The 69382-nt window shown below is 31.5% G+C and overlaps 1 protein-coding gene across 1 annotated transcript; it reads left to right on the forward strand.

Moving 5' to 3' along the window:
- Positions 1 to 37432: 37432 nt before the first annotated feature.
- LOC125826086 (probable histidine kinase 1) lies at positions 37433 to 45155 on the forward strand. The gene is made up of 12 exons (XM_049505386.1): positions 37433 to 38278; positions 39155 to 39211; positions 39382 to 39609; positions 39793 to 39886; positions 39983 to 40189; positions 40616 to 40746; positions 41071 to 41120; positions 41480 to 41841; positions 42160 to 42263; positions 43155 to 43955; positions 44523 to 44696; positions 44978 to 45155. Exons 1-12 carry the CDS (start codon positions 37553 to 37555, stop codon positions 45098 to 45100), a joined length of 3057 nt encoding a protein of 1018 aa, XP_049361343.1. The 5' UTR covers positions 37433 to 37552; the 3' UTR covers positions 45101 to 45155.
- Positions 45156 to 69382: the final 24227 nt, after the last annotated feature.

The raw sequence follows: 69382 nt of genomic DNA on the forward strand, positions 1-69382 counted from the left end.
CCAATGGAGTGAATTTGATTTTCTGTCCCTGCTCATGAGCATAATTTTGCATAGGAGGAGGGTTATAAGGGACCTGATAGGGTGGTAGCTGTGGGTGAAGGTTTCCTTGAGTTAGGACTCGAAAATGTGGGTGATTAGGAGGATACACATATGACTGAGCATTGAAGACATTGTATGGAGATAGAGATACTGCATATTGAGGGACATAAGGGTAGTAATGCTTAGGATAACTAGATTTTCCCTAGAGTGGTAGGTAAGGACAATCAGAATTTCTTTGACCACCCCTTAACCCTGATGCTAGCGAAGAAACTTCCTCTTTTCTTTTACGATTTCCAAAACTTCATAAACCGCCTTGAATGGCCTGTGTGGTAGCATTGATTGTTGCCTGGCTCACAATCCTTCCTGTTTTAAGACCACTTTCGACTATTTCTCCAATTTTAATTGTTGTGTGAAACGGTCTTCCGATTGCGGTTGTCAGGTGGTGGAAGTAGTCAAGATCTTGAACCTCTATGAAGATATCAACCAATTCTTGCTCATCAAATGGTGGCTTGACCCGGGCTACTTGTTCCCTCCAATTGATAGCATAATCTCTGAAGCTTTCATTTGGCTTCTTTCTCATATTAGAGAGTGTATTACGATCTGGCATAATGTCAACATTGTACTGAAATTGTCTAACAAAATCTTGAGTCATACCATCCCAGATGTGCCAGTGGGAGATCTCTTGGTCTATAAATCATTCTGAGGTAACACCAGTCAGACTCTTACCAAAATAATCCATGAGTAGTTCCTTTTTACCCCCTGCACCTCTAAGTTGATTGCAGTATCTCTTAAGGTGAGCTATGGGATCACCGTGCCCGTCATACTTATCAAACTTAGGGGTTTTGAATCCAGGTGGCAAGTGGACATTAGGGAACATACACAAGTCTTTGAACGTGACACTTTTGTGCCCTCCTAGCCCTTGCATACTTTTCATGTGTTGCTCGATGCTTTTCATTTTCTTCAACATTTCCTATTGCTCTAATTCTTGAGTGGGCCTCTCAACATCAATAGGGGAGCCGAATTGTATAGAGTTAGGGTCCCCGAATGCTATCCCAAAAGTATAGTATCGCTCTAGATGGACGGTGAACTGTCCCTCTTGAGCTGCTCTCTGCGTCACGGTTGGTTGTGGCAGAGTATAGACTGGTGCAGCTGTCGCGACAGTGGGATTATTCCTGAATGGCATGCCTTGAGGGCGTGTTGTTGATGGTCCGGCCCCACAATTATCAAATGGACCATACCCCGAAGGGAAGAAAGGATCTGATATCGGGACTTGAGAAAATAAAGATCGGATACTAGTGAACTCAAGAAAACCAAGAACAGACGTTGGTGGTTCTTAGCCATTAGCCTAGGCTTGCCATAACTATGCCATAACATGTCTCAATATCCGATTTTCCTCAACAGTTGTTGACTTTCTTGTTGTTGACTCAACTGGAGTATCCGCTGGGTTCACCACAGTTTCAGTATTGCTTATCATTGACGGTCTTACCTTAGACCTGGGAAAGTACGGGCGTTCTTCTAGTTTGCCACAAACCAACCACCAAAAGCTTACTAAACTAAAGAGAAATGAACAAACTTGTAAAGGGTTAGACATCAATCCCACATTTGTTAATCACATAGTAACATGAGTTCAGAAGGCCATTGTCTCATCCCAGCTTTGATTCGCTCATTGTCTTCCCTTTTTCTTCCTTCTTTTTTTAAGAAAAAAAATTTTGATCAAATCCTTTGGAGCTTGCCTACGTATCATGTCACCGCATGAATCAGATCATTGCGTAGTTCAGAAATTTAGACAACTCAACAACATTAATTTAGAAAAGCAAAATCAAACCATTTCATTCATTTCCAAAAAACTTTAAACAAAATGACAAAATCAATGGGTTACAACCATGATCAACATAATCTCTTTGAACACCAAACTTTAAACTGAAAACATTGAGTCTTAAACAAAACAAGATGAAACAAACAAACAAACAAAGCAGCTAAACTCTTCTTCAATCTTCATCATCTTCCTTGGGCTTTCTTTGTCCTCCCAAGGTCTCATACAGACTCAACAGCACCTTCGGCAGATGGGGAACAATGGCCCGTGCTTGCTCAGCCACTTCTGCAATATTCATACGACGATGATTTTTAATAACATATGAGGTTTGTTCCTCCAGCTGATGAACTTAACGCCTAGCCCTTCCCATATTTTCATAGCAGTTATTCAACCAAACCTGATGATCACCACGATTGTTCCTCAAGAGGCCTCTCGCTCCTCTGCTGCTTCAAGTTGATGGTGAAGTGTTGCTCTCTCTATGATCATTTGTCTTTGCCCCTCTTCGATATCGACACAATGACTGATTTTCTTATTATGTTCTTTTAACTGTGCATTAAGTTGATCATGTAAACGCATCCAACATAACCTTTCTTTCTCAAATTTATCCTCATGCCGCTTAAGTTCTCCCTTTAGGTAGTGCACGACCTCTTCAGATGCCACTAAGTCCCTCTTCAATCGAGAAATTTCAAAACTCTGTTCCCTTTTTATCTGTCGGGCCAAATGAATTCTACTATCCAACTCTTCCTCTAACCAAGCTAATTTCCCCACTGCATGTTTCAATTCCCCTTCCACATCTTGTAACTCCAACTGGTGATTTCTTCCTCTTTGGACTTGAACTTCTTGCCAGGCAGTGGTGGTTTTGACCTTCTCCAACTCTTTTTCCAATTGTCTTATGATGTGTTGGTCTTTTCTTTTTCTGTTGGATCTTTCGGGAATGTCACCAAATGTTACTGGATCACAAAACCACAATAGGTACCCAGACACCACTTTTCCTTTATCTTGCTCCATAACCATTTCACTTAGCTCAGAAATTATACTCTCAAACCAGATCTTCAGAATATCAGTGCTATCAAAGGCAAAATTTGGCGGGGTGTCAAATACAAATCTACTCATATCATTATTTAGTGGGATTTCTTGAACTCTAGCCAATCGACGCATAACCTGAAATGGGGCATAGGGTTGAACACCTCTAAGCCTAATCAACACAAGAAATGAGATACCAATATACATGCAAATGACATCCTTAGCATGGAACCAGTAATAATTCCACATTATTCCATCAGACGTGATCACCGAAAGCTTCTCTTCACACACTAAAATTCCTTTTGGAAAATAGATTTTTCCTTCCCTTTCCTTATGGGAGGAAACATAATTACACCAATCTAGAGTGAACCTGGGTGCACCATCATGATGATAAAGATGTTCCAAAAACCATATTTGCAACAACATGTTGCAGCCTTCAAAGAACATTTCCCCACTTATGCATTTAGTCAATGCACGAAACATATCTGTCAGGATCATAGGAATAATAGTAGGACTTTCCATTGTGGTCAACGCCTTTACCACCCAAGCCAGATGAATATCGATATGATTGTCCCGTTTGGGGAAAACAATGAGCCCCAAAAAGGCGACCATGAAGGTAAAACATCCATTCGCCTTCTAAGCCTCTTCACCCCCTTGGTTGCTAAGTTGGTTCTGATAATTTTTAAATCCATCATTTGGGTCGTACCTCTCGTATAGAAAGTCCAATGAAACCCACTCATTTTTCAAACTCTCCTTCTTTATTTGATTGATCTTGAGAAGTTTCAGGAACTTTTTGGCATCAACGTTTTTTGGAATTATAAGTTTTTTATTGTAGAAATCAGCACCCCAAACACTGGACCCCTTCCCCATAAAGCTGGCGATTACTTCCAGAGTTGGTGTCATCTCGAAGTCAAAAAATCGAAACACATTATTTTTTGGATCCCAAAAAGGAATCAATATCACGATCACATCCCTTCTAGGGTTAATCTCCATTAGATGCACTAGCTGTCCCAAATGTTCTTTTACTCTCCTTTACACATGACTTCCATGTCTGTCTGTCCACCATCGCTATAAATCCTTGGGTATTGTGTCAACGATCATGAACTCTGGAATTCCTTCACTTCTAGGCCATTTGGAACCTTGTCCTTTGGTCGGAGGTGTCATTTGTACCTTTAAATAGAATCCAATTAATGTTTTATGACAAACTCTAACTAAGGGAGAAAACTAAAAAAAGATTTTTTTTAAAAGACAAAATACCCCTTTTTACAAACACCGAACTCGAGAAGAGATACCTATGTATCTCATTTTAGTGAGAATCAGGTGTGCGTAGTTCATAAAAAAAAGCTCACACTTAAAAGACCACCCCTTTTATTTCAACCTATTTTATTTTTTGTTTTAAAAAAAAAAAAAATGAAAAACAAAGCTATTATAAAGTTGGTCAACAATGTAAAGGCCTTCTGAACAAATTATTTTCACGTAGCACATAAAATGAACATGTTGGTCTAGAGTGGGTACATGTCTTAGATTTTCTAGGTCAAATGCATATGATGCAAATAAACGTAGTCTACCAGGGATAGTTTTTACTATGTTTAACACTTTATATAGAAGGTGTCTAGACTGGCTTTACTCGAGTGGACAACTCGAGCCAGGGAGGGACGTGTGTAACAGTAGAAGAATTATCCCGGCTTAACTGGTGGTCCAATCTCGCCTAACATATGTGACAAACCTAGAACTAGGAGCGTAATCGCACACTACCTCATCCTATACAGAGGTGTCATGGAGCGAATCCGCACAAGCAGTGTATAACAAAAATTTCAGAGACTAAAAGAGTATGCAAGAGAAGACAATTTATATACAATCACACAATATCAAAACAATGAATCATTGAAATAACGCAAATAGCCAACATACAAACAAAAAATATCCAAATAATCAAAATAGCCAGATATAGTCAATGTACAAAACTTGAATTCTAAAGAAACTCCCCAGCGGAGTCACCAGATCAGTCACACCATGGGGTTTTTTTAAAAATAAATAATAATATAAAACTAAAAGAAAAAATGATTTTCTTTTTTAGTCGCCACTTGAAATTGGATTTTTTAGATGTTTCAAGTCACCTGATAATTCCTAATTTAAAAGACAGAAAAAAACTCTTTATTTTTAATCTACGAAAATAGAGATTGGATAAGAAATTCTATTAACCGGAGGGAAGGTGTGAGGCACCCACGAGTCCTGTGGTTCTCGCACGATCTCTTTATTAACTCATGTTTGGCTAAAATAATTTTAGGATAAAATATTAAATTTGTGTTAGTTACTAATTTATTTATTTTTTAATAAAAAATGATTGGCTTAGGAGCGTAATCAAACACAAGATCACTTTTTTTAAAAAATATACACCAAGGATCGTAACCGAACACATAGTGGTATTTAATATTTTTTTAAAAAAACTGATAATTAATGACCAAATTTTATTTAATATTGAGCAAAAAAAATAATGAAAAAATGAACTTGTTGCTACATATAGACATGAAAAAAGATTTATTTATTTTTTTGAAAATTGCTTATTAAAGTTTTTTTAAAAAAAAAAAACAAATAAATATATTAAGTATCACTACTTTAAATATAACAACAAAAGGAAAAAAAAGTATATATTTTTTAAAAAAAATAATAAGAATAATAACTAAACCCCTTTTAAAACAACTAGTGATATACTTTTTTTTTTATATATTGATATAATTTTAGAAAATGGCCACTTTAGTCAAATTTCAGTTTTACACAAAATAGTCATATGTTCTCTTTTGAAAGAATATTGCAAAAATAGTCAATTTTATCTAATAGTTAAATTACAACCAAAAAGTAACAAATTTTGTATTTTTGTTTCAATAATCATTTCATATATTTACTTAAGAGAAAAAAAACAGAATTTATATTTCTATTTTTTTGCAAAGATGACCAGATTTACATTTTTTGTAAAAATGACCAGATTTACATGTTTTGTAAAAAAGACCATATTCACATTTTTTTGCAAAAAAGACTAGATTTACATTTTTTGCAAAAAAAATGACTAGTTTTGTGTTTTTTTTTTTTTTTTTTTTGCAAAAAAAAACAATCATTTTTTTTTTAGCAAAAGCATGGGTTATGTATCAACTTCATAGTGATAAAGATAGAATTCACTCCTAGTTTAATAAGAACACAAATATATAATAACAACAAAACATAATTTAATTAATTCCAATAAAGTTATGTATCAACTTCATAATGATAAAGATAAAATTAACATCTAGTTTAATAATAGAACACAAATATACGATAACAACAAAGCATAATCATATTAAGTATCATAACATATTTAACTAATTCAAATAAACTAAACATAATAATTTAACCAAAATAATATAAACATGTTTCATTATTTTTTTGAAGTTACATTGCAAAATGTAGGAAAAGATATATACCTAAAGAGATGATGGCAAAACAATGATGAAAGCAAAGCTTAATTGAACTCCCAAAGACCACAAAAGATGAAATATATTTTTAGAAGATGACTTTTTTTTCTCTATTCTTATGATTTTCCCTTTTATAATTTTCTGTTCTTGTTCTTTTTTTTTTGTCCCCTTGAAAATGAAAGAAGAATGGGTTTAAATAGGTGGTGAATATTAGCACTCATTCTTCTTAAAAACTTTAGAGTCAATGCATGCATTGGAATCTTTATATTCCCAAGGTGCTACCCAAGATGACCAATAGAATTTCCTTTTTTTTTTCTTTTTCCAAGATAAAATTAATTAAAAGACTGAATTAAGCTTTTAAGATGACCCATTTCTTTTATTCATTAATTGAATAATAGCTAAATAGGTCATCTGAAAATTTAGAATAGGCCCAAAATGTCATTTTAGATGATCCATTTCTTTTATTCATTAATTGAATAATGGGAAAATTGTACATAATGGCAAATTATTAATTCAAATTGTACCCTGTAGCAAACTGTTTGTCAGTCGCCTCTCTCCCTCAAACTCTCGCTCGCCACTCTCCCTCTCTCGCTCGCTCTCTCTGTTGCTCACCTCTCTCACTTTATACAAATAGAAATGTGTAAATTATGTTTCTATTTGTATAAAGCGAGAGAAAATTGTATATACACATGCAAATACATATATCTTCATCATATACACTTATAATTATACAATACAAATATTCCCCTGTCCAGTTCTCTTTTGCCTTTCTCTCTTTCTCGCTTTATACAAACACAGATTATACAAAATACAATGTATAATTTATGTTTATATAAACCGAGAGAGAACGATATTTGATATACAAACGTTTTATTTCGATTCAATTGTATACAAATTCAAATTTTATATAGATATACAAACACATAAAATTAAATTGAGAGACTCTCAACGATCTATACAAACGAGAAGCTGACAACAATTTATACAAATAGCCTACCAGCGAAATTATACAAATCTGAAGAGGAGCCAGTGAATTATACAGTTGTATCTTTTGTATATATGTACAACAAAATAGCCTAGTCATAGCATGTTTGCTATGGAGCGCAGTTATGCAAACTTTGCTATAGCATACAAATATGAATTTTGTGTTTGTTATATGTGAAAGTTGCTCTTGAACAATAGCTAAATGGGACGTCTGAAAATTTAAAATAGGCCCAAAATGTAGACTCATTTGATCAAGACCCAAAAATCAAAAGAAAATAAGTCCACCAACACAAAATCTACACATCTAAACTACTTTGAAGATCAAACACAACTAATAAGGCAGAAAATAAAAAAATAAAAAAACTCAAGCAACAACTTCAACATGATAAAACTTGAAGAACACTAACAAAACAATACAAATCCGGCACCAAAACGACTTAGATAATTTTTTTTAAATGTGATAATGACGAATTTGGATAGAGGATGAGAGGGGGAAATGATTGACATAAATTTTCGGATGAATGGAGGTCACCGAAAAACTCCACCGAAATTTTTTTGACGAATTTTGGAAATAAAGTTTACATCAAAGGATAGCCCATTAAGAGCTCTACCCTTTCATGTAAAGGATATAGGACGGGGATGACCGAAACTTTGTAAATCTAAAGAAAAAAGTGAAGAGTTATGTTTGATTTTTCTTAGATCTACGGAGTTTGGCTATAGATATGAATGAATGGTTTGTAAATTTGTGTAGAGGAGGGTGAAAGGAAGCAATGGTAAAATTTTGGAGATTTTTTCGGCCAAGGGGTGGTGGCCGCTGGCAGGTGGAAGCAAAGGAGAGAAGAAAATAAAAATACAAATAAAAAATTTAATTTTTGGAGTTTTGTATTTTTTGGTAGGGTCACATAAGAGCCCTTGGATCAAAATATCATGAATGGTTGAGATTCAATCTTGGTCATTTCTATTGGACCGGGTCAAAATTGATTGAGCTATCAGAATTTGGTCTAAATCAGCCCAATTCAATCAAAATTAGGTCATTTGGGCCAATAATAATAATAATAATAATAATAACAAAGACAAACAACTCAAAAATACAAACAAAATATAAGAAAATACGTTACTATATATTATAGGAGTAAAATAAACACGTCAAAAATTAGGTGATCACAAAGTTAAGTTTGTTATTGCATTTTTCTTTAACGAACTACGTTGTTTTCCACTGTTTTACAAGCTTTCTATATATTGCATATGTTTATTGCTTTATATTGAGTTAAGTTATTCAGGAGTTGAGTAAAGTCAAGGTAAGTGTTTCTTTCAGATTCTTTTCAAGCTTAAGCTATGTGTAGCATTCCAACTATGTATTGATGTCACTTGGCCTGCATCCTATTATGATGCAGACGCAGGTAATCAGGATCAGCATCCAGTGTCCAGTTGAGCATTCAGAGTCAGTTGGTGAGCCTCCTAGCTTTTCGAAGGATCCTTTTATTGCTTTCAGTATTTTAGTTCATTAAGATGTCATGGGTCTTGTCCCGACGTCCATCTCAGTTGTTTAGAGGCTTCATAGACAGAGTTAGTTGATGTTAGTTCATGAGTCTTCACTTTTCCTTTTCAGTTAAGTTGAAACTTGAGTTGCCACTTTGGCAGTGAATGTTATTATAATACATTCTAAGTTATATTTTGAGTAGTTCAGTCTACTTGTTTTAAAGGTATTTATCTTGGGTGAAGTTTTCCGATGAGTAAGTAAGTCAGGCCAAGGGTTCTCTTGGGGCTAGCAATGGGTTCGGGGAGTGACATTATTAATGGGTTCACTCTAAAAATATGTTACAAATTCAAAACCTCACCTTCAATAAAAACCCACCAGAAAATACCTTCAATATGTTTTGTGGTTGTGCTTATTCATAGGAACGTAAATAGGGTGGAGCGGGACAAGTCTTGACCTGCTAATGTTTTGAATCGCCCTATCATATCCTGCTCCGTTAGCATATTTCGTAAAAACTATTCTTCCCCATTTTAGGTATGTTATATTTATTTTTCACTTTGAAGATGAATTTCTTTCAAAAATACATTTCTGATAAGTTTGGATGGATAATTGACCTGCATAATTATTAGTTCAATTCATTGAATATTGGGTTGATATGTGGTCCAAATTTTTGGACTAATGAGAAATCTTGTCAAAATAATTTTAAAGCCTTTTTATTTTATTCACGTAAATGTAAATGTTTAAAAAAAAGGGAGATTGCTATTTTTGGTATGCTATTATATTTATTCACGTTTCCACATATGTGCTACACTATGGTCCTACATTGAAGTCTTTGATAAATATCACTAAAAAATAATACTAATCCTTTATATGTGAAGAAAAATTAGGACTTTTGGTTCAAATCCATAACATTACTAACGGGTTCACTCTTAAAATAATACTAATGTTTTGACTCTGTTAGCATTTTTCATAAAAATTATCATGATGTTAACAAGTAGTCATTATAATTATATAGCGTTTAAGTTACATACATGCATCATAAGTGTAAGATTTTTTACACAATCAAGTCACTTACCTATTGACATATCTCATTTTTAAGATTATAAATGTTAAATGATAGAAGTTTAGACAATTTATTAGCAACCGACATTACTGCAACCATCAACACAAATCAACAAGGCACCATGCACGAGAGTCGAGGAAGATAATGAAGAAGCTTATACTATTCACTTTCGAGGCTTATGTCTATTTACTAGTATAAATTGAATGATACAAATGAGAATGAGTGATATCTATGACTCTTGGAGCTTTGTGAACATTTTTATTTGAAGCATAGAAGGTGAGGGGCATATAGAACTAACGATTAACCAATTTTATTATGCAAGTCCGCTGAATTGTGTTATTGTTCACTCCTATAATTTATTTTCAGGTACTACTTTTGTTGAGACATTCCAGAATTCAATAAGTTACATCTCTGTTTGGGCCTTTCCTAGAAAGCTCTATGTATAACGTTCCGCAAAATATATGTAACATACTATGAGATGTGTTAACGTTGGTATTTATTTTAATCATGTTACATATTTTTACGTCTTTCTTTATAACTACTTTTATCTTCACAATATGCATGTGCCTTGCACGGGCACCCTTATCTAGTATTACTTATAGGCTAGGAAAGCAATTGTTCATCGACATGTTTGCTTTCCTAATGAGGGGCGATATTGGAAATTTCTTAATTTTATGCTGAAATAATATTGTACATGACTACTTTAGAATTGTACTTTCTCTTTATAGGATACAAAAGCCAGTTCACAAGTTTTTTTTTTCTTTATTTCAGCCGAAAAGTGGGGTTATTTTCCATGCACGTGGGACCCTTGTATCTCTCTATTTCACTTCTTTTGCAATTTTCTTTTCACTATTACCCAAATACCTCTTCATATATGGACCCCACTTGGAAATATCTTACCAATGTTATGAGAAAATTTGGATTCTCAGAAATATGATATGGAGAATTCTTGCTCTATTATCATTAATGGAATCCGTCATGGTTTCTGTAAATCTGAAAGAGGTATAAAATAAGGTGATATTATCTCTCCTTAATGGTTTATTATTGGTTCTGAATGCTATGAAATAGAATTATTTTAAAAGGGCTAAAAACAATATCTTCTCGGCACAACTAAACAAAACAAATCATGTGTGTGTTGTATTAATTAATGTCACTATTCTCATCACTTTTTAAGTTGTTTTTCCTTTTCTAGCAAGCAATATGTTTTAGGCTTAGAAAGTTTATGTGGTTAAACTTTAATAGTTTGTCAAAAAATATTAATCATCTCTTAGCTTCTTCTTTCTTCTATATATATATATATATATAATAACAGAAAAAAGAAAAATAAACACAAGACAATAGATTCAAATTTATTCTCTAATGTTATCTGTTGTGCTTCTATAGTTTAATAACAAACACATCATGTAATTAAACTTTAATAGCAGTTACATCTCAATTTCAGGAACAACTATTGCCTCTCGTTGTCGCTAACAATAGTAATAACCTAACCTAATACAACACTCACATAAGAAGGCCAAAACAATAACCCCCGGGACCACCAGATACTTCAAAGCCCAATTTAAATCCTCTGGTACTGTCCGCCAACTCTCTGGATCCACGTCTTGTGTTGTTCCGTAATGTACAAAAGCTAAAGTAAGCAATACCTGCACAACTAGATGTGAAGTTGGTCGATTAAATTTTAAATTTGTCTGAAATTCTTACCATGTAAGTGTTAATCTTTGTTTCCTTTACTCTTCATTTACATTTTGCCCTATTTTTCGTTTAAAATATGCCAAATATTAAAATTCATCGTTTAAAAGTTATTTTTGAGTAAGGGCTGATTTCGCGGAACTCCTTGAATTTCAAATTTGTCTGAAATTCTTACCAAGTAAGTGTTAATCTTTGTTTCCTTAACTTTTCATTTACATTTTGCCCTATTTTTCGTTTAAAATATGCCAAATATTAAAGAAAAATGGAAATTTTACGTTTTTTACCGTTGTAGCTTTGTGATGTGGCAAAAAATCACTTCTTCACGCGCCTAGTAGAGTGTGTTGTCAATTTCTACGCCTGGTGGACAAAAAAGGTGTACGCGGCGGAGGAATAAACAAGTTCGAGGGTAATTAAAACGAAATTTGGTTTAGGTGTACACCGTATAAAAAGCTTCAAGTTCGGGGGGGTAATGAGTACTTTTGCCAATAAAAAATTGAGTGATCTTTTAAGTGAATATAAAAATTGGTGTGATCATTTAAATTATATATATTAATGTATGAGAGTTGAAATATTTTAGTCTTTGATAAATATCAATCAAAAAAAATAATCCTTTATATGTAAAGAAATTCAAATCTATTTTTGTCTTGACCTGCTAATGTTTTGAATCACCCTATCCTATCCTGCTCCGTTAGCATATTTCGTAAATACTATTCTGCCCCATTTTAGGTATGTTATATTTATTTTTTATTTTGAAGATATTTCTTTTCAAAAATACCTTTTTGATAGGTTTTGATGGTATTGATCAGCACATTTATTAGCTCAATTCATTGAATATTGGGTTGCTATGTAGCCTAAATTTTTGGACTAATTAATGAGAAATCTTGTCAAAATAATACTAATGTTTTGAGCCTATCCTGCTCTATTAGCATTTTTCGTAAAAACTATCCTGCCCCATTTCATGTATGTTATATTTATTTTTCACTTTGAAGATGATTTTTTTTCAAAAATACCTTTCTGATAAATTTGGATGGGTAATTGACCTACACATTTATTAGTTCAATTCATTGAATATTGGGTTGATATGTGGTCCAAATTTTTGGACTAATGAGGAATCTTGTCAAAATAATTTTAAAAGACTATTTTTTTTAATTTTGACGTGTTATGTATAGTCATAATAAAGAAAAATAATAATTTTATAGGTACTAAATTTTTTTAAAAGAGCAAATAAAATTATTAAAACTTAGTAAATATTGACGAACTAGATTATGACTCATTACTTGATCTGTTTTAACTCAAACAAATCTGGATTCAATTGGATCTTGACCCATCCAAACTTAACCTAATCCGCTTAATTGTCTCCCCTAATCGAAACATTATGTTATTATAGAGAGATTTGATATCTCATGAGCAACATTCTTGACTCATATGATAGCAAGTTTGAGGCACAACTATTTTCAGACTAATGTCTATTTACTGTACTTTGTATTGATTTTATTTATTAGGCCAGGCCACTTTTGGGCCTGGTCTTGTACATTAATCATTTTGCATTTTAGTATAAGGTCAACCTCATGTCCATTAAACATAGGATTTTATAGACTATCAAAAACTAAGTTGATATGAATTATTTATATCAATATATAGTACTCCCTCTGTCCCTAATTATTTGTCCACTTTTGAATTGACGCACATATTAAGAAAACAATTAATGACATAGTGAGTTTACCATTTTACCCCTATTAATTATGAAGTGGATGAAAAGTTCTACATTTTTCAAAGTAATTAGTCATTTAATTGAGGATATAATAGGTAAAAAAAAATGTCATTTTTTGATTTGTCAAAATGCACAATTGATTTGTACACCAAAATATTATTGAATTATTATTTCTCAGCTATGACTAGAAGAGAGGTTTAAAAAAAACCCCGTTTGAAAGTAAAGGGAACTGTAGACATTCTAGCACTTGTTCAAGATATACCCATTCAATAGAATCATAAGTTTTCCTCGTATCAACCTTAATCATACACCTTGGGGAGATCCTTTTCCTGCCATATCTTTTGACGAGTTCATGGCTAAAAATAATGTTATCATTTATCAACCTGCCGGGAACAAAAACAGATTGATTTCTATCGACTATACTATCCATCACCTGTTGTAATCTGCTTGTTAAGATCTTTGATATTATCTTGTATAGTAGGGTGCAACATGATACAGGTCTATATTGTGTGATCCTTTCTGGGTTTGGGATTTTTGGGAACAATGTAACTGTAGTGCAGTTGATGGCCTAATACATGGTTTGTCTTCTCCTACTATGGGTCATGCCTTTTTGAAAAATACTGCATTGAATCCATTACATCGTGGTGCTTTCATATCATTTATCCCGTTCAAAGCCTCTACTACCTCACTTCTGGTCACTGATTTTATTAGTAGCATTTGTTGTTTCCTATCCAAAACAGGTCCGTCCTTCATTACTAAAGGATTAACCATTGGTAATTGTTCAGCACATGATCTCATGATCCCAAGAGATTTTTATAGTAGCTAAGCACTTCATCTTCAATTTTGTGGGATGAGTTACCACCACTCCATCTGCATTTGTTAGCATACTTGCTCTATTATGTGTTGACCTCTGTTTCAAGTTGGCAAAAAAGTATGTTGTATTTGAATCTCCTAACTTCAACCACTGTACTTTTGACTTTTGCCTGATTATACTTTCCTCCACATTTAACCATTTCTAAAGTGTCTCTTTTGCTTGATTTTCAGCTTCAGTTTTCTCTCGGGGTTCCCATGTCCTGTTGTAATAGTTCTAATTGGTGTCTGCACTTGTGTATTTTGTCCTCAATTCCACCAAATTCCTTTACATTGAGTTTATTCATTGCCTGCTTAACATTCTTCTGATTTCTCCAAATACTTGCGATTTTACATCTTCCCAAGTTCCTAGACCACACTTCATCCACAACTTTAAGAAATTTTTCATTACTTATTGTCAGAAGATGCACGTGTGGCGCACGAGATGCACGTATGACTCACGAGATGTACGTGCACGTGATAGTAAGTTTGAGGCACAACTATTTTCAGAGTCCTTTGATAGGTGACAGCCATATTCACAATTATACAAACCTTTCTAGCTTTCACCAATGATATTAACAAGTAGTCATTATAATTATATAGCGTTTAAGTTACATACATGCATCATAAGTGTAAGATTTTTTACACAATCAAGCCACTTATCTATTGACAGTGGTGGTAGAGCTTCACTGTGATGAATATAAGTTATAGATATCTATCTTTCCTTAATGATTATAAATTTTGTTAGTCAACAACTTGGAAATTAAAAAAAATACGTAAATGTTTAGAAAAAAAGGAGGTTTCTATTTTTGCTATGTTTATTCTCGTTTCCATTTCTGTGCTAGACTGTGGTCCAAATTTATTTATATTATATACTCTCTCCATTCCGGGCACTTTTCGTGGTCCTAAATTGGTTTTTAAATTTACAAATTCGCTACAACATATCGGTTGGTCCAATAATGAATTAGGGTTTGTCGTATAGACATAGTTATAGAACGGTGTATTGACTAACTCTACTTTTTTTTTTACGTAAACTCTCCTTAAAAAAAGACTTTTTTTCACTATTTTAAATGCAAATAAATTATAAAATTCTTCTATATTACAAAAAATATAGATTAATAGTTAATAACAAAAAAATAAATAGGTTTGCAAGTTTTTGACTTTTTGGCAATAGGACTAATAATATATAATTATATATTATTTCAAAATATTAAGTGAGGCTAATATACCTAAGTTAAGAGTGTAAGTATGGTAATTCTTAACGAGTTAACAATTTATTCGATAAGGAAATTGAATAATCCGACCCCACACCAATAAACCGTTAATTATAAAATTCTAATTCATTCACTAACCGTTTATTCGATAGCCCAATATCAATAAGCCAATAAACCAATTTTACGATTGGCTTTTCGGTTACGGTTCAATTTTGAATACCATATCTAACACCCACTAATTAATTTAGAATAATCTATATATTTGAGAATGTTAAGTCAAAACCTATTAATTAACCCAAGTTTAGAAATTGATTAGCTAGTTTAATGCAAAAATCCGGTTTTATCTAAAATAGTAGTAGTTGTTTCTTTCAACATATGATTTTAAGTTCTACATTAAAGGAGAGTCAGTAAAGTAATTAAGTTGTAATTATTTCCTTATAAACTACCTTCAAATATCCATTTTCAAAACAATTATTTTTCTTTAGCCATAATAAGTTTTAATCTCTCGGGCAGGTGTGAATTTTTTAAAAGTGCCTAATACCCTTTATAAAAATATCACATGAACTCTTTTCTAGACGTTGATTTATTTTTATTTTTTAAAAAAAAGGTGTTTCTTTAAATTGCCTTAGAAACGGTTATTTAATTTACTTAAGAAATTAAGTAATGATTCTTTTATTTTGGAATAAGGGACTGAAAAATATCCAAATTTTGGTCGGATTTGTTGTTGCGATATTATACTTTCATAAGGACCTATTACCTCCCTAGACTATTTAATACCGTATTTTTTACCCCCTGAACTATTTAATAGTGTATTTTAAAGGCATATATGTGCCCACGTGGACACATTACTATTTATAATTTTGCATTATTTTTTATGTCCACGTGGGCAAATATATATGTTTGAAATACGGTATTAAATAGTCTAGGGAGGTAATAGGTCCTCATGAAAGTTTAGTATCGCAACAGCAAATTCGACCAAAATTGGGGTATTTTTCAGACCTTTATCCCTTTTATTTTCAAAATAAATTGGTCAAGTTATGAAAGTTTCGACTAAATTTAAAATAAGCTATAACTTTTATATATAAAATAAAAAAAGGCAAAAGTACTCATTACCCCTCTGAACTTGAAGCTTTTTATACGGTGTACACCTAAACTAAATTTCATTTTAATTACCCCCGAACTTGTTTATTCCTTCGTCGCGTACACCTTTTTCGTCCACCTGCTCCTATTGTGACTACACGCGCACGACAGCTGGCAAAAGTGGTGATGTAGATTTCCACCTGGATAAATAATAGCCATCTAGATAAATAATATTGCAAAAAATAAATTCATTAAATTTAAAATTCATTGTTTAAAAGTTATTTTTGAATAAGGGATGATTTCGCAGAACTCCTTCTGGATTTGGGTTTTTCTAGACGTGAAGTTGGTCAATTAAATTTTAAATTTGTCTGAAATTCTTACCAAGTAAGTGTTAATCTTTGTTTCCTTTACTCTTCATTTACATTTTGCCCTATTTTTCGTTTAAAATGTGCCAAATATTAAAATTCATCGTTTAAAAGTTTTTTTGAGTAAGGGCTGATTTCACGGAACTCCTTGACTTTCAAATTTGTCTGAAAGTCTTACCAAGTAAGTGTTAATCTTTGTTTCCTTAACTTTTCATTTACATTTTGCCCTAATTCGTTAAAAATATGCCAAATATTAAAGAAAAATGGAAATTTTATGTTTTTTTACCGTTGTAGCTTTGTGATGTGGCAAAAAATCACTTCCTCACGCACCTAGTAGAGTGTGTTGTCAATTTCTACGCCGGGTGGACAAAAAAGGTGTACGCGACAGAGGTATACGCGACAGAGGTGTACCGTATAAAAAGCTTCAAGTTCAGGGGGTTAATGAGTACTTTTGCCAATAAAAAATTGAGTGGCTTTTTAAGTGAATATAAAAATTGGAGTGATCATTTAAATTATATATATTAATGTATGAGAGTTGAAATATTTTAGTCTTTGATAAATATCACTCAAAAAAAATAATCCTTTATATGTAAAGAAATTCAAATCTATTTTTGTCTTGACCTGCTAATGTTTTGAATCGCCCTATCCTATCCTTCTCCGTTAGCATATTTCGTAAATACTATTCTGCCCCATTTTAGGTATGTTATATTTATTTTTTATTTTGAAGATATTTCTTTTCAAAAATACCTTTTTGATAGGTTTGGATGGGTATTGATCAGCACATTTATTAGCTCAATTCATTGAATATTGGGTTGCTATGTAGCCTAAATTTTTGGACTAATTAATGAGAAATCTTGTCAAAATAATACTAATGTTTTGAGCCTATCCTGCTCTATTAGCATTTTTCGTAAAAACTATCGTGCCCCATTTCATGTATGTTATATTTATTTTTCACTTTGAAGATGATTTTTTTTCAAAAATACCTTTCTGATAAATTTGGATGGGTAATTGACCTACACATTTATTAGTTCAATTCATTGAATATTGGGTTGATATGTGGTCCAAATTTTTGGACTAATGAGGAATCTTGTCAAAATAATTTTAAAAGACTATTTTTTTTATTTTGACATGTTATGTATAGTCATAATAAAGAAAAGGAATAATTTTATAGGTACTAAATTTTTTTAAAAGAGCAAATAAAATCATTGAAACTTAGTAAATATTGACGAACTAGATTATGACTCATTACTTGATCTGTTTTAACTCAAACAAATCTGGATTCAATTGGGTCTTGACCCACCCAAACTTAACCTAATCCGCTTAATTGTCTCCCCTAATCGAAACATTATATTATTATAGAGAAATTTGATATCTCATGAGCAACATTCTTGACTCATATGATAGCAAGTTTGAGGCACAACTATTTTCAGACTAATGTCTATTTACTGTACTTTGTATTGATTTTATTTATTAGGCCAGGCCACTTTTGGGCCTGGTCTTGTACATTAATCATTTTGCATTTTAGTATAAGGTCAACCTCATGTCCATTAAACATAGGATTTTATAGACTATCAAAAAATAAGTTGATATGAATTATTTATATCAATAAATAGTACTCCTTCTGTTCCTAATTATTTGTCCACTTTTGAATTGACGCACATATTAAGAAAATAATTAATGACATAGTGAGTTTACCATTTTACCCCTATTAATTATGAAGTGGATGAAAAGTTCTACATTTTTCAAAGTAATTAGTCATTTAATTGAGGATATAATAGGTAAAAAAAATTGTCATTTCTTGATTTGTCAAAATGAACAAGTAATTAGGGACAGAGGGAGTAGTATTTTTTACTTGAAGTTATCCTTGTAAATTTTCTTATCTGATTGCGCCAACCCCAATGTTGTACTATGAAAATATGGTAGCACTGAAAACATCATATTGTTATGCTATGAATCATTTATATCATCAAAGTTGATCGATAAATAAGTGATCATCAAACGAAAGAAATGTCTCGTCACTTTTACTTAAATATAAAAATAATGTAATTACTATTCAATAGTTTAACATATATACTGTCACCCTAATTATACATATTTTCTTTAATTTTTGTTTTTGTCCTTTTCTCATTTTAGACTAACAAAACAAAATACAAAGACAACATATTATCTAACTAATTTTAGACTAACAAAAATATATTAAAAAAAACTAATTCTTGTTTAAGAAAAAAAGAAGAAGATTGCTTTCAATTGCTAAAAATAATTGTTTGAATAAGCATTGATTATGGCTCTTTCGTTTGACCTGCACCAACGACCACGTCCATTCATGTATATGTCTATTATACCAATACAATTTTTATAATATTATATTATATATTTTCAATTCCTTTTTTCTTTTATTTAGATAGAAAAATTATTTAATAAATAATATATTTGTATCCTTTTCAACTTTAAACTTCTCATTTTTACTTATAAAATAAAGTTGAGTTATTTTTGAATTATAAAATAAAATTGAGTGACTTTTTCAATAAATCGTTGAATTTCATTAGGCCTTGAGGTCACCCAACACTCCCGTAAGGGAATCACATTCATTTACTAGCAATTTAATAATATACATAATGTGAAGGAATATAAAATTAAGTAACTAATAGCTTGTCTAGCATTGCTGTTAAAAATAACTTATTTTTAGAAGCGCTTTTTTTTTTTAAAAGGGCAAACTACATAAATTTCGATAGTTTAGATCTTAATTAGTAAGATTCACGTTAGTTTAGAATATTACTTCATATATCATATTTCGACATTTGAATACATGTATCATGACTTGCCAGATACATGTGTATCCGACAGTTAAAAAATCGAGATACATGTTTTATTATTTTTTAATTAAATATTTGTAATTGTTATCCTTAATTAAAGAAGTAATTGAGTATTAATTAAGAGAAAACTACATAATTAGACATACTTAACTATCATATATACATATTTTACGTGCAACATGTCAAACCGCTGGGTCAAATTCTCCTTTGTTGGGCCGTTATTTCTAGTAGATCGTACGAAGAATTATTTGTTTTCTTGATTTTTCCTCCTCTAGTGGACAACCATTCGTGTAATATATAAATTATTATAAGGAAAAGTTACAACAAAATTAGCATGCCCAAAAGTAAACCAATCTCTTGGACTGCTACGAAAAATATCATTGGATTCAATTTCATGATTGTATTCCAGTCTGAGCACAACATTCTTATGCACCCATGTGGCTGGTGTATTCGGTGGTTTACATTGTTAGGGCAGTTTTACAGACTTTTTATTTTTATTTTTATTTTTATAATAATTTATTCTCTTTATTTCAATTTATGCGATGCTTTTCACTTTTGAAGAGTCAATTTAACTGATTTTTAAAGTTAAATTAAATTCAATAAACTGAAATTTTTAATTCAACTAATTGTGAATTGATGACAAAATTGGTTTAATCTCATATGGGTTTACAATTTTTTATTTTTTTTTAAAAGGAGATACTGAGGTTAGGATTAAGGTCGATATCAATGATACAATATTTGGAACTTCTTAATTGAAGTTTGTAAAACCTCAAATGTGTTATTTGAGCTCTTTTTCGCTATTTTTTCTCTAGGACTAATTAATTCTTGATTAATTGCAAGTTTTCAAAGTATTTCGTGTAATATTTTCTAGATATTGTGAAAAAGTTTCAAATAATACTGCAGCTTTTGCTAAAATCTTATACTCTTTTATAACCTTGTTTGATATCTTTCTTGTTAACTCTTTTTAAGTTTGAGTAGCAATTTTATTCTTCCAACTTTTTGTAAGAACCTCTCTAAACAATTTAGCAGATAATTCATGTGATAAATGTCACATAAAGTGATGAAGGGTAAGTAAATGTAGTCCATAATGTGTTTGAGAAAATGACATTTTTTGTATGATTGAATCCATAATAGCAATGACAAACAAAAACCTAAAAAGAGTAAATTAGTTGGTAAAAGCAAAGGCTATATGTCCCAAAAAGTGATTTGTTTTTAGAAAGGTTGAGTGTAGCATTAATAAGGAGACAATAAAGGCAACCATTATGAACTTATCTACTATTCTTATTTTTATTTTATTTTTTTGATTTAGTACAATGTTCATTGCATTTTGAAGTTTTATTGGGATTTGAATATCATTAGATTTTGGAAATCTTTGATGCAATACGGACCTACAAAAAAGTTTTGAAATACTCTAGTTGATACTATTCGAAGTTGAGTAGAAAAAAAAGTATTTGAACAAAAATACAAATGACTTTAATTTCATGAGTAAGAATATGAAAGAACTTGAAAAACTTCTAAGAACAAAGATCAGCCTAATAATATCTGTTGATGGTGTGAAATAACTTTCTACTATCGAATTTCAAAAACCACGAGAGGCTCTCCACATTTCCTTGATCCGTCTCAGGACGAAATGGAAACTTGATACGAGTGAAAGTGCGATGTGTATGGAGACTTGAGATCATAAATAAACTTGATGTAATAACTCATATTCATTTGCAATACATGTTCTTACTAAACTAGACACATATCAGTTATAAGAAGTATGATCCTAAAAGTGACTTTATGTCTTTTCAAACTTCAAATTCTATATTTTTAAGTTTGAAGTTGAATTGATGGGGTCAAAAATTGAACAAGTGAGGTCATTAATTAGAAATTCATAAATTAAGAAGGCAAGACAAAGAAGTATACTCTAATAAATTGATAGAATAGGTTGGTAATTAAAATACAGTATTTAGTAGATACAATATAATCTTAAATTTGGTTAACCTTTTAGTTACATCTGAAATATTTGCTAATGATAGTGTTATCCCCGATATAAGGGATGACAATCAAATCGCATTACCTTTTTGTCCCTTCCTAATTAACCTATCCTTACTCTTAAGCAGTGAAAATATTAGCACTTTATATTATATTTTACAGTACTTAATTTTTTAAATATTTGTTTTTTTGGATTTTTGTTCATTTGTAAATTTTTGGGGCCCAGGGGCAAGAAAACCCGGAGTTGTGCCGTCCACTATCCATGTTTTGGATATCTCATTTGGCAAATTACTAGCTTCTCTAATTCATTATTTTAATGTAAAAAATATATATATCACTTTAAAATAATAAAAAAAAGAGAAGTCGCTCCTTCAGTACTTACCAGATAATATGCAAAGATGGAATACTGTTTTTGTTTTAAATAACCTCTCTAACTCGAAACTAGTCTTTCTAATATGATCTACGCATACTTTATCCTTGCAGTCGTTGACCTCAAAGATTGTACTGAATATATTGTCGTTAAAATATTGTTTTTTTGTTCATGTTACCTTACCTATGTTTGGATCGAGCTGAAGATGATAAATGCAGCAAAGTTTAAAAAAGATAGGTGAGATAATAATAATAATAATAATAATAATAATAATAATAATAATAATAATAATAATATGCTCAAATTGTTTGGGATTATTTATTCTTTAATAAATACTAAAATAACTAGGCAATTCTTTTGTATTTATGGTTTATATATATACGGTAACTTTTGAAATAAAAGATTTTGAGAAATTGACAAAGTTGATCCATTAGATTTGGGGGTATGTTTAAATTAGTCCTTTAGAATAGCTCTTAGCAGTTTTTGGTCCTTGAAATTTACTAAAATTCAACACTTATGGTCCACATCAAATATTAAGAAGTTTTGTCTATTAGATTTAACTGGAATCGTGAAAGAATTCTTTCTAAGGGGATCTCACATATGGGTGTTGCGGTTTATGCAATTTCTGTTATTTTTGGACTATTTTTAATGTCTAATAGAGGATGCAATTTCTTGCTATCGTTTGCCGTTTGTCTATTTGACCATATTTTCCTGACATTTCTTGTTAAAAAAAATTGTTTCACAATTCATATTAAATGAAATAATTAGAGTTTGTTAAATATTTGTGCTACCAAAAATGCTCACCTTCGAAAACTTAAAAAGACCAAAAACTATTCATTACATTTAAGGTACTGTATTTTAATTTAATCCTCTCCAAATATAATTAAGGAAACACTACTTTTCTCATTTTCATATCTCTTGGTTATTCATATTATGAATATAACCATTTCACATGACATTATAGAACAATAATAGTAACAATATATTGAGCGAAACTTTATAAGTGAGGTTTGGAGATTGAAGGATAGACTACACACAAATCTTACTCTTGCTTCATGAAATTAAGAAAAGTTAATAGACTCTTATTAAAATAATTCTCCTTTTAAGAATGACAACTATAATTCAAGTTAATCTTTGCATGCATGCACTGTAACATGTCAGAGTTAAGCGTGTGAGTTACTTGGATCCATAATACAATGTATTTAGTTTTTTTTTTCCAAAGTTGTATACATAATCAGGGGCGGACCCACGTTGGTTCCAGGGGGTTCACGAACCCCCTTGGCAAAAAATTACACTGTATATATAAGGTAATTTTCTGTATTTACGTGGATATATATATATATATGTTGAACCCCCTCAATGATAAGGAGAAAGAGATAGCCCAGTGGCAGGTTCCTTGAAAATTAAGTCTCATGTTGAGGGTTCGAATCCTTGATTAGCGTTTTATTTTTTTCTTTTTCAGTTTCAGTTTTTTTTTTAAGGTTTCAGTTCCGTTTTCACGTTTTTTTTAGTTTTTTATTTTATAGAACATGCTAAAAGTGTGGTTTTAAACCCAAAAAATTCAAGGGTCCGCCACTAAAACTAAATACTACTACTTTCTTGAAATATTGTTTTGTTAGCTTATATATACACGCTTATACTTTTATTTTTCGAATCCCCTGAACGAAAATCCTGGGTCCGCCACTGTACGTAATACAATATTGTCGAATGATACTCTTTGCATTGCTTGTATTAAGCTCTATCCACTTGTTAGGTTTCGATTTTGACAAAACAGATTCGATTTAACTAGAACTTCACTTAATTCAACTCGAGCTTGGTCGACCCAACTCAATCAAATATTGCACACTTGACATACAAGAAAGTGAAAACGCACCTTGTGAGAAAGGCCACCACCCACGTAACATAAGTTACTTGATATTCCATTTTAATTTTTTTGTCCTGCTTTTTCTTTTTTCAAAAGAATGTTCTTTTTTGATAACTTGGATATTTTAACTTTTCAATTGACATATTTAATATTATATGATTAAAAAGTATTTTGATATATTTTATATATTTTTAGCTTATGATGGTAAGATTTAAGAAAAAAATTTATTTATTGAGAGAAATATTTAAAGCACCCCCTGAATTTGGTGTAAATTATTAGTTTCATCCTTGAATTATTGACAGCCTTGAAAATAGTCCTCTACTTGACTAACTAAATTTAGATACACCCTTAATCAGTCGTATGACATAGTAAGTGATCTTAACTTCTTGTAGGAACACGTAACTCTTAATAAAAAGCCGAAAAAGTATTGAAACTCCTGTATGTATATAAGTTCAGTTATAGTCAATGAAATGAGTTTTTTTAAGGCTATCAATAATTTCGGAATCAAACTAATAATTCACACCGAATTTAAAAATGTTTTCAATACTTCTCTATTATTTTTTTAAAAAAAAACACACAATTGGAGTACTTATGAGTAGTTAGTATACTTCTTGTATATATGTATGTATAATGTATATGATGTGAATAGAAGTTAGAAGTGTCACATCAAAACAGCTGGCTTTGAACTCCGTAGTTTGTGGGGGTTGTGTTTGGGACTACGTATTTGTGTGCCCCAAGGCCCCGCAGCCACCACCTGAGACCCTACCCACCATCTTCTTATTTTTAAAAAAAAATTGTTTATTCAAAACAATTCATTGCGTTTGAATTCGATTAATTCAAATTCATATTACACATTATAATAATTATTATCAAAACATTTTGTACGTCTCGATTGTATCATTTCTTTCACGATCCTTTTTATTGTTATTACTATATCAATGTATTATATAGTAAATGCTTCATTATATCAATGTATTATATAGTAAATGCTTCATTACTTTCTATTTTCATATATGATATTAATCATCTACTCAAGCATTATTTTATTTTTCACAAAATAGACAAATTGAGGTCATAGATTCTCATACCACCTAGCCATAAATATTCATTGTTGTTATTGGGTGTATATTCAATGTATAACCAGTGTATAAATATTATATACTGATTATATAATAATTAATTATATTTGTAAAAGTTCGTAAATGATAAAGATTGAGATTATTTATTTTTACAGATTTCTTTTTGTACTATTGCATATTAAAAAATAATTTGAATGATTTCTAAGAATGACTATGAAAATGAGTGATCTTAAAATTACCGACTCATTTACTTCGTGGACAAAACTTCAAAGTTTGGATATGATGTATTTCTTATATGTCTACTTCTTTAATAGTAACCTCCGTTGTACCCTTCATCATACATTCTTTTAGTACACTTTGCCTTAAATTTGGACCCAAACTTCAATATTTTTTGTTTCTTAATATTTGGTTTCACCTGTTTATATTTGCGCACTGTGAGCGCAAATATTTTTTTTATTATCGAATCATTTTAAAAAATAATTATAAGTAAGTCACATTAATATACATGAGATTCGTAATCCTAAAAATAAGATAATGTACCTAAAATAAGATGTAAAAATAATAAATTGTGTAAAAATTAAATTTCTTTCAACAACGATATAAGCAACTCAAATTCTTATATTAAATATTTTGGAGGAACAACATATTAGAATTATTTATTTTTAGTTATTGATGATTTGTGAGAGTTCAAGTGTACACCTAAATCTAATGTTTTTAACCCTTGTAATTACTTCCTTCATTCCTATGTGTATGTCACCGTTTCAGATTTCAAGTCTCTTAAGAAATTACGTAAGTTTACCATTGTACCATTCATTTAGTGTTCTCTTGAAGTCAAATTTAAAATAAATGAACATAAATTCGTTTTTTTTTATTAGTTAAATTAGCCGATGAATATGAATTAATCACTTAGCTTTGCTATGTTAGTCAAATTTATACTTTCAAGGTTAATAACTCTCAAGGATAAAATAGAAAGAATAATGTTATTTATATATTAATTTTGTGAAATGACAAATATTAAGAAATGTTTATTTTTAATAAAAATGACATATAAATAGAAACGGAGGAGTAATATCAAATTCTACAAAAATTGACGTAACCTAATTAACTTGGAGTAAAGGCACTCTGCATCTCGTAAATCCAATTTTACTAGTTAATTAATCCGATAATTATGGAAGTTGTCTTGTGCCAAAGACACCTATTGGTCCATTAATAACCGGATAATTTAATTAGTTAAAATTACTTAATTAGTAAAAATATTATTCGAAAAGTGAGTTTCCTTTATTTGAGGTCCTCGTCAGCTTAGTGGTCCTTCTGCGTTTCTTCTAATCTCTATTTTAAAACATATTTAATAAACAAACAACACTTTTACTCACTCCACCCAAATGAGTTATCGTATTTGATATCTCGAGAGTTAAATTCTAATCAAAATCTTAAAAAATGTAGTTTTCATCTAATTGACATGGAAAAAGTAATAATTTATATTAGTATTGTTCATATTGAATATCTGAATTTTAATTGTAAAATATTAAATTATTGAAGATGAAATATGACAACTAATTTAAAACAACGAAAGATTAATTTTCTAACCTTAACTTTTAGTTGTACAAAAAGACGGTAGAAAAAAAAAATGTTTACAAGACATGCATGCACATGCTACATGTGATTACTTCAAGCAAAAAAGATAAACTTAATTATCTTAGCTAATTGCCGGCCGTCCAAACTTAATTAAGAAAGAGTCGAATCATATGCAGACGTATAAAAATATTTACAGAATTACATTAATTATTATATATTTATAAGTAAATCTCGTCATACGTAATTAATTGAATTATAAACATTAATTGATAATTTTTAAAATGATTAAATAACATACTATTACCTTTAGTAATATTTAAATAGCCTGACAAGGTAGTTTTAGAAATTTTGACTAAACGTGAGGCATGTATATTCAATTCCAAAGCATAGAGTATGATATATACTTTAATAACTTGAAGGTTTTTTTTAAATTAAGTTTGAAGCTAGAGTACTCTAGTTTTAGCTATGGGTTTGACATGACCCAATAATATTGGTTAAAATTTTATCTTTTTGTTAGAATCTTAATGAATATATAATTTATACAATCTAATGATCTGTCTATTCTAAAATTCATAAGTCATAAATTTAAAATTATGGAGCCATAATGTATTTTTCCTTTTCGAATTTATGAAGCGATGGGAAAGAGTTACGAAGTTTTGGTTATCAAATTAGTATACCAAAGATAGCTAGCGTCTCTATATCATATAATTTATTTTTAACTCATTAATTTCTTTTAAAAAAATAAATAAATTATATCCACTCCATCCAACTTAAAAGTCCTATGTTTTCTTTGATTTAGTACGATGTTAACTAAAAATAATTAGTTAGTGTCTGTATTTTAGGCATATGAAAGTTATTGCTCCAATTTAAGTTCTTGTGTCTAATTCTGCTCGGCATTTTGTGCATGAGCAATTTATAGGAAGTTGATTATCGATACACAATAATTGGGAGGGGGCCTTTTAATATCATGTAAAGAAATGAATTTAGGGTTTAAATCAAACTCAAAAGTTAACTCATGAGAGGTGAATAGTCCAAGACATTATATTAATCACCGATGTGAGACGAGTCTTCACATATAAAGAAATAGATCTAGCACATAATTCAACCCTTAAAGTTAGCTAGCTCATGAAGAATGTTGAACACCACTCATTTCGTTAATCACCGATATGAGACTATTCAATACTTCACCTAGCGTCTAGGATTGAACATCTATAGCATGAATAATTTAAGGAAAAACTACATAAATGAGCCATAAAACCCAAAATAATTACATGTTCATAGCTCAATCCAAAGTAATTCAAAAAATACTCATTCTCTCAAAAAAATTACAGTCCATACCCCCCCCCCCCCAACATTCATTAAAACTGATAATTTTCGCACAATTGATACTAAATCAGTATATATCATCCTTAATGATATCATTAAAGCTGATAATTTCGCTTAATATATATATAAATATATATATATATATATACACACACTATATTGGTATCATTAAGGTTTCTTGTTCCGAAATTACTCATTAGTCAATGATACTATGAGAGTATATGTATATTGTTGTGGTATCATTGAGGTTTCTTATTTAGAAATTACTCATTAGTCAATGATATATATATATTGATTTAGTATTAGTTAAGCGAAATTAGTTGGAGGTTATATAGTGTAATTATTTAATGGGGTATGAATATAAGGGGTATATGTTAGTAATTATTTAACTTTTTGGGGGTATTTGCTTAATTTCCCCATTTAAATAGGGGCCCATTATTAACAAAATGAACCTCAAGTTTCATAGAAATGAATATGTAGAAACTTTATAGATAGTGTACCTCAATCAAAGAGCAATATGTACATCAAAACACTCTTAATCATGGAACTGAGTCATTTTATATACTAACAAATTTCTCTAAATAGTGCAAGTAACTATTAAGAAAAAGATAGATGTTAATTTCTCTAAATCCTCTTATGATTTAATTTAAGCTATTATATATAATATATAATGTTAAGTGGATGTGGTGTTCATCATTTCAATATACATTTCTAAAAGTTAATTAACAAGTGATGAATGCGATCCTAACTGTCATAACCATGGTTAGCACTAATCAATAATTGCTTAATTAATAAAACCATTAGTTAATGATCAAAAAGCATTTCTTTTATAAAAGGAAATTAAGGAAAGAAATAAAGCTAGTTTTGGAATGATTCAAATAAATTTTCCACGTGTCAAGCTGTAGATGACGTGGATATTTGCTGAGTCAGCAAGAATCACATGGGTGAGAGGTAGAAAAACTATGCTTCTCAAAGCCATGTGGACAAAGTTGAAACTACAAGACAGAGGAGACTTGGATGTGTCTTAGTTGTACATTTGCATTAAATTAAACAAAATATATTTAAATAAAAATTATATTTATCACACACCATGTCCATCCAACTAATTCTATTCATTATTGTTATTGTTTTTCTTTTATTGCCACTGGGGCGGAGCCAGATAAGTCTGAGGGGTTCATCCGAATCGCATTATTTATATATGATTGAAATTATTTTTTATGTATATGTAAGAGATGTTGAATTTTCTTTTCTTCAATTTCTTCGTATATTTACTTTCTTGTATTTTGAACCTTCTTAATGAAAATCTTGACTTCGTTACTAGGTGGGAGATGGGATGGGGGTACATCTAAATAAATGATTGGACTTAGCTCTTTTTTTCCTTTTTTTATTACTTGCCACCATATTTTTATATATTTTAATTTAATTTCTCAAAATAATGTCTAAGGTAGATTCATTTAACCCAACCAACCCATTATCAAATTTGAAATACTAGTGAGCACTAGAGCCAAGACAAAATCTAACAGTTCTCACCAATTATCATTTCCCTTTAATCTGATTCACTAAATATAAAATGCTGAAAAGCATAAATATTACTCTATAAATTACTCAATGAAAAGAGAAAAAAATTGTGGTGGAATATGGGCCACTTGTTAAAATCAGAAAATTTTGGAATCATTTTTTAGTACTCCCTCTGTCAAAGGTTGATTAAAATTTTAGCATGTTCATTAGGAAAATATTATATATATATAAAATATAGTTTGTTAAATTATTTTTATTTATTTATTTATTGAAAACTAAATATTTTTCTTTATTTCATTTACTTGTTCAATACACTATTTTTTTAATTTTCTGTTTTAACAAATTAAGAGAAAAATTTTATTTTTAACTTTAATCTGATCATTAAGTAGCTATTTCTTAAATTAAATAGAGCTTATTAGTTTAATTTAAAATTTTAAAATATCAATAATAAAAATGACTAAATAAAACAAATACTAAGTTAATTTTTTTTAATGGACGAGCAAAATATAAATTGAACAAACAAAAGAGCACAATGAGAGTATTACTAGAAAATGGATATCGCTAATCACTTTTGATTTCTTTAACAGTAAGAAGAAGATTAAAAGAATATAATCAACTGTGTCTTAATTATTGTTATGGTAACGAAAATATCTCATTGTAAATGTCCGCTCAATATTTCTATGACTTTTTTTAAGAACCACGTGGTAAAGAAAATAGCTCGTAAGTCGCAAGTAGTTTATGCTTATAACTTACTAGGAATTTTTTTGGGGTGGTTGGTGGGGGTGGTTTGAGGGTAGGGACCAAATAAATTGACTTTTTCAACAATTTTTTTTTTAATTGGAAGTTGGAAGAGAGTTTTGGAAAATGTTTTCCTTAAGTTTTGAAGGGAAGTCATTTTCCTTAAATTTGAGGAAAATGAGTTGATTTGGAAAACATTTTCCAAAACATTTAACCCAACCAAACATGAGAAAATTGGAATCATACCAAACACACCCTAAATGTCCGCTCAATATTTCTCTGACTTTTTTTAAGAACCACGCGGTAAAGAAAATAGCTCGTAAGTCGCAAGTAGTTTATGCTTATAACTTACCAGAAATTTTTTGCACAATTTCATAAAAAAATATAAATTAAAGAGAAAAGACATAAAGTTACCACTAAAGTTATTCCGCATTTTCATAAAGACACCTTAATTTTGGAAGTATTCTATCACCCCACAAAACTTTTTAATATCTTTGTAAATGGGTCATTTTGACCCATTCCCTCGTCTCGTTTGGGTTGTCGCGCGTGCTATTCACTCCTCTAATATTCGTTCAACCCGACCCAACCATATTCTTTTCAGGAAAAGTCTTCTCTTTTCTTTTGTTATTTCTCAACTTTCCCTAAAATCACAAAATATAGAAAAGTCTTCTCGTTTTCTCTTGGTGTTGATAATCTCGTTGTTGATGTTTCTTGGTGAAGATTCTTGGAAGGACAAGTAATTGAAGGTCTAACAGGTTAGGGATCTACATTATATGATAAAGATCTTTTTTTCGATTAAACCATAAAAAAACATCAAATTAACGCTTTCTATTGGAAATTAAAAGATAAAACGAATTCCTACCTTATTGCGCTTGGGGAAGCTAATGAACTCGTCAAAGAGAGAGTACTAACGTTGATCTTGCTTTGGAGAAAAAGATGAAATCATAAATTTAGGGTTACCAATAGCTCTTTCGAGTTTAAATTTGGGGAATATGATGTAAATTAATTAAATAATTAATAATAAAGAAATAAAGCGACATGTGCGTGGTAACAACTCAGAAATTAAAGTTAAGGTGTCTTTATGCAAATACGGGACAACTTCAGTGGTGACTTTATGTATTTTCTCTAAATTAAACAAACAACATGCAAGTAACTTACTCAGATAACTTGCAAATTACTTTTTTTAAAATTGTAATAGCTAAATTAATCCATTTTATATACTAATCTCAAGTGAAATAAAATCTTTCGTTCTCTCTTTAGATTTCTCAGTTATATTTATTATTTCGTTATACATTTAAAATTTTAAATAAAAGAAAAGGCGTAATAATTAACAAATAACTGGTAGAGGGAAAAGTCAGAATGCCAGTTATAAAGACTAGGTGCCGCAACAAATATTACTTGGGAATAAACTATAGTATATATTTGTATTTTTATTTTTTTAAAAAGGTAATAAACTATAGTATATATTTGTATTTTTTATTTAAAAAAAAGGGTAATAAACTATAGTATATATTTGTATTTTTTATTAAAAAAAAAGGTAATAAACTATAGTATATATTAAGCTGTGGAACTTTAAAAAGTAGCCCCACAATCATTTCTTAGGAAATTGATCCATTTTCCAGACACGATATTTAATTTTTCTTCTACTTCTTGTTGGATCTGGTTAATTACAAAAATCAACTTGAAATATTAAAAAAAAAATTCCAAATTGATTATTAAAAAAAGAAAGCTTATCATTATAAACCTTATATTTTATAGGTTCTAATTTAATAATCACAAGGACCTTCATCTTTAGTTTCACTTTAATTTCTCCATGTCTAAGTGCCTCTCCATATCAGGAAATTTAAATATGTATAGAAAAGAAATAAAGTGATAAAGAATAATATAAATAATGTTAAAGAATTATAAAGGAGTGTATTGGGTCTCACGTTCCGAACGCCAATTTTAGTTGAAGTTTCATATTTACATATATATAAATTCAATAAAAACATGCACATAACACATTATAAATTTAATCTATTTTTACTAAAATATTTCTTTTTGAGACTTCGTCATTTTGACTTCTATTTCGTTTACTTGATCAACTAGCAAATTATTGTTTGAAAATAAAGAATAGCACTGTTGAGCAAGCTTTAAAATTTTCAATAAATTTATTGCAAAAACAATAAATTTAAACGAAAATCCGCATGCAAGAACATTTCTATCCTTTTTAAACAAAGAACTCGAAAGACATTGTTATGATATGGTTAAATTTATGAGCAAGAGAAATGATATATATTCTCTTGCAATATAATCATTTTATATTGCAAGCTTTCCAAACAAATCATAGTCTGATTCAAGAAAGAGTTTATACCGATTTGATGTTATTCGTGACTAATTCAGTATGATAATTTGACTACATTAAATATAACATAAAATTATATCGATCTATTATGATTTATATGTTACAGTTCACAAATTTTGAATTTTTGACTCCTATTGCTCAATTTAATCCAAAATAAAAGAAATATTTCTGTACAAATTTCAGTTTAAATAGCATCACAAAAGTATTTTTGTATGCAAATTTACCCAAAAATCGGGCGATTGGTGGTGGGGCCCGATCCACAAACACGTCATCCATCAAAATCCATTTCTCGTTGCGTTCCTGATAACCAGGAGTATACGCTCTCTGTTCTAAATTAGTCATCACATTTTATTTTTGAGTTTTAAGAATTAAATTATGATTGAGATATTAATTTTTTTTAATCATATGAACGTAGAAAGATTACAATTGATACTATTTTTCATATGATTTTGAAGGTATAAATTTTAATTTTAAATATTATATTCATAATTTTAACAAATCAAACATAAGAATTCAATATTTTCCTCCCTACCAAACACACTTAGAAAATATCCTTTTAATGCTATCAGCCTATTACTATTATTGTGTATTTGTGTGTTAGCAAACCTTCCACATAATGTCTTTAACATATTTTAGAGATTTAAATTGCAACGTGTTAAGAATTAGTTCAATTTCACATTTTATTAATTATTTGACCCAATATGTCTTTTTCGTCGTGCAATTTTTTCTTTTTTATAGAAAACCTTGCACACTTTTTTCTTGAAAGTTTCATAAGAGGGAATTTTCTGAAAAACTTTTTGGGTTCAGGACAAAAGTTCTAACAACTTCTCAACAAAAATTTCACAAAAAAGAAAACTAAAGAGCTAGAGTGCTGTTGAAATTAGTTGATACACAAATATAATATACAAATATAAATTTTAGTCACTAGTAACTTGAAACTCATTCAAAGTTTACAAGAATTTTCCATTTGTAGACTACAAGAAAATAGTTAGCTTGACATTATATTATTTTCCATTAATTGAGTCTTAACCTAATTGGAATGAGGAAAAAAGATGTAGAAAGGGTACGCATTGTACATATTATCCCTAATAAGACACTATAAATATGCATTATGATTAGGGGTGTACATGACTGGGTTGGTTCGGGTTTTTCAAATATCAAACCAAACCATTTGTGTAAAAAATTTAAATTTATAAACCAAACCAAACTAATTAAATTCAGATTTTTTCGGGTTTTTCAACCTCGGGTTGGTTCGGATTTTCAAATACCAAACCAAGCCATTGTGTCGAATTTTTAAATTTATAAATCAAACCAAACTAATAAACCTCGGTTTTTTTTTCCAGATTTTTGGATTTTTTCTGTAAAGTTTGCATACAAACATATAATTAACTTGTGCTTCCAATATTTCTTTAGTCCAACCAAAATACAATTATCTAAGGTGTTTCTTAAAAAAATAACACAAAATATGAGATGAGTACTGATGACACAAAAATATTCAATAAAAAATAATAATGAAATCATCATATAAAATAAATATTGCAAAGTCATAATGAAAATGATCATAATTTAAAAGTACTAAATCATGCTAAAATAAGTTTAATAAGTATTAGTTACATTACTAAATATTTAAGAAAAATTAAAATTAGATTATGTATTTTAATTGTCTAAACCAATGTAAAACTAAAGAACAAATATTCAATATTATTGTCATTCTTAGTGTTGAATTGATTTCCTTTTTGCATTAGTATTAATTTGATTTTGATTTTAATTTTATTATAATTATCAACATATATGAACTATAATCTTTATTGTACCATTCCGAATTCTAAGTTTTAAACTTGAAATAATATATTAAAAGATAAAAAATATGAAATAGTATAAGAAATATTTTAAAATTATATCAAAGTAAATATTTTTATGTATAAAATAAAATTTTAAAATTACATATATAATGTCGGGTTGAGTTTTTTTTAGTTAAAACCAAACCAATCCAAATATAGTCGGGTTTTTTTTTTTTCAATACCAAACCAAGTCAAACCAAACCACTAGTCGAAATTTTTTTCGATTCGACTCGATTTGCGATTTGGTTCGATTTTGTACACCCCTAATTATGATTATATCATGCACATCTTATTATATCCTATTAAGACTAAAAAATTTGTCTAACATACCATGTATGATATTTCAAGTACTCTATGTAAGGGTGAAATAAGTTCAACTAGTCATAAAATTCAAAAGAAATTGTTGGATCTTTTGTAAAATATAAGTAATATAGATCAATGATATATATATCGAGAGTAAAACGTGGAGATCATGTTATTCAAATGTCTTCAAGTGTGTATCACAATGATAAATGAGTAATGATAACTCTATTTATAGATTGATAAATCAGTTACTTTATTAAATACCAAAATTAATAGATACAATGTACATATATAGGTAATAGATGTGATATTAAAAACGTTGTCGGGAGTGATTCACAAGGTGAGGCTAGCAAAGTGTTTGCTCAAGGCATCCAAAATTTTGAGGCTTAAAAATTTTTTAATAGTGATTTTAATTTCACTTTAAACAATATTGAAAAATTATAAAAAAAAATATAAAATTTAAATTAGATAAAAAAAGAAAGTAGGATTATCTATTTTTTGTCAAAAATATTTTAGAACTTTGAATTAAATAACTCAAATCTTTATGTTAATAAGTAAAAAAATTTACAAAAACATCTAAGTTAATGTATTGCAAGCAAATGACTATTTTCTTATTAACTGTAATTATTTCTTACTCTTATAAATAATAATATTATTATGTGAGGTTAAACACTTAATGACTTTCAAGAATACTACACTAAAAACAAGTAGAATCTAAGAATAAAAAGACAACTCTAAGTTTATATTATCTTTGTGTATATATTTAATATTTTTTACCGTAATTTGACTTTAAACCACTAATTTTACTAATTAATTTGAAAATGACGAAATAATCATTTTTTTAATGAATTCGACAGTATCAAATGATGACTTAATTCTAAACAATGATGATAATGAAGATGATAGAGTGACAGATGAAATGACATGGAAAAGAAGAAGTGAACAAGAAAACAAAAGTCTAAAAAAGGAAAATAGAGTAAAAATTCACCTTGAAAATTGAGTTGTCGATCAAGAAGATTGAACAAGATTGTTTCTCTAAACTTTTGTTTTACAACAATTGCATATATACAATGTAATTATACCAACAATTGCATAGTGTTCTACGCGAAGAGCGAATGCAGTTTATTTTTAGCATGATTTTATTTATTTAAGTATAATAATGAAACGCAATGTTAAATTGGACATAATTCCAACAAATTAAAAAAATAAGTAAAATAGAAGTAAATAATAAAGATATTTTTAAGTTAATAAAAGAAGTAAATACAATTCTAATCCAATTTTTCATTTGTTTAAAAAGAAATTAATTCAGTATTGTTTGATTTTTATCATACTCGTCTTGCTTATTATCGACTAAAAAAAGGTAAATTAAAAGAATCAAATTCGATATCATTATAATGTTTTTTTTTTTCACCTTATAAAATGAAAATTTAATTTACTTGATGAATTTATAGAAGATGGAATTGTGGCAACACCCAAAGTAGAAGGTGTTTGGTTGTAAATTGATACTAATCATTGGACAACGCATATACTATAAACAAGTCAAACAACAGATAGATAGAGAGAGAACTGACTAAAAAATATAAATATAAATATAGAGAGCGTGAAATACACGCGCGTTGAAAGTGCGTGACCTCGTAAAAGGCGGGGAGCAACTCGTCGTCTCCAATTTAAAAAAACAAAAAACAGAGTGATCCCTTTCTGTCTAATTGACACCACAAAATAGTAACAAAAATTACTACTACAACTATATTATACTCTCTCACTACCAACTAAATCATTTCTTCTTAAACAATTACAAAACAAGAGAGAGAAACAAACTTTTTTTTTTAGAGAGAGAAAACAGAGTTCTTGAAGTTTTTTTTTTTTTTTTTGGCTAAAAGAGTACTATGAATGTAACCAGAAAAATTTAAAATGGGGGCGGGGTTTTCACTGTATAAAAAATTGAAATAAAATTAAACATAATACGAAGACTTACAAAAGGCACATGGCTTCTTGAGTTTGGTCTCCACATATTTTTTGTTTTTCACAAATTAGTATTATTTTTTCTTTTGCTTTCACATGGTCTCCTTTTACATTCTTCATAATGGTCCAAAGGTTTTGGGTATTATTTTTATTTTTGACTGAGCACTTTCAAGAGATTCTTTCAGATCTACAGTGAAAAGGAGAACAAGGGTGGGTGTTCTCTAAATTTTCATAACCAACTTTCTTCTTCTTCTCTTCTTCTTCTGGTTTTGGTTCAATGGAAAGTTATTTCAAGAATTCTTGAAAATAAAGAAAGGTGGCTCTACTTTAATGCAATTTGGTTGACTTTGGTATATGTGTACGTGAAGTTTGATCTCAATCTCAATTTGCCACATTTCCATTGGAATATGCAATTTGATTTTCCTTATTGTATGATGAATGAGTTGATAGATGATTCATGAATATTTTTCAAGTTTTTCTCTGCTGAATTATTAATCTTAAATATATGTCCCACCTCAATTATGTTGTTGAATTGTATTCTTTATATTCTTGTTGGAAGTTGCACTAAAGGGTGAATCTTTTTTTATTCTCTCTGTCCACCTCATTTCATTGCTCCAGTTGAATGCATAGCTTTAAGTTGTTGGGTAGTTTTTCTGAACAGTTTAAATCATAATCTTTTGATTGCAGAAGATTTTTTTACATCAAATGATTGTCATTTTTTTTAGCTTCTGTTGTAGTAATAATAATAAAAGAATGGCAAAGTTGACGTTTTTCACTAATGATCTGTGATGAAGCAAAAGGGATGATGTTAAAAAAATTTCATATCCCATATTTGGATCTTAATAAAAAAAGTGGGCGTTTGTTGAAATCTCTCTGAGAGATTCAGCTTTGTGTATATTTATCCAATAGGGATCAATACACTCATCTTTCTTGATAATTTTGTTTGCAGATGTTGAGCTAAACTTATATGGTGTTGAGGATCTTATTGAAAATTCGATTCAGTTTAGCTCAGATGCGAGAATTGTTGCTTGAGAGCTAAGTTAAGCAATAGTTTGACTTTCTAGTTGTATGTAACATAATAAGTTGAAGATGGTTTGCGAGATGGAAAGTGATCAAACAGAGTACATGGAGATGGAAGTGGAAGTACTTTCGTCGATGTGGCCTGAAGATATGAATGAAAATGGAAAACAATTCAATATAGATTGGCCAGGAGAAGACCAAGATATGTTGGAGGAGGTTAATATCAATGAGGATTCCACCATAGTTGATTTCAAGCGCCTTGTGGAACTTACTAATTATAGCGAAAAAGGGTCATCTCAGTTGGCTTACTTGGTGAAAAATTGGGAATATAAACAGGAAAATGCTGTAAGGCTACTTAGAGAAGAGCTTGACAATCTTAGCAAGCAACAAGAAGAATCAGAGCTCAAGAAATTGGAGATATTGGAGAAGTATCAATTCGAGGAAGAACGATATGGAGGCGATAAGCGTCCAATATCTATATTGGATGAAGAATTGAAGAGATACATATTCCAAGAGGCACCTAGGAAAAGGAATGATGTGAAAATTCAAGATAAACTAGAAATAGATGCTGAGTATGACAGTATAAAGTACTGGAAGCAGAGAGCTACACATTTGGAGAAGTTGTTGGAAACGAGTGCTCAACGGGAGCAAATACTAACTGAGAAATTGCAGGAAAGCATAGAAAATCTTGAAAGACAGTCCTCTCCTGTGGAAGAATTATCTCAGATTCTGAAAAGAGCAGATAATTTCTTACATTTTGTCCTCCAGAATGCACCGGTTGTCATCGGCCACCAGGTCAGTTGTCATTTGGAATAATTTGATGAGTATTCACTTACCTAAATTGGAAATGCTCCCAATTTCTTGTTCTAGTTTTGTAGATGTTACCTTGTTATGTCCTCATATTTTTACAAAATTCCAACAGATTTATTTTCTCTTCTTAACTTTTTGTTTCTTCAGTCTAGTACAAACATTGGATAAATCAAGTACTTGGGCTATAGTCAACTACTTAATTTGGTCAAGTGGTATAAAGCCATTGTACAAACACTTTCTCTATACTACTAACACTACCATCTGTTGCCTGGGACATATGAATCTCGTGGATGTTGTTAATTAAAACCACGAATCTCCAACCAATCGAAATAGGAAGAAAGGTGGTAATAATTGATGCTTGTATGGTGGTCTTCTTTGCATGACCTTTTAGGTTCAACTTAAGCCAGATAAGGGAGTAATAAAAAATATTCTTGTCAAACGTCTTGTAGTGTTTGTTTGCATCAGATGCAAGTGTGAGAAAGTCCTGGCTTCCAGTGTAGTCCAATTGATGTCAGTAGCAAATTCAAGCTACACGGAGTTAGTGTCGAAAAACAGTCTAACTCCCATTCCTCAGTTATTGTAAGAGACAAAAATTTGATCGGATATCTCCACATACCTCAATGATCTGATAAGTTTTTTTGCTCGAATATTAGAAGCGATTGGGATGATGACATTTTCATTCTACTTATTCCCTCAACCCCTCTTCCTTGATACAATCGTCCTCATTTGTGAACAGATGTTGGATCATTTCCAAATCATTTTTAACCTCTATATAATTCTCCTCAACTATTTTAAAGGCATACTATTTATTGACATAATATGTTTTGAAGAAACTAAGTGTTCTGATATTCTTTTGTGCAGGACAATGAGTTACGCTATCGTTTTATCTACAATCATTTCCCAAGTTTGCGTGAAGAGGTATATCAACCTTAATATGCTTTAGAGCTTCTCCTTCAAAATGTGAAGTTGCTCAATAATCTTTTGGAGCGGAATCAATATCTTTCTATAATCCATCAGTTCACTTTGATGAAATTTCTTCGACATTTAGAATCTGGTACGTGTTTTCCTCAATCATACTTATCTTTCAGGACATCATTGGCAAAACAGATGTAGAAATTTTTACTGGTGCTGGTGTAAAGGAATCTCAAGACTTCAAAAGAGAGGTTTTGGAACGGGGAATACCGGCAAAGAGGGAAATTACATTTGACACAGGATTATTTGGGTCAAAGACTTTTTTAATATATGTTGAACCTGTGTTCAGTAAGGCAGGGGAGACCCTTGGAGTAAATTATATGGGAATGGAGATAACTGATCAGGTGAGTTAGATTCTTTACCATTAACTCTAGATTCTTCACTGGTTACTCTTGTTGGTACTCAGCAGTAATTTTTGAAAGGAAGTTTGAGTTCTGATGTTCAAAACATCAATTTAAAGGGCTGATACCATGTTATATACTCTCTCTTCATGGAAGCTTAGTAGCAATGTCATGGTTAAAATGCAGGTAAGGAAAAGAGAAAAAATGGCAAAGCTGCGCGAAGAGATAGCTGTACGGAAGGCCAAGGAGACTGAACTTAACAAAACTATTCACATAACAGGTTCCTTTTTAACATATTATAGGCTTTGTGCACATATGTGAAGTCAGCTGCTAGAAGAATAAACATCACTAAGGTTATATACTTCATTTGTTACAGAGGAAACAATGCGAGCGAAACAAATGCTTGCAACCATGTCCCATGAGATTAGATCTCCTTTGTCAGGAGTTGTCAGCATGACCGAGATTCTTTCTACCACAAAACTGGACAAGGAACAGCGTCAGCTTGTGAATGTAATGTTGTCTTCAGGAGATTTGGTTCTTCAACTAATAAATGACATCCTTGACCTTTCCAAAGTTGAATCAGGTTTAATTTCATTCTCTTCTCTTTTTCATTGCAGTATTTGCTAAAAATATTTGTTGCGATCTCTTAGATGTTTGTATTTGGATGTTCTACGAATCATGTAGATCTAGTTTTAACTGTCTATCTTAGGAATGAATTCCATGAGTTTTTCATTGGCACGCTTGGCTGGGATAACATAGCTCAATAGTAGAATAGCTTAAGAATATAATTCAATCCCAAAGTGACCTTTCTATGTTATATTTTCTTTTCTATGTGTAGATTTCCTTTTGGATTAGCCAAGTTCCTACTCTCTGGAATTTTCCGTAAACAAGATTTAGTGATTTTGTTTCTTGTCTTAGCATCAATAACTACATATATGATTTTGTTTTTGTCTTAGCAGTAATTAACTTGATTGTCCTGAAAAAAGGTTATTGTCTAATTCTTGTTCAGGAGTAATGAAGTTGGAAGCCACAAAATTCCGACCAAGGGAGGTTATTAAGCATGTCTTGCAAACTGCAGCAGCATCACTACAGAAAATATTAACATTGGAAGGCCACATTGCTGAAGATGTTCCCATTGAGGTAAGATTTCTCATGAATTATAAGAACATGACAACAAAAACCCGAGGGCATCTGTATTCTTTTTGCCCATACCAAGACCAACCATACTGACATTCACTAATGAGCATCCAATTGAAGAGGAAACTTTTTAATTACTCTTTATTATTCCTTCTAGTACGCGAGTGAGATCAGTGCTATAGGAACAGTTGCAAAATTGGGAAAAAATTTGACACACTAAAACTATGTCTGGCTGCTTCTTTCTCTCTCCCCCCCCCACACACACTCATTATCTCTGTAGTTTATCTTTTATGAGCTTCCTACTGAAGAGAGTTTTCCTTAAATCAGGTTGTCGGGGATGTGTTAAGAATTCGCCAGATTCTCACGAACTTGATCAGGTATGAAAATCATTTGATGGATGAAGGCCTCTGTGATGCTATCTTTAATGCTAATAATGCTTGTTAGTCAAAACATCTACTGCATATTCTGATTTCTTCTTAAGTCTTGCTCTCATTTTCCGCAAATGAGAGATGTCTCCACAATGGAAATGAAATGAAATGAAATGTGTACATAACTTCTGTTGCTTGAGCATGCCAATTGTAGCATCTTGTTATTTCATAGTACTGTACCAGAGAGTTAATTTTTTTCCCCTTGTGTCATAAAAACACTTAACTTTCTTCAACTTCTTTCTGAAAGTTCCCCATAAATAACTGTATCTAAGACATAGGAAACCTGATTAGTTTCTTATGTTATGCAGCAATGCTATAAAATTTACTCATGAAGGGAAGGTTGGTATAAAGCTGTATGTGGTTCCCGGGCCATGTCCTGATGTGAAACAAGGATCCCATAAGAGGATGGCTTCTGATCATTCAAAGGTTTTAGCAAAGATATGTAAGGAAGATAAGTGTACATCACCATCTCACAACTCCCTTGATCGTAAAGGCTCTGGTGGATGCAAAGATGCCGACGGTGCAAACGAGAGATTGATGCAGAACGGGGAGGGCAACTATTCAGAACAAAATGGGGCTTCTATAGAAGATGAAGTGGATGATCCAAATCAACAGGAAACAACTGTGTGGATACGTTGTGATGTTTATGACACTGGGATTGGAATACCAGGTACTTACAAACTCAGCTTTCCCATGACCTGGTTGCTGATCCATAAACTTCATGGATACCTTTGACCTTATTTTGTATAAAGTTTATGTTTAATGCATTGACAGGCGTAAAATTTGTTCAAAATATTATGTTAGAGTAACTTTCCACATGATGCCTGATATGATAACTTGGAAAATAGAGCAATAATTTGCTATAACCGGTTAACTTGCACTGATGGTGTAAAAAGTTACACCGTCAGTGAATATAACATATAACTCTTCTAATATCTTTAGCTTTTTTTTCTTACTGTTGCTAAGCCAGTTTTACCTTGATTAACAGAAAATGCTATACCCACTCTATTCAAGAAATATATGCAAGTCGGAGCAGATACTGCTCGGAAGTATGGTGGGACAGGACTAGGATTGGCCATTTGCAAACAACTGGTAATTTTCAAAACCTTCTAAATTCCATTTAGTTTCAACTTTGTTTTTGAACAGAAGTTCAAAGATTTAAATATGTTCCATTGAGAAAATTTTGGAGAAATGCAAAGGATGCTGTTCTACTAGGATCGTCTCGACAAGCCTTCCATCATTTGCATCCTAGTTATGATTGGGTCTTGTCAAGACGATCCAAACATATGCAGTCTTCAAATGTAGGACGAAGAAGCTAGTAGGACGACCCAAGCCTTTCAAATGTAGGATGACGAACCCAAGGGCCGACTCATGTTCTTTTGAAAGTTCCTTAGACTTTTAGAGTTCTCAAAAAGGATGAATGCAGAGTAATTGAAGTGTGTTCTCAATAATGAGATAAAGTAATGAGAAAGAGCCTAATGATAGGATAAATCAGCTAGTACTCAAGTTGATATTCTTTGATAATTTGACTTTTGTGGATTTTTGGCCATAACATTACTTGTGAAAATATGCCTTTACTTCACAATATAGTGGCAAATTGTTAAGTTACATTCCTCGCATTGAGTCATGGGACCTTTTACGTTACATGGCATAGTCTTCTATCTTATCTTGGTTCATCTGAACTAGTATGCTATGTTTCTCTGACTCTTCAAGAATGTCGACGGGTGCTTGTCAAATCCTTCAGAAGTAGTGCATTTTTGAAGGGATCTGACATGGGTGCAACATCATTTTTGGAGAGTCCAAGCAATATAGCTAGTAAATTGTTTTTCCTTAGCAAGCATCATTTTATGGTCCACAAGTATTGCTACATCTTAGTGCAACTCAAATTTTGTCATAACAATTTTCACTTGTACTGAAATGACTTTGGCAGAATCGTCTATGATATTAGTACTTACCTTGACCCCTCATATTCTAATTGAACAGGCTGAGCTTATGGGAGGTCATATGACTGTATCCAGCAAAGAGCACCATGGATCTACCTTTACATTTATTCTACCTTACAAAGTTTCACCTGTATGTGATAGTTCGGATGATAATGAAGAACTCTCCGAAATGGATAATCATGATACTTCTTCTGAAGGAAATGATGATGATATAAATTCCGGTTTTTTCCAATTCCAACCGCGCACTTTAGGTTCTCTGTTTTCTTCTCATAGTTCTGGAAGAGCCACAAAACTTTCACCAAACGGTTTTGGGTATAACACTTTGAATAAGACTAATGGATTTCAAGTGAACTCCCATTCTTTCCCTTTAGATAGCAATACATCAAAAGAGACAGGTTCAGTAGAAGATGCATGTTCAGTAGCTGATGCTGTTGAGACATGTTCTGATCCTGAATCTTCATTCAAACACACCCGAAATTCTGGCAATCCAAGCACGTCTGGTAGAGAACAAAAGATTAACGGTGTTTTAGATCATACCCCTTGTTTATCTTCCCCTAATTCAGAAACTACAAACAGTGATCAGGGTGAAATTACAGAAAAAATAGAAAAAAGTCAGATACAGGAACAACCTGATAGAAGTTCTGAGTGCTCTTCAAGCAAGGATGCACAAATTTCAAAAACCTCTTTGAAACCCAAAATCCTCCTTGTAGAAGACAACAAAATACTTGTGATGGTAACACGTTCGATGATGAAGCAGTTGGGTCATGACATAGATATAGTGAATAATGGAGTAGAAGCTTTGCGTGCTGTTCAACGCCACAGATATGACCTCATTCTAATGGTACGTTAACTGAACATTTGGTTTTCTTTCGCTTAAGCTTTTGTTTGTTGCATGGTGGCTCATAACTCACTTAATGTCCTACACATGCATGTTTATTGTTCATTTCATTATCATTGCTGCAGTGGCAGATCCAGAATTTATACATTGTGGGTTCTGATATGTATAGCTAACTCTTGTTTCCCACGCATGTACATAGAGTTTGACCCCAAAATGTTAGGTTCTACTGAACTCACGAACGCTGACTGGATCCACCACTGATCTGTTATACGGTTGATTAATGAGACTCCTTGAACATTTAAATAACAGAAGGTTAAGACTAGGAACTTTCCTCATCTTTTGGTCCATAAGTAGAGGTTAGATCTTAATCAATCCAGTCTCCAGATAATAAACGTAGCACGAGGGGATAATGCACTTTCTAGTCCAGTGTTTGCAGCAGATGACATATACCAATAATTTAGCGGAATATTTACTTGCTCTCAGGCTCTACATAGGCTTACATTTTGTATCAAATATTAGTCAGGGAGGAATTCATGCTAACTTGTGCTGGTCATGATTTTATTTATGCAGGATGTATGCATGCCAGTCATGGATGGACTTCAAACTACAAGATTGATACGATCATGTGAAGAATCTGGTAACTGGGATGCAGCAAAAGATGCTGGCATTGATGAAGAGGTTTCTCCTTCAAATTCCTTACAGAGAAGTGATGAATCCTCCACGAAACGTATTCCTATAATTGCAGTAAGAACATACACTCTAAATGCCTTAATTGCCTGTGCTTTACAGCCTCTATACTTCCATATTATCTCTTGCTTGCTCCATTTCTCTCTCTGTTGCCTGTGCCTTTACAATATCATTCTTACAATTCAGAAAAATGTCTATAAATTGTGATCAAGTTAGCTTCATTTGCAAAATCAGGCTATTGAAGTCTAGCCTGGTTTTTTTTTGTTGTGTCATGCAACCTTTCTTTCCATCAATTTTCTGCTGCAGCTAACAGATGAAACTCGTTCACTTTATCGCAGATGACAGCCAATGCAATATCGGAAAGTGCAGAAGAGTGTTATGCAAATGGTATGGACTCTTTTGTATCAAAGCCAGTAACACTTCAAAAATTAAAAGAGAGTCTACAACAGTATCTACCATGACATCTTTCTTGTAAATGAATGCACCTGTACAGGAATAGAAAAACAAAAAAAAGAAAGAATGTGTTAGGAAATTTTGTACTCAAGTTGCTGTGCTTCTAGTTGTCTTGTTCAGAATGATGTACATTAATAGTCTGCCTTCTGTTCCTCTACTAGTCCTCATAGCAGCAGCAAATCACATATCTGAAACTCATGTATCTGGACTTACCAAAATGGAAAGTTTTTATATGAATTCCATTGAAGAGGGAATAAGTCATGAGAATCATTATGTATCACTATGTGTAACATATTTTCAATCAACTCACTCTGTTTACTATCCCGACTTGTTTGAGATTGAGGCGTTGTTGTTCTCACTCCACTCCATTCCCAAAAAACTAAAATAATGAGCAGCTATGTATTAATACCAATCATAATGACAATCTCTAACCTTACAAGTAACATTTTACAAAAGAAGCCAACTCCCACAACCTAATCTAAACATGTATATAAGAGCTTCTAAATAGAGTAACATAAGAAAAGACAACTTTCAAATAGAGCCGTCAGTATGGGCTAGGCCCGTTGGGACGGCCTGACCTAACTCGTGATTTGATAGTGCTGGGCTACGATTTTTGGAGCCCATTTAAGAAAAGGGTTTTTTTGCCCGGCCTGAATAAGTCTGCCGATTTGTAGGGCTTGAGAAATATGGATAGGGCCGGCCCGTAGGCCAAATAAAAATAAAATAGAGTATTAAAAATAAGGGAAATTTTTTAAAATGTCAATATTTTAGCATTTAATGGGACCTCTTATCAACATTTTCAATATTTATTAAAAATGTCAATATTTTAGTTTGTTATTCTTCTTATTTATGTATTTTTTATTTGTTTGAGTTGAAAGAATACAATTATTTAATAACAGAAAGGAGAAAATCATGAGAGAAAATATTTTTAAAAAAGAAACATATCACTTAAAATTCTCATCGGTTACAATTTCAAAAGTAATTGATTGTATTCATTCCAATATGATGATATGTGTATTTGTATTCATTATGGTTTTCATGTTTGAGTTTGTATAATGACATTTGTATTTCTTTATTAGTTTGTATTCATTCTAATAGGTATACCAAATTGATTTGTAGTTATTTAGAATGATATTTGCATCCACAAATAAAAATATAAATAAAATATTTGTATCCATATATACTTATGTAATCTGTGTTCATTCAGAAAGGATACAACATTGGTTTTGTATATTTTTCAAAAATGAATATTCTTTCTTAAAATTTCAACAAATTTGTATTTCAATCATCAAAACGTACAAATTTACAATCTTAGTAACAATCAAAATTTGTATTTCATGACAAAAAAAATGTATTTCTTACAAATGCTGAGTAAAAAGAAACAATTAACAAACAAAAATTAATATGAATACAATTATGTTGTGAATACAATTTTGCAACCATGACTCTCTCTTTCTTCTTCTTCTGCTATGTTCCTTTTTTTCCGATTTGTTTTCACCAAATTCAAATTCGAATCCGTATTCACTTGTGCATTGGTAACCCTATAAGAAAATATTGAAATTATTAAATATGAATGTATAAAAAATCAAACAATATATGATGTATGAATGCTAATGTATATTACTACAATCTACTGAATCTCAAATATATAAACAAATTCACAAAAAAATCAAAAAGAGGACAGAAAATCCGAAATACAAAAATATTTGGTGAATATGAAAACAAAATCAGAAGAAAACTCACAAAATATTTGCTGACTTCGAAATTACCTTTATCAATTGAGAGATTTCTTGAACAATTTGGGAGAAAAAGGAAGAGTTAATTTTTCTTGAACAATGAATGAGAGAAAAATTGGGAAAACGTGAAGAGAGAGAGAATATTCACTTGAGTTAAAACCTAGAAAGAAGGGTAATGAATAATAAAGGTATTTTTTTTCTTTTTTACCGGTTAGTGGTGTAGAAATTGATCCAATGTGGGACTGTTTTGAGAAATAAAAGGAAAGGAAAATAGTTATATTAGGATACAAACCATTTTCTAAAATATTGACATTTTGACATTTTTAATATTTATTTTAAAGTGTAGATGTTTTTACTTATTATGTTAGGGATTGTGACTAGTTTGCTAATTTTTCCTTATTAAAAACCATAAATCAATTCCAATTGGGTCCAAAAGTGGCCCGATTGAAAACAACAAAACAAAGTAAACTACAGGAAGAAGAAAACAAACTAACAGAAAAGGAAATAAACTCTAATGTCTGAAAAAATTTCAGCTTCTCCGATGTGATAGTCGCCGGAGAATCCTCCCAAAGTGACGACCAGTCCTTCCAAATACTCATGATATGAGCTATGTTCGATATCGATCCAGGTAAGGATTGCAATCACTTCCACATCAACAAATCTCATTAATGTAATGATTCAAATACCTTTGAAGACTTCTTCTAGCTGAATTTTATCGATCTAAGCTAGATCTCAAGTTATACGCAAGAATTTTGGGGACACGCTTCAGTCGCCATCGAGATTTGAAGACAAGATCTATTAAGATAAGCTTTACCTTTATAATTTAATTACTCATCTTTGAGATATGTTTTGATATTCAGTCCTTGATTATTCTCCTCAACAGGTTCAACCCCACTGGGATTAATACTACTGTTTAAGTCGCCTAATCTCCGACCTTGCAATCGCTCAACCTTTTCCAGGAGACTAAGGTAAGTAATCTTTCACCTTCTTAGTTTAGTCCTCTCCTGATTTGGTTTGAACTGATGTGGTGCTCTTTTTTCTTTTTATTTAGTTTAGGGTCTGCTATGATTTGCTTTAGATATGTTGTTGCTTTATTATTCTCGGGTACTAATCCTTACTATCATTTTGTTGCATGTGAAATCTGTCCGAGTTCGCCACAAACTCATTCCTTTCCCTTGCATTTTGAGAGAGCCGTAAAGGCTCAAATTCCTTTTATCGAGTCAGCCAATCGTAAAATTGAAGAGCAGGTTTCCAGAAGTCGACGTACAGGTGTCGAAAACAAAAATACAGGAAATCGAAGCTGAGATAAGCGAATATACAGCTGATATACTAAGTATATATGTTGTGTATATGACAACATTGGGACCAAAAGCCCATCTCTTTATCTTGATTTGTATTTTATTAGAACATAGGACAGGTGGAAGATGGGCTTAAAGTCCAATAAAATCAGGCTGCTACATTAGCTTAGGACAGGGAATTGGGCCTAAAAGCCCCACAAATTTTGGGCATTTTAGTTTTTTTTTAGGATAGGTGTAAGTGGCTCAAAAGCCCTAAAATCGAAATAGGGCCAAGTACTGGTCCAGGCGGACAGATCCAGACTTGGGCCCAATTTTCTTTCTCTATCTATTTAATTGTCATTATGTGTTTATTTGTTAAAATTAATCTTAAGATTTCAAAAATTTAACTCCCCAAAAAACACCCATTTTAAATTAACTACCTAAAAATATGATAAATATTTTACTTAGGTAACATCAATTTCCCACTACATATTACAAGTATAATTCCCTTTTTTTATGGGTTACGAGGGGCCATTAATTGAAGATTGAGCTATTCCCTTTATTCTATTTGCTGGACCGGGTTGTCATGGAGTGCCAAATTCTTAGAGGGATAGTCAACATATGTTTACGAATTTCATGATGTCAAATCACTAACCAAAATGTGATCTTTATCATAATTAATTAATGGTAATACTTTAATTATTGATAAAAATATTCAAAGATAATTAGTATTCTTTATAAATATCACTAAAGTCTATAACGACATTGAATTCAATAACAATCAACTTATAATGCCGGTAAAGACTTCAACACTTTTATTAATATGCATATTTATTAACTCTAAAACTGTTTTGCTGCAGTGAATCTATTTTGAAGTTACTGTTTTTACCTTCTTTTCTGAGCCACCATAGTACCCTCTTCATTTTTTCTCTTTTCTGTAAAATACATTACATTTACATTTTTATACACTATTATACATTACATATACATTTTTATACACTATTATAAATTCCCTATGCACTATAAATAGAATGTATAAATAATGTAAATGCTTGTGTAATCATGTATAAACATACAAGAAACCCACTCAAATCGCGGGCAAAATTGCAAAAGTTCAAGAACTCTTTTATTCAATACATTTAAGCCTAAGTAACTTTTAGATGATTGATAATTCACTTGTTTATAATTAACACTTTATGCTTTAGCGATTCTGAAGGTAATGACATTAATTAATCCAATTATCACTTAAAAAATCTATTACCACTAAACATCTATTTTATTATCGTATTTTTGTAAAAATATATTAGAACCAATACCTAATGATTGATCTATTTATAATTGTATGCTGGCCTAATGTTGCTGTCTCCATATATAGAACTTTAAAGCTAAATGCTATAAGTACAAGGCATACACATTTAGCTACAAATTCTTATGTACATATACGTGGCGTATTGCTTCTCTACAGTTATATTTTGTTGTAAAGTTCGTTCTTCCTCTTAAAATAAGTATCGTTTTAGCTCATTATATACTTATTAAGAGAAATAATAAATATAAGATATAGTTAATTTATTAGATGTTTTTTGAGAGTTGAGCACTACTAGGAAGAAGTAGCTCTTCAAAATGGTCATTTCAAAATAAGTGAATTGTTGGAGTTTTTTTCTTTTCATAGTTTAAAATAAGTGAACTGTTCATAGTTTAAAAGAGTAACGTTGTTGGAAATTTCTTCCATTTTTGCCCCTCATTTACATTTTGTAGGTGATAATTTCAAAAGAGTTAATTGTTCATATTTATGATTTTACTTTGAATTATTCATACTTTCAAGAATAATTTGAGAATAACTAAAAGGGCAAAAGTGAAAAGTGGTGTTCAATTTATATCCTTTTTCTTAATGGATGTATACTGTCTCAATAATTCACTTATTTTGAAATGGAAAAAGTATAAGAGTATAGTTAAAAACTTTTATCTTGAATTTCTAAACAATTGTCCACCCAACTGATTAAACTAAAAATAACTGATAAAATATATAGTATATGTATAATCTATGTAACATATGTGTATTATCATATATAATCAATATATAATTTATACATATCGCCTTAAAAAAGTGTATAATAAATTTGTCCGATTATTTGTACGAAGAAACCCAATATTTTTTGCTTTTAAAGTACTGACATGAAAGGGAGGGAGGGAGCTATAAGTACACCAATATACTTAATGAGCACTTCATTAATGCTTCAAATCAAATTCAGAGCATTTAACTGCCAACAATTTTAAACTTTATTGTTACTCCCTATTGTAACAACTAGCAAAGATATTGTTTGTCCACAATAGACATCAACAAAATCAAACAGCTCATTTGCTTGTAGAAACATTGGATGATGCATATAAATACAGAACTCGATTATTTACGTGTCCTTTCTACTTTATCATATTTGTTTGATGATTTCAAACTATGTAAGAATCAAATATTCAAAAATAGAATTCAATCTATCGAATACTCATGTTATGATCTTTTACATCTTAGATCTTCTCGTTCCGTCTTCTGATTTGTATTTTTTTAATGTAGTATTCAGATCAAAGATCTTTTAGGTATAAAAATAAATATATTTTGTGGTATAAAAGTAAAGATCAAGCTCTTATGAAAAGGTCATGAAATCATAAATATAAATTTAGGTATAATTTCAAAAATCTCCCCCTCAAGTTTCGCTTTATCACACTGACCTGAGAAGAATTGGCATTGGGGACACCTTTATAACTTAATTTACTCTATACGCACTTAATTTATTTTTGATTTATTTTCTAGGGTTGAGCTTTTTAAAAAGGAAAAAGTGTGGGGTCATGGGTCTCTTTGGCCTTTTTAAAACTTGGGTATATTTGTGAATGTGGGGTCATGGGCTTGTTTATTACTTTTAAAACTTAGGGAAAAGATATAACTTTACAAGAATCTATTATAATCCCAATACATTTTAAAAAATATTATATTGTGATAAAATATTATTTAAATTACAATCCCAACAAGTATAAAAAAAATATTTAATAATATTATGTATAAACATTTTCCGAGGAAACCTCAGAACGTTTCAGCATACTATTGGAGAACTCTTCGTCTTCTTCCATAAACTCTCTTTACGAAATCGTCAACCTCCATAAAAAAATTGATCATTCTCCAACAAAATTTTCATCTTCCATTATTGAAAACATAAAGAAGTGACATCCTATAATTGTTCTTGAAAAACGAAGTGAAGTTTATTTTTTTTCATCAATCTTGTTCCCCAAGTCAGTTTGAATATTTTTCGATCTTCTACCCAAGTTCAGTTGGATCTTTTTGGAATCTTCTTCCTCTCAAGTAAGCTTAATCGTGTTTACAATAACTTTTAGCCTATTTGATTTTTTTATTGCGATAGTGTAGCGAAGTTTAGATTTTTGCTTAAAGTTATGAAAATTTGACCCGGTTTAGTTGATGGTTTTTATTCGGAATCATTATTGACGTTTTGCTTTGGATAATGCGTAGAAATTTTATATTTTTTATGTTTATCTGGCCTATCGATTTGAAAGTTCTTATTGTAATTTGGTCGACTATAATGGTGTTTATGTCAATGGCATTATCGAGTTTTGTTGGAACTAGTACTTGTTTTGCAATATTTTTTTAGCATTACTCTGTTTGTATTATTAGACTAGTGGTCGATATTTTTATATGAAAATTATATTTTTGTATATAATACAGTATGGCTAAAACTAGAGGAGGCATTGTTAAACGATTTGTTCATAAGCCTTCTAAAAGCAAGAAAAGAAAGGCGGAGGAAGTTTCAAGATCTTCAAAAAATGAAAAAAAATTGTAGTTGAAGAACCTAAGTCTAACTCGGATTCTGATACAATGGATGAGATTGACAACTATGAGGATAGTAGTGCCCAGAATACTGATGATGTTGAGTCTAGTGAAGAAAAAACTAACAGTGGAGATGAGGAGAGTAGTAGAGATAGCCGAGATACTGGAGATGAGGATGATGATCCCCTGTCCTTGCCATTTTGTGCAAGAGAAATCTCTGGTAAGTCCTATAATCTAACTACATGGATGGATGAATTGGGATCTTTTTCAGTGAAAATTTCTGTGAGAGCAAGAATGACTCTTTATCGTGATTTTAGAAATGTTTTAGTTCAAGAAAAAAATTATAATGACTTTAAAGGTACTTGTTTTGGAGGACATTTAAGGCATATTTCAGAATATTACAAGTTCAATGGACAGATGGTCCATTATATGTTGCGACGTGCTAAAAATGATAAAAAAATTGCATAAGATGTGATTTTGTGTGAATGATAAGCCTGCTTGTTTTGGCTTAAAAGAGTTTGCACTGATTACGGGGCTGAATTGCTCAGCATACCCCCGTGATTCAAAAATGACAAAAATGCTTCAGAAATGTGAGATTTCTTTATAAAGTGACCAAGAATAAAATATCAATGGTACAAAGTTGATGAGTTTGATTAAGGGTAGCAGATTGAATAAGGAGCAGAAGTTGAAGAGCTCTTTAGTTTGGTTCGTCCACTCGATGTTGCTTGCCCACGATCGATCTAAGATTGTGGATTCAAACCACATTAAGATGGTCGATGATTTAGACTTTTTCAAGAGTTATCCCTGGGGGAAGAGTATTTGATTTAATAGTGAAGTAATTGATGAAAAAAATTGATTTGAAGAAGCAGAGTGAAGTGTACAAAGAAAGAGGAAATGCATCGTATGCTCTGTATGGCTTCTCCTGGGCATTTCTGGTACTTATTATCAATTATGTACTTGATTTCTAATAAACTCTTATATATTTATATAGTATTTCATAGTCTCTGTTTATTTATTTGTTAATTTTATTAATATCAGGTTTGGATATATGAGGTTTTTCCTCATTTTGGTAAGTATGCAAAGAAATTCTTGGATTCTCCTCTGTCCATTCCCCGTTTACTTAGATGGCACACGACAAAGAGCGATAATGTTGTCGAAGGTGATCCATTCAAGTATAAAGGGAGAAGTACAAATGTATAAACTTATTTATTATCTAGAAATATTTGTAAATTAGTGAAGGTCTTGTACTATTTATATATTTTTTTTGTAGGTGTGCATCCATACCTCATACTTACTGTCCGTGAGACAAAATAAAATTATATGGCAACATTAAAGCCATATACGGACGAAGTGAAGGACACAATCATTGATGCCTTAAAGGCCAATTTGAAAGGTGTGACTGTGCTTACTTCATTAGTAGAGAATATGGAGGATGGGTATTCAAGTGATCACAATCCTAATCAACTTTGTGAGAATTTTGTACCAAGTACTTCTAAAGATGAAAGTCTATGTGAGCGTGTTGCATCCCTCGAGTAATCAATGGCGAAAATTGTTGCTTTTGTACGAGAGGAGAAATTAAGAAGAAATGAAAAGAAAAAGAAAAACAAAGGTAGATACATTTATATATTATTTCTGTAAAATAATTCATTTGTATTAATGCTTAGCCACTGATCTGGCAGTAGATGATGACAACTTTTTAGCACCAACAGTTGATGACGAGATCATTTCATTAGTTGTAGTCGATGATGATCTTGCTGCAGTTGATGCATACTTTGCTGAAGAAGTTGATGAAGAGATGAAGGAAGAGGAGATGAAAGAAGAAGAGAAACAACAAGATGAGGAGAATATAACAGAAAAAGAAGAAGAGAAGATGGAAGAGAACAATGAAGAAAAGAAGAGGAGAAACTAGAAGAAAAGAAAGAAGAAGAAAGTGAAGAGGAGAATCTGGAAGAGAAGAAAAATGAAGAAAATGAAGCAAGTGGAGAAGAAGAGAAAGAACAACAAGAGGAGAAGATAACATAGAATGAAGAAGAGGAAAAGTTGGAAGAAGAGGGCTTGGCCACTGATGTGGTAGAATTGGAAAAAGAAATAGACGTGATGAGTACTGTGATGGAGCTTAATGGTGAGGTTGGTGGTGATGAGTAAGGGCATTTGTGGTTTTTGTGGTGTTTTAAGACAATTTTTGAAATATTTGGTTTTTGATGACAATTGATTTTTGTGATAGTTGGGTTTTCCCTGGTTTGAACACAACTGGTTTTTTGAGATGGTTTTTTTTTAAATAGTTGGTTTTTAAGAACATGGTTAAAGTGGTTTGTTGTTTTGCTATTTTTGACGACAAAAATAAACATCTGACAGTTTAACATATTTTATTATGAAGGGTTTTTAGATTTTTTATTAATCTATGTCTTAATAGTATGCGATTTTTGCTATCATTGTTGATCTATTTAGTAGTCAATTATCGACAATAAACTTGTATGTCTACTACTATAGATTGTTATCACTGTTGATATAAAATAAAAGATATAAGAGTGCAATAAATAGAGAGAAATACTTTATTTATTCAGCACTACATTCCTGTTACACATTTTCAAAAATCATACACCAAAAATAAATCACACAATATAGCTTTTAGGCGTTTTTCTTTTTCTTCTGCCAAAATCAACCTTTCTTTTAGTTGATCTCTATCTATTTCAGCATCTTTTAGCAACACTTTCAAGTGATTCCTCTACTCTTCGGTTTCTTTTAAGAAAGTCATTAGCAGATCCCTATTTTCTTCAGATTTCCGTAGCTGTTTTAATATTTTAAATTTGGCGACGCCTTGAAAATTTGATGGGCTACTCGTTGACGATTCATTTTCAAGCCACATAAAAAAAGAGCATATGCCAACTGCACAATTAAAGAACTGTCGACCTAGATTTGTATCGGTGTGTGACGTCCTCAACGTAGCTGGATTACCACAATGACAATTATAAGACTTTTTTGCATTGGACATTTGAGATGCTTGAGACATTGTAAAGATGGAGGTGTTTGAGTTGTTTATGAGGGATTGCCTTCATTTTATACAAAAAAATAATCAATTGTTATTGTTGAAAAGTAGTATTTGAATTTTAATTACCATTACTGTGAAAATTTGTATATCAATATATGTACTGGTTGTCAAAATATATAGACCCCTTAAATAATCGATGCATTTCTATGTGTGTGGTGTTTGTATGACCAATGAGATTTACACTCTGATATTAGTAAGGTATATTTGGGTTTATATCTATGTTAAAACATTGTCGATACTGCACCTACTAGAATATGACACTTATATATAGACCAAAACTAGTAGAATTTAAAAAAGACAATAATTAAATAATAAATTATGTTTTTGAAATTTATCCAATTAAATAAGTTTAAACAAGTCATATGATCATGTAAGAGTCCACATAAATTGGGTGTGGTGATTAGAGATGTATGAGGAAGACTTGTGGTTATACAATCAATATCCTTAAAACAATGTTTGAGAAAGTGTAAGTATGTTGTGAGGATGATCACATGTTGTTCAATCACACATTGTTGATTGTCACTCCCAAATTATGTAGAGTCATACATGATCACATGCTTATTCTAAGGATGTTGATTGTATAACCACACATAACAAGTGACATCCTTACAACATACTTATGTTTTCTCAAACATTGTTTTAAGGATGTTGATTGTATAACAACAAGTCTTCCTCATACATCTCTAATCACCACACCCAATTTATGTGAACTCTTACATGATCATATGACTTGTTTAAACTTATTTAATTGGATAAATTTCAAAAACATAATTTATTATTAATTAATTATTGTCTTTATTAAATTCTACTAGGTTTGGTCTATATATAAATGTCATATTCTAGTAGGTGCAGTATCGGCAATGTTTTAACATAGATATAAACCTAAATATACCTTACTAATGTTAGAGTGTAAATCTCATTGGTCATACACACACCACACACATAGAAATGCATCGATTGTTTAAGGGGTCTATATATTTTGACAACCAGTACATATTTTGATATACAAATTTCACAGTAACATATGATGTTTTGATAATTCTTTAAGGATCGTTTGGTAGAGTGTATATTCAGATAATGTTTGTATTAGTCATTTTTGTATTAGTTATACTTAGATCATTTCTTATGGATAGTTTGATTTGGTGCATTAAAAATAGCATCCATGATAATAATAATACACATGCATTAAAATACACAACTTCATATCATGACTTTTTTTACAACACTTTCTTTTTTAATCATTCTAATTCATGCATTAAAATCATTGCATCATGAATACCATGAATTTTAATATATTAATAATACACAATTTAATAGAGAACGGATGGACTCGATAATAAACATTAATAGATAGCGTACAAAATGTATGTCATATTTGATTGATCTATATTAGATCATGACTAATTACGATAATAAATGACAATAAATTGACCAAAATGCTGGCAGTAGCTTGATTACAGTAGCAAAAAAAAACAGTAGCTTGATTACAAAAACAAATTCAATCAAGCTTGTTTAAGATTTGTTGTTGTTCACACATATAGCTCTCTTGTGTCTGGTTCTCTTACAAATTGAACATTTGTTCCTTCTCTTGCTTTTGAAATTCTCATTGATGTCTTTGACACGTTTTCTTCTTTTTCTTCCAAGCTTGGTATCGACAAGAGGCGGAAGAATCTTCACATTAAGCAATTCTTCTGGCACACACCATTTCGACTCGAGAAGGACACCATTAATAGAATCCATGTATGCAAGAAGGTACGCTTCAACTTTATACAAAGGCGAAGAGTACTCATAGATGCTCACACCATACTCATTTCCATGCTTCGATCGCAAAACGGCTATCACGTGAGCACAAGGTTTCTTGATCAAGTCATATTCTCTACATGAACATGACTTTTCCAGTAGGTCCACATAGACAGTAACACCTGCACCGAACACGGTAAATTGATTGTCGTCTCAGCTATATTCTCCACATACAAGAAGTCGCCCTCGATCTTTTTTTTTTCTTGCAATTTTTTCGGCAGCTGACACCATTTGATTATCCATTGATTTGAGGATATATGCATGTCTCTCCCTAAAGAATTCTCCAAACCTCTTAGCAATCGAATTAAATATAGATGTCATGGAATGCTCTCTTTCGATTATCAACATAGCATTGAGTGACTCGACGATATTTGTGGTCATCACATCATATCTATTGCCAGGAAAATATGCTGCTCTACTTCTCAAAACCAATATCATGCTCAAAGACGACGGCTACAGCGGGGCATGTGTTCTTAAATTCTACAAAATGATTGTCAAACTCCTCCAAAGAATAAGCATTTGCCGCATTGTAGTAAAGAGAAAGGTAATCTCCACAATGATGATTTACGTAGAGATTTTCACCGAGGTGCCTCATACAATATCCGTGGTGAGCATGATTGTAAACCTTCACAATATCGTTGGCGATACTCTTGTGTCTATCGGAGATAAACCACAAATCTGGTTCATCGACCACAATCTCCTTCAATTTCTCAAAGAAGAATGTCTAAGATGTATCATTCTCTTTGTCCACGACATAAAAGGAAATTGGACAAACATGACTCTCCATATCTTGTGCAACAACGCTCAACAACACGCCCTCGTATTTACCACATAAATGAGTGTCATCAACCGTAATTACCTTTATCATGTGGGCAAATCCCTTAATGCAACCACCAAAAACCAAGATATAATACATGAACCTATGACTATCCTCATTTACCATGAGACAATAGCTAGAACCAACATTAAGTGTCTCGAACACGTAGGAAAAAACCGATAAGCATGAATATCTGTTCTCCGCTGTCCCTCGAACCATTTCCTTGGCAACCACACCATCCTTCCAACATTTTCAATAGCTTGGACTACAATGAAAATAATTAAACATAACTCTTTGAATCTTTTTAACATTTGGACCATTGCCATCACGATACATATTTATACAAAGTGAAGCAATGACTTTGATTGAAATTTTTCTATGGCTAATGTTGGCATGTTCAACACCATAATTATGTTCTCCAATGTACTTATAGATACGAAATCTATCTGAACACTCATATTTCCTCGCCCGCAATATCCATGCACACATTTCACCTTTAAGTATTTAGTACAACTCTTCACAGTAGCAAAATCAAAAGACTTTTTTGCCACCGCTTCGACTAATAACAATTGCAACTCATTCTTGTTACTGAAAGTTTGGTTTATACATAAATTAGTTCCATCGGAGAAATGGTTGGATTGTGATCCCAATTCCTTTTGTCCCTGTATTTCTTCACAACATTCAGGTTCGAGATCTTCCGCATCTACTGGATGATTTTCCACATTAATTGGATCACCATGGATATTCATTGAATGATCACCCAAACTCTCATTTGAATTATCACCCAAGCTCTTCTTTGAATGATCACCAAATCTTTCATTTTCAATAGAATTATTGTCGCCGTTAAATGAATTCGTTGGTTCAATTAGAGGCCTCACATTGATGTTTATCCTCAATGTATGCCTAGAGCCATCAATACCAATATCTAATATGTACAAGCTCACGTGCCTATCATTTTTTTTATGAATGTGGGATGAATTTTTCCCTTCCCATTCATTTGATTGTTAATCACCAAGTCATTTGGCTCAGAAGTTAACTCACTGGTCTTAATTACGCTTGCAATCATATCGTCATATGAACCATTGCGACGCAATGCAATGGACACTGTCGTCTTACTAAAAGATTTCCAATTTCAGCTTTTGAGAGTCTCCTCCCATACTCCCATATAATCACCACTAGCAACAACAAATTCAGCTACTGCCATTATAGACTACAAAGATAGATACTAGATTATAGTATCAGTCGTTAACGATCGATGAAGTACGACATCCGTACAGACATGTGACTGAACGAGATTGTGGTTCAATATTCAGCTCCTGCAATGACAAAATAGATTTTTAATGCTTTTAAACTACTAAAATGTATCTATAATAAGTTATTAAGTGATTATTATGAAAGATTTCTCAAGTTTCTAAAATGGCGGGAAAATCATTTTAAAGCTTGGTTTTTGAAAGAAAATGGAGTAAAAATGAAAATGGAGTAGGAGATGATGATGATTTTACCTTGAAAATGGATATTTTGGCTGAAAAACTCACCGGAATCGTCAGTTTCGACAGCAGCAAAAACGAGTTGCTCTTCTTTCCCGTTTGGCTTTTTTCTTTTTTCTAAAATAAATTTTAACAATTTCAAATAAATATATATTATTCCAAATTAGTTAGAAAAGAAGGGGGGGACCAAAGTGAAGATATGAAAACTTAGGGAGGTCTTTTGTAAGTGCCAATTAGGGCACATGGATGATGTCATTAATAGTGGATAGACCACAAATTATTCAAGACTTTTGTCTTAATGTTCAATTAAGTTTGGAGAGTGTCTATTTTTCCAACTCTCCCCACTGACCTCCCTTGTGGTTTATTTATAATACTATAGAAATGGTCTCCCTTATTTTGATCTTTGTGTAATAAAAAGGGAGATTTTCATAATATTATAAGCCGCAAAAGAGGTTAGTGTTATAGAACGAAACCCAAGGAAAGGTGTCTGAAGCCAAATTAACTTCAGACATGTAATTCTACACTTCATACATTTTAGTATGAGGTTCAAGCATATATTTAAAATTTGGTTGCACTGTAAACATTTTAGCATGAAGTTTTAGTGGATAAATTTTGCCTTAAAATAAATTTATTTTTCGTATTTTAGTTTTGCTAAAAAACAATAATAAATCTATCAAATCCATTTTACAATACGGTGATTTGCTATTATGACGAACTTTTTCTATAGCACCCACTAATTAGCTAGCGTTTGGCCAGAGATTTCCAAATATTTTTGGCAAATATTATTTGGGTGAAATTTCACCATGTGTTTAGCCATAATATGTGGGAAAATATTTCACTTTTTTAGAAAAAAATATGATTTATACTCATAAGTTTAAAAAAACTATCAAAACTAACCATAAATTTGTATTACAAGTCAATTGGATCTTCGTTGCAACAAATAACAAGCAGTGTCCATGACACTAGAGCAATGTGGTAGTTTGAAGTGAGTGCAACAAGCATCATTCCATACATCGTGAAATAAACAAAGCACATGACTTTGTAACCTTGGGTCGATTGTTCATAATTTTCATAAATAATCAAATCATCACTTTCATATTCACGGAATATTTCATCGCTACTTTGATGTTCACGTAACAAATTATGTAATACAACGAAACAACTACTATAGAGGGTGTTTTTGTAAAAGATAAAAGTTTGGTGTAAAATTTGAATTTTTAAAAGATCCCAAATAATGAGATTTGGCCCAAATACTAATTTTTTCGAGTATTTGAGAAATTGGGTTATTTACCAAAAATATTTGTCAAATAATGACAAATTGTATGGACAAACACTATTTGTCCCAAATTTTATTTGAGAAATTTATGACCAAACGGATCCTTAATTTAAACTTACTTTTCATATTCGTAATTTAAGATCCACTTTTTTTCAAAATATTATACTTCAACTGCTTATAAGTTCAAAAAATATATATTATATAAAACAACTAAGAAGAACAAAGATGACTAGCTTATCTTCGGTCTATGAGTTATACTGGGTACATGTGGTTTCGTACTCATACTATACTTGTTGCACTCTTTTGTGGTACAGATTATATTTTGAATTCGAGGGTATTTCTTGGAGCTTGAGTATGAGTTTGGTTTCTCTTGGAGTTGTGGTGAGCTAATTGGATGTTCTGCGTCCCATACCTTCAGCTATCTTTATTTTTTAGGTTATTTTGGTATTCTGATAGGATATTTATTATGTTTATACTTTTTATATAATTAGAGTCTTGTATTGACTTTTAGAAGCTCTTGTACTTATGACACTAAAATCTTGGGGTGGTATTTCAGTTTTCCACATTTTATTTAAAAGACTTAGTAAGTAAGATATTCACTTGTTACTTACTTTTCCATATTTTAAGTGGAATTGGTTAACTTATTAGGTTGGCTTATCTATCGGTTGGGAACATAGGTGCCATCACGACTTGTGATTTTGGGTTGCGACAACTTGGTATCAGAGTCCTATGTTCATCGGTCTCATGAGTACAAGAGTTGAGTCTAGTAGAGTCTTGCGGATCAGTGCAGAGACATTTGTTACTTATCTTCGAGAGGCTATAGGACTTTAGGAAACTCTTATTCCTTATCGTGCGTGTGTGATTCGATTTATGGTCAAAATTTCTTTGTTTCATTCTCTCACCAATGGTGAGGAGACGCTTTTAAATTTGACCTTAGTGTTAGAGGATGACGTTATGCAATATATTACTAATATTGTGCGGCTGTCAAATAACTTTGTAATGAGAATTTTTTATTCTAAGGTTGATATTGAGAAGGTTGAAAATAGTAAGAATGATTTGCTTGAGGTGTGGTTTATACATGAATACTTGAACCTCTTTTGAATTTGTTAGGACAATTTTATGAACCGTGTTTACCATAAGTGAATAATTACTAATGAAAAAGTATTATGTTGATGTCTGAAAGAGAATGTAAGATTAGAAAGATCAATTGATCAAGTTAGAGGATAGTGATTATGGTAAGGCTATGAGGAGAAGTCGAGGAAGGACAAAGACATAAAAGTGATTATTTCTAATGATGGTTAGGGGATAAGATTTGATATAAGATTAGTATAATTCTTTTGTTATCTATCTATTGGAGTGGAGGTATATTGAAGATATTTGAATAGTCAAATTGGATGGAATGATAGTCATGTTGGTATTCAGTTGATTAGAGTCCAGGGGTTTGTCAAGTATAATACATCAAGAAAATATAAAATGCTAAATTAGATATAAGTCAACAAGGAAATTTAATGTGGAGTGTTAATGACATATATTGATAAACTCATGTTGCGAGGAGCCTTTTAAATATTGATTTGAGGGTCAGTATATTAATTGAACTAAGAGAAGAAAAGAGTTCTTTAGTTAAAGGATTTTGGCAGGGATACTTGTATGGAACTATGTGGGAACATTCATAAAGACGTGTGTATAATGGTAAATGATCACCCTACAATTCATGGACTAATATTTTGGTGGTTGAAAATATTATATCGATAAATAACTAAATCTATTGGAATAGCCAAGGTTGTTCAAAGTATCGTTCGGTAAGCTCTCAATTGTCTACAGTTTTATTTTGAGTGTGGGTCTACTTCATTTTATGTAAGTACATACCTTATTTAGGATTTGAATATGCTTTGTGACTCTTCTCCTATGTCTATTCATAGTCCTACACCTGTAGGTGGTTCTTAGTGATAGATCGATTACATCGATCTTATGTTGTTGACTTGATAGTACATGACACGTGGACAAACTTAGTTCTTTTGAATATGAATTGGATCACTCCATATCATGCATTTTCAGATTATTAGGCAAAGATAGTAACCTCAGATTTGTCAAGTATTCCTAAAATGAAGAGCCAAGAAATTCTCAGTATTATCCGAGAAGGGGTATTTTTAAATTATGAAGTCTGAACTGGTAAAAAGAGAAAGTGATGCATCATATATTTGACTTATTTTTGTGATGCTAGTATTGATAATTTTCCTTTAAAGTCAGTTTCAGTGGTAAAAGAGTTTTTTTTTTTTGAAAATATTTCACTTGATCGTAGTATCGAATTTAGTATTGGCTTGAAGTTGGACACCCGGCCTATTTCTAGCATTTCTTATTGGAATACTCCGATGGAATTGAAAAGAATAGCAACAAAACTTGTTGTGTAAGAGATATTTTTGATCACGTATATCTTTATTGGGTGTTTCTATCGTACTTGATTATTATCTTCATCGATGATATATTGGTATACTCCCGTAGTAAGAAGGAACATGAGAATCATTTGAGGATTGTTCTTTAAAATCTGAAGAAAGATTAAGCTCTATGCATGTGTTTTAAGGTGTGAGTTTTGGTTAGTTTGGTACCATATTTGGAATGTGTAGTGAGCAAGAAAGGTATTATGGTGGATTCCAAGAGGATTGTGGCAATTAAAACAAATTAGGTCTAACCTACTTCAGTTACAACATTTGGATTCTTAAGCCTAATTGGTAATTATTGATGATGTTCTCATTCATTGCCTCCACCTTGACTAGATTGATGTAGAACTAATTGGCTTTTCAATGGTTTGATGTGTGTGAGGTGAGATCCTAAAGCTCAAGACTTTATTTACTACTTCTTTGACTTCACCCATGTATGGAGAGGATTTTCCTGTATATTGAGATGCTTCTTGGATTGGAATTGGTTGGTTATTGATGTAAAAAGAGAAGTCATAGATTATGCTTCGAGTCAGTTGAAAGTTCATGAAAAAAACTATCCTACTTATTGCTTTGACTTGGCGGTGGTGGTGTTTGCATTTAAGTTTTAGAAACATTTTATTTATGGTGTGCATTGTGAGGTGTTTCAGTATATATTCAATGAGAAGAATCTAAATTTAAGACATTGGAGATGGTTAGAGTTTCTCAAGGACTATGGAATGACTATCGTTTATCATTTGGGCAAGGCAAAATGTGATAATAGATATCTTAGGTTTGAAGGTTGGTGCGTATGGGTAGTTTACTTTTGTTACATGTGGGAGAGCGTCTTTTCGCTATGAATGTACAGTCATTATCCAATAGCTTTGTGAGATTTGATATTTTGAAATATAGTGGAGTTTTGGCTTATACGGAGGTGAGGTAATATTTTTATTAGAACAGATTCGGGTTGGACAATTTGGTGATGAAAAGTTATATAAGATTTGAGACAATATGTTACAAGGAGACTTGATGGATGAGATTTTGGATGGTAAAGAAGTTTTGAGGATAAGAAGTCGTATTGGAGTTTCATGAACAAGTGAGATAACTTGATTGATCATGAACGAAGCCTATAGTTGAGATATTCTATTCATCCCGAGGCTATTGAGATGTATTTTGATTTGAAGCAACATCATCGTATCGTATGAAAAGGGCATTGTTAGATTTGTATCTCATGTTTGAATTATTAGCAAGTAAAGTATAAACATCAAGAGCATAAAGGTGTGACTCAAATGATGCACATACCTGAGTGGAAATGGGAGCGGATTGATATGGACTTTGTGTTAAGATTGCCACGTAATTTGGGTAAGTTTGATGCTATATAAATCATCGTGAATTGATTGACTAAAATTTCACATTTTATATTGGTTCAGACTACTTATAATACACAGAAGTTAGCCAAGATCTATATTCGAGAGATAGTTCGCTTGCATAGGGTGCCAATTTCAATACTGCAGATTGAGGTACTTAATTTACATCTCATATTTGGTTGTTTATGTAGAAGGAGTTGGATATTTGAGTGGACCTTAGTACATCCTTTCATCCTCAGACTGATTTCCAAAATCCCTCATTTTCGCGCATCAGATTAATGTATCAACGCTTATATTATTGTATCTCGCGCATCAGATTAATGTATCAGCGCTTATATTATTGTATCTCGCGCATCAGATTAATGTATCAGCGCTTATATTATTGTATCTCGCGCATCAGATTAATGTATCAGAGCTATATAAGTGTTGATACATGCACGAGATACAATAAGATAAGCGCTGATACATTAATCTGATGCGCAAGATACAATAATATAAGCGGTGATACATTAATCTGATGCGCGAGATACAATAATATAAGCGTGATACACTAATTTGATGCGCGAAAATGAGGGATTTCTGTAATTATAAACTTTTAAGGGATAAATTATAATTTTGCCTTTAAAGTATGTGATTTCTGTAATTTGCCCTAATTTATTTAAATACCATTTTATCACTTGGCCCATGTATTGAAATAAATTAGAGGGGTTAATAATTCTTTTTGTCATACAATAACTCATTACCGTTTCTACGACCTTCTGCACACGACCAAAGAAAAGATCGGCCGACAAATCTAGAGAAACAATAACTCATTATAACCTAAGCCTAATTATTGTATTTTATGTTTGTCTTGGCTATTAGAAGTTATATTGGGTGTATGAGTTAGAATTAGTGGGAAGTTATTGGGTAATAATTAGTCTGTAGTTTTTAGATTGGAAAAAGAAGAAAAGAAGTCAAGTTTTGGAGGTATTGACAATGCAACACGTGATAGGTTCTGATGGGGGAATGACATAATTTTTTGTTAGGAAAAATTATTCATTGGCAAATTAAGACTATTACATAATTGGTTTATGTATATTTTCCGTTGTTAAGGTTACAGATTGTGAAATTATTGATTTTAATTTCGGAGTTTTGTGATGGTTATTAACTTATTACTTTATAATTGAAGTTTTAATAATTTGAGATAGGTAATTAAATATTAGGGCATTGTATTATATGAACACCATTAGTTTTATGATATTTGATAAATTGAGACTTAATCTTAAGCTTAATTTATTAGGAATATGAGACTTGGATTATTTAGTTGGCACCAAGATTTATGAATTTAATTATAGATTAGAGGAGTTTTTGATTTAGGATAGACATATAATAATATGGGTGTTTACGAACTTGTCTGCTTACGAATAATGCATATTTGATAGATTAAGAACATTCTGAAGCTTTACGAAAGGGAAAGGCAAAATCTTGAGGATTCATGACACGTGTTCGACATTCGAGGTATGTTAAGACTTCCTAGACTTCGTTGAGGGATGTTTTCTAATTAAATATTAAAAATGGAATAGACAATGGGTAAGGGCAAAATATGGGGGTCTCGTACCAATGGTGTGACGGGCATTAGTACGAGTACCGGTGTTATTAAAGGGAAAGTTTATTACTATAATATGATAGATTGAAATTCGATCATGCCAAAGCATATGGGCATTAGCTAATGTATTTAGTGACTTGATTTCTTTTGTATGGTTGTGTTTCTTTATTGAACCCATATATTTGTGATAATTGAGGTGATTATATGTCATAGCGACATTTGATTTATTGAAATGCTTCATCATCCCCCTTTATTGATATCATATTGTGCACATGCATTGACATGAGATTGAGTATGAGTAAAGGTTTAACACGTGGAGATCGTCCGTGTTGAGATCAAGTATGATTATAATTTGAGCACGTGGAGATCGTCTGTGTGAGTGATTGATTTTGATTATAAAGTTGGGCACGTGGAGATCGTCCGTGCTGGGGATTGTTTGATTTTAAGATAGTGCGTTGAGATCATCCGCACAAACACGTAAAGATCATCGTTCATGTCGGTATATGGACCTCGCGAGTCCCTCATGGGTCATGAACTCTCGATGTATTTCCGATGAGTATCATGTATATACAGTTGAGAGAGTACTTGGCCTCTGAGGCATATCATTCATGGTGTCACATTGCATTGCATCTCATTACATCCCTCATTCTCGTTGATTATATGTGTTATTGGTGATTGAACATTTCGTGACATTTGATTATCTCTATTGATGAAAACTTGGTTGATAAGTATAATGTGGACTTGTAAAAAATTAAAGGATTATTTTCTTATATACTCATGTCACTACTTCTTCGTTGTCGGTCTATGAGATATACTGGATACACGTGGTTTCGTACTCATACTACATTTGCTGCACTCTTTTGTGGTGCATGTTGTATTTCAAATTCGAGCGTATTTCTTGGAGCCTGAGTCTGAGTTTGGTTTATCTTGAAGTTGTGATGAGCTGCTTGGATGTTCTGCGGCCCATACCTTCATCTATCTCTATTTATTAGGTTGTTTTGGTATTCTGATAGGATATTTCTTATGTTTAGACTTGTGAGAGACTTGTTATGTAATTAGAGACTTGTATTGACTTTTAGAAGCTTTTGTACTTATGACACTAAAATCTTGGGGTGGTGTGGTATTTCAGTTTTCCACAATTTATTTAAAAGACTTAGTATGTACGATATTCACTTGCTACTTACTTTTCCATATTTTAAGTGGAATTGGTTAACTTATTGGGTTGGCTTACCTATCGGTTGGGAACATAGGTGCCATCACGACTTGTGATTTTGGGTCGTGAGTCGTGACAGTCAATCACCTAACAGTTTGGTCAGTTTCGATTAAACGTAGTCCAAATTAATCATACGAAGTCGTCAATATTTCATTTTTATAATTGGATGTGTCAAATATAATTATGATAAAGAAAAAAGTTATATTACTTTTGTTCGATAATTAAATAAATGATAAGAAACAAACAAAAATACATAAAACTTTAATTTGTATAATGTTGGGCAATTTGAATTATTAACTAGGGAAAAAACTCAAATATGTCATCGAATTTTCAGAAAAGGCTCATTTATACCATCACCGTTTAAGAAAAGACTCATCCATACCATTATTTTTTAACTTTGGTTTTGCAAAACTATTTTTTACACCCCCAAACAACTTTTAACACTTTTCAATTGGGGTTTTTGGATCAAATTTACTCTTTTTGCTTCTTCTTCCTTAAGAACACCAAGAACATCAACAACTCCCAGATTTCAATTCTTCATGAAATCACCTCAAATTTCAAGAGTAGCTTCCCTCCGAGATGGATACCAAAAATCAATATCTTTTGAGCTTGAATTTAGCCTAAATCAATGATGCATGAACTTATAAAGAATAATCTAATGGAATAGTAAAAAAAAGTGAAATTGCAAGAGAAGAAGAATTAATCAATTCTAGCTAATTTACGGCTAGAGATATTTTCATTGATAATTTTGAAACATGGAGGAGAACATTACAATTCATACCAAAGCATAACCCTAGATGACTCACCCTTCTTCCCGGACAAAAAGATAAGGTAGCACAACTGCTAGCTAACATAGTCTAACATGGACTCGATAGTGACCCCTCCTCTAATGTGCAGATAAGAAAAATACAATTTAACCTAGAGAGGGCCGGGCCATAGTGTAACTAAGACTCAATGCCCACTTAACTACTTTTCAACTAAATGGTACTACTGTGCAAACAAAAAGTACTACTCCTACAACCCCAATACCTCATTCTGCATCATTTCTCCCTTCTTAAAAACTTTCTTATCCTGAATGAAGAGAGTAGGGAACCTAATCTTTATATGAGTGATTGGACACTATGACTTGCATATATGGTTGTAGCTTGAGATAAACCCATCTCCTACTTGTTATAAATTGCCTATTATTTCTTCCCTTATTGACCAAAGCAACCATTCTTTGTTGGGCTCTATGTATATGGAATTTGAGCAGTTGAACCTTGCATTCCCTAGTCAACATACTCCTATCCACTTCGTCATTAGCAGCCTCACCAGAAACATAAGGGAAATGAAGAGATGGAGGTTGACCATACAGTGCTTCATAAGGAGTAGTCTGTATTGCAAAATGAAAGGTAGTCATGTACTACCACTCAACTAAGGGTAGGTACAAGGACCAATCAACTTGGTTATCAAAACAACAACACCTTAGATAGGTCTCTAAGGTGCTATTTAAGACTACATTTTGACCATCTGATTGTGGATGATGGGCTGTGGATGTGCTCAGTGTACCTCCTTGAACAGAAAATAAATCCCGCCAAAACTTACTAAGAAATATAAGATCTCTATAACTCACAATAATTTTTGCATACCATGGAGTCTGAAGACCTGATCAAGAAAGATTTTGGCCAGTGATATTGTTATGTATGGATGATTGAGAGAAATGAAATGGCCACTCTTGGTCAACCTTTCTACCACTACCATGATGGCGGTTTTTCCATTGGACTTTGGAAACCCATCAATAAATTCCATGAAGTCCATGCTGATGATGGACCAAGCAAAACTAGGAATTGATAAGGGTTGAAGTAATCTAGGATAAGTTGTTGCATCATACTTGCTCCTTTGGCAGACCGAGCATTTTCTGATGTAGGTGTTGACATCCTCTCTTAACTTTTTCTAACAAAATAAGGTTGAAATCCTCCTGTAAGGATTTTCCATCCCCTTGTGTCCTCCATTAGGATTGTTATGCCAGTAGTATAAGATCTCCTATCTAACTCAATCATCTTTGCCAACCACCAACTTGCCCTTTCTTCTGAGTTGATGATTGATATATGTGAAACATTTTACCTTTCTAATAACCTCTGGATCTATTTTCCAACTACTCTTGACCTTTTTCAAGAGTAAAGAGTCGGTCAAAATTTGAAAAAAGTGATCCACGAGAGACTCGATACCACAGATTGTGGTTTGGCTTGATGACTGTTTGGGTTTAGCAAGGTGTGAATGAGAAATAAAAAGAGAAAATGGAAAGTGGAAGAACCAATGAAAGTGGGGGAACCAATTTTGGAGGGAAAATGAAAAGTGCAAAAATGCAAATGAAAGGTCATTTTTACCATATTGGTAGAAGAAAGGATATTGTTGTCCTTATATTAGAAAACACTTTCTTTCGTTCTTAAAGGGTTAAGAAGAAGGT

Source organism: Solanum verrucosum, unplaced genomic scaffold (assembly GCF_900185275.1).
Source record: "Solanum verrucosum unplaced genomic scaffold, falcon-dt-bn FXZP01000060.1, whole genome shotgun sequence".
Lineage (NCBI taxonomy): Eukaryota > Viridiplantae > Streptophyta > Magnoliopsida > Solanales > Solanaceae > Solanum > Solanum verrucosum.

Coding starts and splice junctions, on each gene's coding strand:
- LOC125826086 (XM_049505386.1), top strand. CDS start 37,553: ATGGTTTGCGAGATGGAAAGTGATCAAACAGAGTACATGGAGATGGAA. Junction 39,887..39,982: donor CAAAACTATTCACATAACAG/GTTCCTTTTTAA, acceptor CATTTGTTACAG/AGGAAACAATGCGAGCGAAA. Junction 44,697..44,977: donor AACGTATTCCTATAATTGCA/GTAAGAACATAC, acceptor ACTTTATCGCAG/ATGACAGCCAATGCAATATC.